Raw genomic sequence first — 72,089 nt, forward strand, 5'->3', positions numbered from 1 at the left:
CCTCCCACATGCATGATGTGTGTGGAAAAGTCTCCCATGTGAGCTAGGTGGTTACGCACTCTCAATTGTGTGCGACAACCCTTTGCCTCATTTTTCCACATAAATCAAGCCCCATATCTCAAGTCTATGATACTCCCTTGGTCTCTTCCCAATTTTATAATATGTTCAAACCTCTAGGAGGACAAGTGGAGGGTTGGCACAAGGAATCTTGCCATCTCATCCTATTTTCCTCATTATTTAACTTGCATCCTTGGACTATCTATACCCACCCCACATGGGCCTCCCCTACATGGAGGGAATAATCCAATATAATATCTATCTCCACCTATTTTATATTACTTCTCTCATGGACTTTAGGCCATATCTCACTAAATGCAGGCATGGGACCACGTAGGTGGAGGGGTGGCACATGGAGGAACCATGTCACCTTACATTTTATAATATTACTACCATGGATTATGTACATCACACCTTATGGGTCCTCTTATGTGGAAGGGTGGCATATGGTCATGCCCTCCCACCTCAACCCTGGGCCCTATGCACACCATATTTTATTATACTATTGCCACACATACAAACACACACACATATTTATGCCTTTTTCCTTAGACAAATTTATCCATAACAGTCCCCACCCCCAGGCAGGGAATGCATAGCATTTCCATGCCTGCGTCCATCATGCACAAAGAAGGGCTTGAGGTTACGCTTGTTGATCACCTTCTTGCCATATGGCTCATGCAGCTCCCGAACTTGTACAGACCCATTGCTACGTTCCTTGATGACTTTATATGGACCGGTCCACAATGGAAGGAACTTCTTATCCATTTGGTGGTCCAATCTGTTATCAAAGCATAGCACAACATCCCCCTTAGCAAAGTGTCTTTCCCATCCCTTGCAAATCTTAGCATCCAAGTGGGCCTTTTGTCGATTCTTTTGAATCTTTGTTTGATGTAGGGCAAGGCGTCGAGTTTCATCTAGCTTCTCAAGTTGCACCAATCGGGCCTCTACATGTTTATCTTCTGTCATCCTCTGTTCTTGTGCCAATCTCAAAGCCGGAATCTCTATCTCTAGTGGTAAAATGGCCTCAGTACTGTACACCAACTCAAAAGGAGTGTGACTTGTAGATGTTTTATGAGTGATGTTGTAAGCCCATACGGCTTCTGTGACCTTTTGATCCCACTGGCTCCTATTCCCTATAGCATTTTTTCCATGGTTTTACAAAGGAGGCCATTGGTCTGCTCCATTTGACCCATGGATGCTAGATAATAGATACTAGAAGTGTGATGATCAATACCCATGCAATCCATGAGTAACTCCACTGCTTCATTTAAGAATGGACTCCCATTGTCAAATACTATTTCCATGGGTGTCCCAAACCTTGTGCAGATACGTTCAAATATGAAATTTGAAATTGCCTTACCATTTGCTGTGGGGAGGTCGATAGCTTCAGCCCACTTAGTGACATATTGAGTGGCTACCAAAAGATACTTCTTTTTACGAGCAGTCATGGGCAGGGGCCTGACAAAATCTATTCCCCACTTCTGAAACGGATGGATGGACATCACTGGGTGATATTGCCCAGGACACAAATCGTTCCTACCAAAGAATTGGCATAGTTCACAAGTTTTGCAATGCATAGTGACATCCTTGAAGAAGGTCGGCCAATAGTACCCAACATGTAAAATCTTCTTAGCTGTATAGTCACTGGCATAGTGGCCTCCATAAAATTCATCATGATAATGCTTCAATACCTTAGGTACTTCATCTGCATCAATGGCCCATCTTAGTACCCCATCCATGCCCTGACCGTACAACACCCCATCAAAAAGGGTGTAGCGCCTGCTATCTCTGCCGATCTTTTTTCTCTCATAGCTAGTACTTTCTGGAGGAAAGGAGAAAGCAGTCAGAAACCTGTAGATACCGCTATACCATGGATCCCCAACTTCTATGGCTGCTACAAGGGTTATATCAAGGCACTCCTCTCTATCAACCAAAGCATTCTTCAAGTTGGAACAACCCCCTTTTACAATTTTGAAAGAAAAATCATATTCTTGTAAAACTGCCAACCATTTGGCCAACCTGCCCATGGGATTTGGTGATTGAAGAATTTGCTTTGCAAGACCAGTGCTAGTGAGTATAATGAAGGACTTTCCAGCCACATAATGCTTAAATTTCTCAATGTAGAACACCAAAGACAAGGCATGCTTGTCAGCCTCTGAGTAGCATCGTTCGGTGTCGAGCAATTGTCAAGAAGCAAATCGAATGGGATACATGAACCGATCCTCCCTTGCTAGGGAAGAATACCTGCCAAAGTGTGCTCACCAAACCCAAGATTGATATAGAAAGTCTTTAACCAATCTGGATTGCATAGAATGGGTTCTAAAGCCAAAGCATTCTTGATTTCTGCAAACCCATGATCACAATCCTCATTCCAAGAGAAATCAACCCCATTTTTCAATAGCGTAGTCATGGGTCATGTCAAAGCAGCATATTGATTAATGAAGCGGCAATAGTATCCTACTAGATTGACAAATGAGCATATCTGATGTGTGGTTGTTGGCGGGGAGAGCTTGAGGATAGCTTCTACCTTCTTTGGGTCAGGCTTGACACCCTCGGATGAGACAATATGTCCCAGTAACCTCCCTTGAGTGGCTCCAATGGTGCATTTCTCAGGGTCGAGACTGCCATTCACATCATTGACCCTTTGGAAGGCCAACCTAACCTTCATGATGTGCTCCTTATGTGATAAGAATATACAGAAATCATCTAAAAACACCTCCAAGAAATCCCACAAATAAGGAGCAAACACCATCTGCATAAATCTTTGAAAGGTAGCAGGAGCATTGGTGAGTCCAAATGGCATTACTTTGAATGCAAATGTCCCCCAAGGTGTGGCAAATGTAGTTTTAAGCACATCCTCCTTAGCAATTCTGATTTAATACAACCCAGAGTAACCATCACAGAAAGTATACATCTCATGACCACTTACCTTCTCAAGAATAAGATCTTGAAAGGGAAGAGGATGATGGTCCTTCTTGGTGGCTGCATTGAGTTTCTTATAGTCAATGCAGACCCGCCACTTGTTGTTTTTCTTTAGGGTGACTACCACTGGTGAAACCCATTCAGTATTGTGAACCAAGATAATAAACCCAGCTTCTACAAGTTTCTGCAACTCTGAGCGCAAAGCATCGGTCTGTAGGGGCCCTAATCTTTGATACTTCTGAGCCATAGGCTTTGCATCAGGCTTCTCTATCTTATGCTCTATGGCAGTCACATGGTGAAGGTGGCAGTAGCTAGTTGCGAAGAGGTCAGGGAAATATTTGAACATTTCTAGGAACTCGTCTTTCTCACTTGGAGTGAGGTCTGGGGAAAGCATAGATTCAAGCTGTTAAGGACTAGCTATTACCTTTTCTGCAGGTGGCAGGGTTGGAGACACCCCCATCATGTAAACTTCCTCCTCTGAGGACTCCTCCCCCCCGTCTAATTCTTCCATTGATTTAGACACCAAGGATGAGAGAGTATCACTGTCTTCTTCTGGTTTTGTGGCACCTAGTTGCACCAGGATCTTCTCCTTAGAAGCACCAAAAGACATGTGTCATGTCTTCCAATAGCTGACTACATCACTCTTTCTCAACCATGGTCTCCCGAGTATGGCTGGGGGTAACTCCTGCCTGTATCTTCGATGTCCACTACATAGAAATTGATGGTGGTGGTCAACCTATTAACAGTGATGGGCAAAGCCTCAATGACTCCCAAGGTGGCAAGTCATTGACCATCTGCTAACCTTGTATCAAATATGCCCAACACTTAGTTTCATGATGACCATAACCTTTGCATTCCTTACAAATGATCACCCTCCTTCATGGCTTGCGGCTTTGTTGGGGTGGTGCTTCCACTCCCGTCATGCATGATTTAAGTACAGGCTTCACATGCCAAGAAATTAGCAACTATATTTTGAGCTCAAGGGATATGCTGAATTTTTGTCTCTTCAAATTGTTGGCACAGTTCCAATGCTTGTTGATGTCGCAGAACCAAGCCTTCACTCCACACCTTCCACCTTCCGCTAACTTGTTCACACATGAGTTGAGAATCTCCTTGCACCTCAAGTTGCTTGATGCGATGCTCTTGTGCCTTTTGTAGCCCAAAAATGAGTGCTGAGTACTCAACTTGGTTGCAAGTACTCGTAGGTGCAAACTTGCTATAACAATACACCTCACCCCCCAGTGAAGTGAGCTTCACACCCACACCAGCAGCGTTGGTCAAAGGTTTGTATGCTTCGTCAAATTGAAATAGCCAAGATGTTATCGCACCAAGACTAAAATCTGAACATCCCAAGTTTCTTGGTAATCCAAGATAGGTAGAAGGAGAGGGTGGGGAGAATTCAACACTTGAGCAAGATGTTCAGCACCAAATAATCTTGCAATACTTTGTTGATAGTTTATCTTTAGACCAAAAAGAATTACAACTTGAAGCTCAAAATGAGGCACAAAGGGTTGATTAGGTACAAAGGGATTCCTTGGTCGAAACATTACCAACCATAGCCAAGCCCTAGAAACCTTGGTAGCGAGATCGAGAAGAAATTATTCAAGATGAGCTTATCCACTGGACTTAATAAGCAGATGCGCCAAGTCTCCCCTCAAGCTTTGGTAACATCCCACCCTTTGAAGAATGTCACCCTTTTAATGACCTCCGATGCAACAAGTAGCTCTATCACCACACAATGAGTAGAAGTGAAATCAAAGTCTCCCCAGTATATCACTAGTTCTTCACCTTGAATCATCACCTTGAATCAACCACGGTGTATCATTCCACCCATCGTCTCCTTGAACAATGCACTGGACAATCAGCCGTTGAAGGTCGACATGAAGATCAAGAAAGAGATCTTGCCAATTGGTAGCCGTAATGAGTGGAGGACCAAGCACCAAGAAGTGACATAAATATCCACCCTCCTCGTGTGGCGTGCGTCCAAGGAGTGAACTTGAAAAAGTTTCGAATCTACGATCTAGTAGGAGATGCGAATAGAGCACATGAAATGAAATACTTTTACTTTTTACAGCAAGAGGAAACTCCCCATGGTTGAGGGTGGGACCGGTACAACTAGAAGATTTAACAACCAAAAGATGCGACCGGAACTGCAGGTAGACTAGAGATGCAAAAGCAGGGATGCGCAGATGTGCAAAAACTATGACCAAAAGCAAATTATAGGCACAAAAGCTGAGAACCACATATGGAAGTTGTTGCACAATCACACCCAGTCATAGAGGAAAGGAACAAAATGTTATCATGGGTGGGGAAAAGGGATTAGAAGGGGAGGGAGTGAAGAGGGAGACTATGGCACAAGGGGAAAGGGAGAGGGGAAGGAGAAGCATGTACATGATGGGAGGAGGAATGTAAAGATGGAGACATCAAGGGAAGAGGGCCATGCTTTATTTGAAAGGAAGGGAAGGGGGAAATCAAAGTACTAGCTAGGTGGCTTTACAAGAATGAGCATGTCCCACCAAGGAATAGCCCCCTCCTTTTATAGCCAAGAGAGGTTGTCTCTCCCAATAAATGCATCCTCCCACATGCATGGTGTGTGTGGAAAAGTCTCCCATGTGGGCTAGGCGGTTACGCACTCTCAATTGTGTGCGACAACCTTTTGCCTCATTTTTCCACATAAATCAAGCCCCATATCTCAAGTCTATGATTCTCCCTTGGTCTCTTCCCAATTTTATAATACATTCAAACCTCTAGGAGGATAAGTGGAGGGTTGGCACAAGGAATCTTGCCACCTCATCCTACCTTCCCTATTATTTATCTTACATCCTTGGACTATCTACACCCCCCCCCCAAATGGGCCTATCCTACATGAAGGCAATAATCCAATATAATATCCATCTCCACCTATTTTATATTACTTCTCTCATGGACTTTAGGCCATATCTCACTAAATGCAGGCATGGGACCGCGTAGGTGGAGGGGTGGCACATGGAGGAACCATGCCACCTTACATTTTATAATATTACTATCATGGATTATGTACATCACACCTTATGGGTCCTCTTATGTGGAAGGGTGGCATATGGTCATGCCCTGCCACCTCAACCTTAGGCCCTATGCACACCATATTTTATTATACTATTGCCACACATACAATCACACACACATATTTATGCCTTTTTCCTTAGACAAATTTATCCATAACACCACCTATGAACAAGCTGGCTACAAAGTAGGTACCTCCAAGCATACATGTTGTTGCCTAAATCTAATGTATGCTGATACACATTCCTTTCTATATCTGATCATGGTTAAATATGGTTTGGGGTTCCATGCTAGATTGGTGCATACTACCTTGCTACAAACTAGCTACTTGCAAACTAGCTAGCTTCAAACTAGCTACTTGCAAACTAGCTTCGAATTAGCTGCTTGCAAACTAGCTAGCTTCAAACAAGCCAGGTGGAAACTAGTGAATTGCATAGTGGTATGCTGCTTCACCTCATATAACTGATTAATTGGGCTCCATTTATGTCCATTGGGGATGAACCCTACAATGAAGGCTTTTCACAGCTCTCCCAATTGACTTTTTCTTCGAGGGTGAGAGCCCTATATCATTGGCCTACTTTGCCATCCAAATGCATTAGCCATTTCTAGATCTGCGAGATGTATGATCCCTGCGCAAAATACTAGGGTGGGTAGAGGTGGTGTGGCTCCCCTTCCTAGGGCATCCACCAAGGTGCGTATCACTTGATCTGATAGCACCATTTGGTTAGCTAGTGGAGGTGGTGCCATTGTGGGCCTAATGGGAAGGGGTGGCCTTAAGCTTGGCCTTGGTAGTGGAATCCATTGAGTTGATGTTACCGGCATTGGGGTGGACATGCCAAGGCCTACATTCATTAGAGCAACAGATGTGGGTGGAAACGGTCGGACTCTTGGAGGGGGTGGGTCATGGGGCATCGGCACCTCCTTGCATTGGGCGATAGGGTGGAACTTGTGGGGCCACATAGTTGGCGAAGGTTGGTGGCAGCGGGAAGGTTGGGAGTTCATAAGATGCCCCTCTCATATATCCATGGCTAGGGTCTTGTCCCCAGAAGCCCCTCATCCATGGGTCTTCTTCCTCCATGCATTCCCACTAATGGTGGCTTGCGAAGGAGGTGGGCCCTGGGTCCACAAAGTTGGTTTCAGTCCATGTCTATGTTTCAAGAAGAGCTGGTTGTTGTTGCTGACCTTCCCTTCCCATTGACATGCCAGCAAAGGGGTTCTTTATGCCTATTGAATCTGTTCAGCCTAAACATCCAAACGTGTTGGAGAATGTATCTCTTAACGTGAACACTATAGAAGGAGTAGGAGAGTTGGGAGATGCCACAGTAGTGAAGGGGGCTTTGGAAGCCCTTGGACCAGTGGGGTCTTGCATCTCCTCGTCCAAGCTCTCTGTCTCATCAGAGCTAGATGGATCCTCTTGTCGGGGTCTTATTACAAAGTGGGAGCTAGGAATTGAGCTTCTGGTTTGGACCGATCCCCAGCTAGGGCAAAAGGTGGGGTGAGTGTAGCTCGAAGCACTCTCTTCAGGCATGGGCTCCTTGGACATAATTCTTCCAGTTGCGAATGCATGTATAAAACCTCTAACAGGGCACTCTTAGGCTAAAACTTGAATTTTGTATTTTTTTTTCTGGACTACACTATAGGTATCTCGATGGGCATAGGGATAAGGCTATGGCAACGATCATAGGGATAGCTTGGCGCATCTGGTCTCGCCAGGATATCACTATGGCGATGGGTGATGGGATACTTCTTAAGGTGTCGGTCGGTGGGATACAAGTATGGCAACAGGCGAGAAGATAGTTCTTAAGGTACCGATCGATAGGATGGGTAGTGCCACATGTTAGTGGGATGGGATGTAGGTGGTATCCCCACAGTCATAGGGATGAGCTAAGACTACAGGTGGAAGGATAATGAGTACGGTGGGATAATATGGCCATAGGCATGGGGGTAGCAAAATGGCAACAATCGTGGGAATGAGCTTAACACACCAGTCCGCGGGGTATCTTGATCGATGAGATACAAATATGGCAATGGGAATGGGGATAACTAAAGCGATCGATGGGATACTATTATAGCAACGGTCGTGGGGCAAGTGCTAAGGCCATGAGTCAACGATTGTCAAACTAGTGGGATAGGTAGACACACATTAATTAGGGTGGCGGGTTAGACCACAGTCAAAAGTTAGGTCATGGGGATAGGCGCTATGGCCACAGGTCAATAGAGTTTGACCGTCGAGATAGGGCTATAGCGACAGTAACAGTAGGATAGTGCTAAGCTATCAACCCATGGGGATAGGAATGCGCTATATTGCCGATTGGTTTTTGATTATTTTTAACAGATTTGGAGTTTCTTTTCAGGTTTTTGTGTGCCAGGGGGATGCTATACTACCTAGTCTACCTACTCAATGAAAAAATAGTGAAAGAAAAACAACATTTGAGTGCAAAAATGAGAGATTTATTGAGGGGTGACTGTTAACATACAAAACAACTTTGAATTTCAGCTTGATTCTTCATTCTTGGTTGTTTTTTGTGAGATTTGACAACATACACATCTTAGAAATCTAAAAAACTACCTTCCTATCATTATAAAACTCTAACAAACCTCAAAAACAAGTTTCCTACACTCAAAAATGCTCTTCAACATAAAATGATAATTTTTCGTCTCTTTTCCATCCAACTCATACTTCTTCCTCATACCTCTTCTAAAACTCCAATAACAAAGCTCCAAGTTAAGCTTGAAGCCTTATGCAATGGGTGGATTACAAAAGAAAGCAAGTGCAAATGCAACAGCATACTTTGAACCCCCGACAATGGTGCCAAAAATGTGTAGTCTCGACAATGACTCACGTGTCGTGGGGATCTTGAAGGAATGTCATTGGAGCCTCCACTCCAAGCTACTTCCTTGTGAGAGAGTGAAGGGGGAGCAGGGAAAAGAGAGGGGAGAAAGGAGCAATAAGGACAAGGGAAGGAGAGAGTGAAGGGGGATGGAGTGACAAACACAAAGTCACTACAAAGAAAACAAGAGAACTTCCAAAGACACTCTTGGAGGAGAAGGGGGAGCTTGTATTTCAAACTTGTGCATACAATAATGAAGACCAAAGTCAACCATTTGGTCTTTTATACATGTCACCTTTTGAAAGGAGGGCCAACCCTTTTCCTTTCAGCACTTACCCTGCATTCTGTGACTATACTCTATGGATGTTAACAAACCCTACTATTTAGATTTTTTAACATATTTACTTGGCACAACTATCACGAGTGGTACTACACGAATTTCTACCAATCCTTGTCAGAGGACATTCTCTGGTATAAGACCTTTCTTTTTACTAGAAACCCCTTTTAGAGCTACTCTTACCACCTCGAATTTTGGGCTCCAAGTTTCTATTGTTTTTCCTAGGCACTTTTGGCAGTTATTCACCTTGGAAGGTTGACTTAGTCAACATATTGTTTGACTTGGTATCTTTACTCTTGATTGCATCTAGACTCAGACTTAAGTCAATTCTTGGGTGTATGCAAGGTTCTGAGATCAAAATTGAGGAGAGTCTTATTTGATGTATTGAAAGTCTTAATTATGTTAGGAAAATGACTTCCTCATGTGAGTCCTCCAACAACCAATATATTAGGGTTGAAAAGGTCATCAAGAAGAAGGCAAGCTTTGATAATAGGAAATTAATCAACCTCCAAGCCAAACCCCGAGTTCCCTTCTACTATCAGTGTGCAAAGAACCTTTGTTTTTTAGATTTTGTTACTTGCAATATGCATTTGTATGGTGATGGTTCTTTCTAAGAATTGTAAAGGGATTATATACTACCATTATTGGTAAGACCTTCCATATAGCTACCAAAACAAAGATAGACAATTTTGAGGGTGAGGGATTTCATACATGGTAGACCAAACTCATGAAAAAGGGGATTTGGAATATTGCTAATGGGAAAGAGAAGAAACCCACTACTAGGGAAGGATAAGCATTATGGTTACCTAGGGATGAAAAGGCATTGGCTATAATTGTACTAGGGTTGGTTGATTCCTTTATTGATCACATTGATGGTTGTGAAACTACACATGGTGCATGGAGGCACCTTAAGACTATCTTTGGAGCACATGGGAAATGATCCAAGTATAGTCTACTCATTAATTTCTCTGATCTAAAGCCAAACAAGGGAGAATCAATATCCTCACAACAAAACTCCATGAAAGCATATTGACTCAACTAGCTACCATCAAATTTGATCTTGATGATGACGTTGTGATTGCTATATTTCTTAAGAGTCGACCTGATGAGTATGGTACCATTGTGACTACTCTCATTAATCTACCAGTCTCCATTTTAGTAGATATAGAGGCATCCCTCTTGGAAGAAGAAAGAAAGATCAAACAAAGGAATGGCTTCACCTATAAAGAAAGTGAGTCATATCTAGTCAAAATCAACTTCAAAGGATCTACAAGCAAGAGCACGATGTATAGTAGCCCATGATTGTACAGAGTACAATAGATCAAATCACAAAAGGTATTAAGTTTAAAGCTTGCCAAAAAGCTTCAAACTCATGTCAAGGAAGAACCGTTGTAAAAAGATTTGCCAAGTTGTCTTTAGTGGGAACATAAGACAACTGAATATCACATGTTGATAAACTCTCTTTGACATAGTGATAGTGATGCTTTGTGTGAGCATGGAAAACCAAAATATGTGCAATAGCCAAAGCACCCTGACTATTCATGAAGATGATGATGGGAGCAACTTGACATGCACAAAGATTTGCAAGTAGCTTCTACAGCCAAACACACTCCACTGTAGCTACAAATGCTAGTATGTACTCAGCCACATAGCTAGAAGTAACAATGGTAGTCTACTTCTTGCTAAACCAACATGCATGAAGTACCAAGCATGAAATAGTTGCCACTATGTGACACACGGGTGTCTGAAGATCTACCTCAATCACGATCAATGAATCCATGCATAACAAGTGAAGAATCAATCTCATAAAAAAGTACCAAATGCTAAGTGCTTTTAAGGCACCTAAGACCCGCTTCATAGCCTACCAATGGTGTGTAGAGGGGTTGTGCATATATTTGCTCAACTGTGAGACAACATACCGAAGATCATGTCTAGTATGGCATAAATAAATCAAACAACTAACTACCTACTAATAGAGAATTACATGACATGCATCGCTACCATGCTTAGAAGAGAAGTGAAACCCAGGCTCTAATGGTGTGGATACTAGCTTGAAATCCTCAAACTGAAAGCATTGCAAAAGTTGTCCAATATTCTTGCATTGTGACATCAAAATGCCCCCCTCACTGCTAGCAAATTGAATGCCTAGATAGTAATGCAAGAGACCAAGATCAAACATAGTAACAAATATCTTCTGCATGTCAAGGTTAAAAGCTGCAATTAGCTCATCATGTGTCCCACTCACAAGCATGTCATCCACATAGAGGACTAAAATGAACAAATCCATCCCTCTTGCGGATGTAAAGAGTAGCCTCAGTAGGGCTGTTTTGAAAGCCAAGTGTAAGAAAATGAGTAAGTATCATCATGATCATTTGATAGAAACAAGGGTGTCAAGCTATTAAAGAGATTTGTGGCATCAATAGTGGGATACTTTTTACAATCCAACAAAGGCATAGAGGAGGATTCATCAAAAACATCTCTACTAACAAAACATTTGCCCATGTGGGGCTAATAGAGCTTATACCCCTTGCTCTCTAAGCTATACCCAATAAAAATGCATTTGATAGCTTTATCATCCAACTTTGTGCATGTTTGAGAAGGCACATGTGCATATGCCAAGCATCCAAAAGTCCTCATGAGAGAAATCTTGGGCTTATGACCTATCCAAGCATCATAAGGTGTGATGGTCTTCAATGCCTTTGTGGGAAATCTGTTCAAAATGTAATTTGCAACATAACGACATACAACCAGAACTTGTTGGGAAAGTGCTTGCTTTGCATCATACACCTGGCCATCTCCATGACTGATCTATTCTTTCTCTCAACCACAGGATTTTGCTGAGGAATGTAAGGCATAGTGCATTGATGATGTATGCCACATGAGGCCAAAAAATTAGCAAATTCCTTTGACATATATTCACCCCACCTGTCTAAATTAATGTAGGAAATTTTCATCCCACTTTCATTCTCAACCAAGGCAATAAAATGCATGAAGCATGCAAAAACTTCAAATTTGGATTTCAAAGCAAGAACTTCATATTTGGATTGTAGAGCAAAAATCCAAGTATACCTAGTGGTCATCAATGAATGTGACAAAATAATAGAATTCCCCAAGAGTTGCAACTCGCATGGGTCCACAAACATCACTATAAACCAAATACAAGTTGTGTGAGGCACCAACTCTCCCATGTTACTATTTTCCTTGCCTTGTTCCTGGCCTGTGCAGGACATATGCCTGCCCACACTCCCTACCACCACAAATGCACCTTTTCCCTTGGACAATCCTGCCTTTGTTTGCCTTTGTTTGTTGTGAGGTGTTGCCCATGTGGTAGTCCCTATTGAGATATCGAGCTCCACTCGTGATATGCCAGGGTGACCATCGTGCATTTATGTCACCGACTTGTTAGATGCAGATGCGGTTGGTACACTGTCCATGAATAATAGCTAGATGATAGCTATCTTTATGTACTCTAGTTCGTGGCTCAGTTAGTATGTCGCCTTAGTTAGCTGAGTTTGGTTTGAGACCCACATATAGGGTTCACCTATTCTTTTGTACCTAGGGTTCTTTTAGCTTTCACAACTAAGAAGAGGAAAACTATTTTCAACCCCCACCTTAGTGCATATTCCCCCATTGTGTATGTGAGAAAGCTGCAAGTGAGACTCCTTCCTTCTCTCCCACTCTCTTCACATGGTATCAGAGCTCGGTTCATGGTAAGGATCTCAAGAAAGCAAACGAAGTTCACGGTGTCCTAGTGGGAGGATCAATGTTGCTTTCCTTTTTTTTTTCGAGATTGGGAGCAAATCTTTGCAGGTAACATAGCCGGAAAGTGCAAGAATGCACTATCTCAGATTTTGATTCGAGACCAGTTCAGGGCCCGTTTTGGTGGTGGAATTTTTCCAAAGGCACTCAGAAAAGTGCCCTATTTTTGCTGTGCGACCACTGTTCTACAGGTCGGTGTGAACAGTTATCGCAAAAATTACATTGTATGCTTGTGCGCAGAGATATTGGGAGTAACAGAAACATTCTTATTGCCTATTGACACATAATCGTCACTAGGAAGTGACTGTGTGGTCAAATACCACTCTCATCAATTTTGCAAATTTGCCCTTATGAGGGAGAAGTTGTGTTTCTTTGCAGTGATAGAATATTTTGCAATGTTCTGTAATGGCATCTGATGCTCTTTCACAGATTGTCACAGAAAAGCTTGACAAGAACAACTTCCAAGCATGGAAGTTTAGAATGACAAATTTCCTTAAGGGAAAAGGCTATTGGGAGTTCATTACTAGAGCTGAACAAGAACTAGTTATTCCTAATGTTCCCAATCAATAGGAGTTGCAGGCATTTAAAGGCTGGCATGAGAGAGCCAAAAAAGTTATGTACTGGCTGTCTATCAGTATTTCAGATTCTATGATTGTGCATATTCAAGATGCAAGCACACCGAAGGAGGTGTGGGATACTTTGATAAAAATGTATAGCACAAATACACACAAGCCAAGAAAATGCAGCTCAAGCAGGAGTTGCATAATGTGCAGAGAGAAAATATGAGCATCAATGACTACCACATGAAGGTGAAGAAGATTGCAGATGCACTTGCTTCTATTGGGTCGCCAGTGGAAGATGATGATTTAGTTTCTGTGACCTTGAATGGTCTAGGAAAGGATTATGCACAAATCCATACATCCATTGCCGTCCGTGATAATTTTCTTGATTTTGAGGAGTTGATTGCTCTTCTAATTTTTGAAGAGCAGAGAAATGGTGGTGCATCTTCTTCAGGAGGAACTTCAAAAGAAGCTGTCTTCTACTGAAATGCTAGAACATGTAGAGGCAGAGGTAGAGCTGGCCGATTTGGAGGCCATGGTAGAAATCAAAATATGCAGCAGATTCAAGAAAACCAATCCTATGGAGGAGGATGTGGTAACTTTAGAGACAGGGGGAGCCAAAGAGGTCGTGGTGAATGGTAGAGAGACCAAAATGCAAACAACAATGTTGAATGCTACTACTGTGGTAAAATGGGTCATATGGTTAAAGACTGCTATAGAAAGTAGAATGACATCATGACTAGAAAATTGCAGCAAGGCAATTATACATCCTCTAGTAGACAGGGTGATGAGAGAAAGGAGCATATGGTTATGGTGCGTTACTATAATATGACATCAATTACATACTAGAAAGCAAACCATATATCATGGAGGCACATACCAATGGCCTGTGTAGTCCTTTAATGCCTCCTTCTGAATTATAGCATCCGTCTAAACTTGAAACCCTAGGGAACTCCATGAAATCCACCCTTATATTAGTATCAACATCCAAGCACCTTGAAGAGTCCAAGCGCTTGCTATCCTTCACAAAGATCTCTACCTCTCCGTCTACCCACATCTCAATATCAAGCATCTGCACTATGACTTCTAGGTCTACATATCTGACCTTACTAACACATGGATCTATCACCAAGAATAGGATGATCACACCATCTAAATATGAGTCGGACTCCTCCTTGTTCTTTTGATCCGCCGTCTTCTTTTTGCAACCTTTGCAAAATGACCCAGCATCCACCCCCATGGGCTCTCTATTCTAGGCATCTTTGGGCCCTTTAGCCAACTTGCCTGCCGACTTGTGCTCTACCTCCCCACCCACTGTGGGGCTCTATAAAGGTGGGCCTTTGGCCCTTCATTCCATGCAAGGACCCAACCCCTTGGTTTTCTCTCCGGGCCCAGTTGGTTGGCTCCAACCTGCGCAACAATCCCTACTTCTAGCCGACCTTGTTGCTGTTCTTCTCGACATGACCCTCAAAAGAGACACAACACACCCATAAACAAGGCCAAAATCACATGCATGCATTGAAAGTATGACATCCCGAAGCATGAGGAAGATAATATAACACATGTAGGATAATACCACTAACCATGTCCATCTACACCTTGTGTGCCATTTGGGAGTGTTGGACTTGAAGTTCTAAAGTTATCATCTAAAGATAGGAGTGTCTTTGTAAGTCTTGGCTTGGAAGTTCTAAAGTGATCGTCTGAAGGTAGGAATGTCCTTTTAAGTCTTGGCTTGCAAGTATCTTTGACGTCATTATTGCCAATGAGGTATTTTTTGGATGCATCTTGGTGTTTGCCCATGTCCTAGAAATTTCCTAGGCAGTGATTTGGGTTCTTTAGAAACAGGCTAGTTTTCGACAGCCAATTGTTTTATCTCTTTTTCCCATGATCAACGCCTTTCGGATTGCTCATTTGTATGATGTTTTTTCTCAAGCATTCGGAGTTGTTCTTTAAAACCACTAGACATAATAGACTCAGCACACAAAAAGGTAGAAAAGTGCACATGGATAAGCAATGCACTACTTAATACAAACAAGACACATGCAGCACAAGCCCATCCACATCACTCACATGCAACACCAAAGAAACCATTGCAAAGATCACAAAACACAATGTAGAGCAAGCCAACAAAACTTGTCCAAACTCAACAAGAAACATAAGAACAAACATAAGCAAGGGTCAAATAATGACATGTAACTTACAAATCTACCATTGATCAAATAATGAAAAGACGAATTCAAGAATCATAAATAATGGGGACACCCATTCAAGAATCATACACACCAGGAACACCCATAGCAAAGAAACTTGCTTGTCAATTCAACATTTGAGTAGGCAAATTACCAAGGCTAGATAAATAGGAATTTAGTGAGCAAGTTTGAGGAAAGAAACAAAGAAAAGAAAGCTTATTAAAGTCTTCGAAGGACTAAATACAATGAGGTGAAGGGGTGGGACGAACCTCTATGTAGGCATCAACACCCATGACGGCCATCTCCTAGCTATCACCTTGCAACAAGCAAGTGCCACAGTCACTCCCGCCAGCCATGACCTTGCTTCGGTAAGCATGGAGGAAGGTCCCCTAGCTTGACCTATGCCTCAGCCCGCTAGTGAGTCTGCCATGTCTCTTGCTCTGGTCCTCAGACTTGTCATCTCTCTAGGCATGGTTGGTCAGTGTTGTATGGCTAGAAGAACTTAGTGATCATGCTTTAAGTGGAGCCTGACTATACGCCCTAAGCTCGCCTATGTGTCGTAAGGAAATGCTCCTTGTGTCAGACGTCCTCATGGATGAAGGTCGCCAAGCAAGAAACTAGGACAAGAAACTAGCTAGGTCCAAAACACTCCCTAAAGAGACAGTGGTACCGACCTCTTTTATCATAGTATACAACGCATGTGAAAGTAAAATGCTCCTTTGACTCAATCCCTTGATGGTCACATAAAGTGCAAATGTGACCCTCTCTATGTACACCCTCTGATGGATCTTGGTGGGCCAATAAAGCCCTCTACTAAGGTCTGCAAACAATGGTCTCTATAAAATCCGAGGTTCACAAGAAGCTCGAGGGGTGCCTACCAGGTCATGAATGTGTGTAGCTATAATCTCTAATGACTTGGTTCACTTTGTGTAACCACTTGCATGTGCATGCATACTAACATCTCTCGTCACCCTCAGGTGCCAAAGCCATGGATGAGGATAGGTTCAATTGTGGTAGCCTACGCTGCCTCGTAGTGCAAGATTCATACTCCATGATACAGTAGAGATACGTGATATCTAGAACGCTGCCTCGTAGTGCAAGATTCATACTCCATGATACAGTAGAGATACGTGATATCTAGAATGCTGCATCAAGCTAAATTTAGGATGCTTCGAACTTAGCTAGGACTATCTAATGCAGGACTAAAGGCTTATCATCCCTGAAAGCGTGAGAACTTGAAGCCTCTCAATTCTATATCTAATAGGTTAGTCCCTAAACAAGGGATCTATACATACCCATTAGGCAACCCATAGAGTCAAATCAAAGAGCCTTAGTCATTTAAGGATCCAAGAAATGAGAGTGAAAGCATTGATGCTCAAGTCTAGCAACTCGGGCATATCCCCTGCTCAGTCTAGCTTGCAATGTTGGTCGCATCATGAAAATCGGGCTAAAAAAAAGAGACTATAGAAAGAAACCACCTCCACCAGTAACCCATCGAGTGTGAAGTGCTCTTTGTGCATGGGTGCCCGAGATATATTGAAGATCATCAAATTTCTTTTACCAAGGTTGACCTTCAAATCGTGTATCTCATAGAAACTTTGGAGTGCATCCAAGTATTAGTTGAGCTTCTCTGCTAAGGAGGAGAGTATGACCATCTATGTATAGGAGAATTTGGAGCAAGGATCAGGCTGGCCAGTCCTCCCTAGGGGTCTAATGAAAGTCTCAAGCGTGTCTGTATAGAGGCTAAACAAGGTTGGTGATACTGAATAACCTTGTTTGACCCTAATAGAACTCATAATCTCCACTGTCAAACCTGACCAGAGACTCTCTCATAGAGTGTCATGATTGGTCGAAGTGATGTTCTGATTGCTATAGCCATGCGACGAGTTGAGCCCTTAGCACTATGTCAAAAGCTTTGCAAAATTCACAACAAACAATAAACCATCTATCTATGTTCCTTGGCCTCCTCAATGCCAGCTCTATGTGTGAGAATGTGCTCCATGGTCCCCTAATCTCTCTAGAAGCCCACATGAGTCCGACAGCTTTGAGTCCCTGAAGCTCTGTGAAGTGGCTAACCTCAATGTTGCATAGATCTTGGACATGACATTTCCAATCATAATGGTTGAGTAGTTTTTTGGGCTCATGGAATCTCCTACCTTGTTAATGGGAGTGACGGTGTTAAGGGTCCACATGTGAGGGAAACCAAGTTAAACTACTTTGTTGAAGGGCTTTGCTAAGATTACAGCCAAAGTATTTATTCCATATGAAATGGCCTTAGTACGTATGCCCTCGGGATCTTTTGCTCGACCGTCGTGAAGCTTCAGGGCTGTATGTTTGACACCAATGGCTATGAAAAGTCTACATGATGTGGGTGTGGTGCATGTGAGAGTTTGGGTGCTGGATGGTAAGGAGCATCGTATAGCATGTATGCATAGAAGTTCCAAAGTTTGATGTCCACGAGAGGGGATGGGGATCACGCTCAAGTAACTTCATCTAGAAGTCCTTAGAGTTATTACTAAACAAAAAATTTATTAACTTATCAATTTTGACAAACAAAGGCGTGCTTCTTTCGATAGGTGAAGGTACTCATGTACTACCTTTGCCTTGCTCTGAAGATGATGCATAGCCTTGAAATTGCATTGTCAGCATAAATTTTTACACTCATCATCATACCAGCTATTATAGGTATTGAGTCAAGAGGTGATGAGCACATAGGAGTGGTGTTCGGAAAAATGTGTGAGACAACCTCATGGAGAGAGCATGTGATCAAAATGGCTCGATCCTCTAAGAGCAGTATGTGGTCAATGTATGTGAGTAGAGAGGAGAGACGTTTTAGGTTGTGATCAAACAGTATGTCATGATATGATAAGTAGTTTGCTTTGATGGTGTCTTAGTGTGCATCATAAAGCCTTCGGGTAGATATACTAAAAAGCATATATACGTGATCCACTCCTGGAGGCGGTGGTGAGATGGAGGCAAGAGATCCCATGAGATACTCAACTATGTTGGAGCCCACCTCCCCGCCCCCCATGTGGGAAATAAGTGAAACCACCTAAGGAGGGCTAGCATTCTAGGCCATTATCGATGATAAGGTCATCATGTATCCTACCCATGTCGAATAGTGCACACCTTTAAGTTGTGATTGGGACGCTTGTGAGATTTGAGACATAGCCTTGTCTAGATCAACATCTTGTAAAAGGATAGAATCATCACAAAAATCCAAAAGTGATGTGGTGTGTACCTTACCTCGCGGTGACAGCCAATGTCAAACTAGGTAGTGTTGTAATAGATCTCTGTATGTTGACTGGGGGAGTAGTCCAACGAGCGCCATAGTAACCCCTATCGATAGCACTCTAGGTTTGAAGATAGATGAAATGTCATCTAGTGTAATCTGTGCGTCCGTCCTTTGTCGAGTGTGCCACGTCTCGGTCTCGAGGTCTCTTTCTCTCCTACTATTTGTGATCGGGGGGACAGCATGCTCTGGCAAAATCAGGTCCATAATTCTTTCAATCACACCTACTAGAACCTTCTACCACCTAACCTGGTCACACCATGTGATCACACAAGCACACACTGACCTTTGACCCCTTGGTATCATCCCATTACATCAATTTATCCCAACAATTCCCCCCCATAAATTGATGACCTCACCCCAACAGTAGTACATAAGAGGCTTCATGGCTTGTTCACATCTAGTAACAACACTCATGACCCCAACCTACGACTCACTCTAGTTATGGCTCTTGGCAGACAACTGGGAGAATGTACAATGACTATGCATGGGGAGTTTCCATTGGTCTGACAAGGTAAAACTCACATACGACTAACAATCAATTAGGGGAGACATCCTAAGGCAGAGAACCCTTACTGACCATACATAAAACAACTTAAAAGATAAATAAGTCATCACCCTTATCAAGATTGATTTGGGTGGTGAAAGTAGTGAGAGCAATTGTCTCCTCAAGTTCTTTTCCTAATTCTTACACAAGATTTGCTAAGAGTCTCTTCTTTGCAAAATGACCAAACTTTCCACAGAAATTGCACTTTCGTGTCCATTTGACAAATATTTTGATGTTCCTATACCTCTTCTGAGCATTGTCTACTTGTTATTCTACACATCAATGTTAAGCACATTAAGAAAGTTTGTGATTCCACCTACATCACACCCTATGTGAGCCCCTGGGCTGTCCGCTATGCATACCCTCTATTGGTTGATTTCAAACACTTCGCACACTACTTGTATCAGTTAAATGGTCTTGGGATGTCCCCTTCAAGTTTTAATTACAAAATTTTGAAGTGCAAAAAGTTTTCTGAGCAGAGTCTGGCAAGACCTCCATTGATAAGAGCATCAAAGTAATGGCCAGTTTGGCAATTAGATGAGACAGGAATCGTAGGAAATGGTGGGATTGTGTAGTTTTGTTGTATATGGACTGGGAGGAAATTATGAAGAGGAAGAAGGGTTTAAATAGTGGGAATAGGAATTATTGGACGGGCTAGTTTGCTTAGTCTGACTGCCCCTTTCACTTTTTTCCTTCCAATAGCAAAAAATAGAATCAATTGATAGTCGCAGGCCCATAGTTTCAAATCATTTTTGGAACACGAGTAGGAAATTTAGTTTCAAAGAGTTCTCTAATTAGTAAGCAAACAGTAACTATCAGCCAAATGCCCTTAATAGTATAGAGTTAGAAAAATCCATGAGGCCTAATGGGTTGACTGGATTTTTATTCAGGTTTTTGGCGAAGTTATTAACAAGAATCAATGATCATGCTAGCTTAAGTTGAAGCTTAGAAGCAAGCACTCGGGAATGGTCTCGCGGTTGCTGCTGTAAAAGGTCTGTCCAGGCTGTGCATCTAAAAGGATGTAGATGCTCAAATCAAAGGAAACTTAGTAGTGAGATGAAGGATGTTCTAATGGATTATGTTACACCTGTAGAGAGCTATTGCATTTGTACTAAGAGCACCAATAGTGCAAATGATCATTAACAAGAATCAATGATCATTTGGCGAAGTTATTAACAAGAATCAATGATCATGCTAGCTTAAGTTGAAGCTTAGAAGCGAGCACTCGGGAATGGTCTCGCGGTTGCTGCTGTAGAAGGTCTGTCCAGGCTGTGCATCTAAAAGGATGTAGATGCTTAAATCAAAGGAAACTTAGTAGTGAGATGAAGGATGTTCTAATGGATTATGTTACACCTGTAGAGAGCTATCGCATTTGAACTATTGGTCTTGCACACTGTGCTCCTTTCTATTTCTAATCAGATTTTTGTAATGCTGGCCCTTTATGGTAGGGCTGATCACCGTTCAATAAATTCATGCTCAGGGTAGTGTCCTTCATTTTTTTTGCTAAATAAGATTCACACATTTATGGTCAAGCATTGAGCCACATGTAGAAGAGATACATCTCCCAGAAGACATTGTGCAAGTCATAAATTAAGATTTTGTTTGCTTGATTTTTTTCAACCCACTATAATATGAACATCCACAAAATTTAGACTTCTGTGAACATGAGAAACATTGGAATTTCATATTCATGCGACTACAGAATGTCAAAAGCGTACCTTTCTACCTCAGAAGTCACAGCCATGAGGTCCAAAACCATAAATTCCACTAAATGATGGAAATAACATAAACCCAAACTCAATTCATCTTATAAGCTTCCAAGAGTGGGAAGAGGACGTCTCAAACTTGCCGGTAAGAACGTACTTCCATGCATGTTGCCAGCAGGAAAGGGGGTTGTAAAAACTGCTGTACACCTTATCTCAAATTAAACACCTTTGTCAGTATGCAAAAGCTTATTCCGTGCGCAGAACAACATTTCGAATTGTATCATCAGGGGCAATGAAATCTTCAGAATAAAATCATGCTCACTGAAACCTGGCATTCCGTAGAGGAAAATGGTGTTACAATTCAAATTTCCAAAAACAACAAGAGTAAGACCTCATGATGTCAGAAGGCCTTCTAAGTTGGATGGCTTCAACACATTGAAACCATCTCCTGCGGTTGAAACAACCAAACCTGGAATTTGAGCATGCCAGTGCAACTCTTTCAAATCCTTTTGACCCTGCAAGGAAAGAAGCCGGCTTTATTATGAACCATACCCACTGATATTCACTGACACATTTAGGACTGACAAGACAAGAACTGCTCTTAAGATTTGCAAGAACGCTAATGCCAGAGATCATGCACTCTAGAAGTCTCAAAACTGAGTATCAGAGCAGGGGAAGTACCTGGTGTACGAATAAAAGCTGGGGTGGAAGATCCTCTGGTGGGAGCACCTTTTGCTTGACTTGAGCTTGAAACTCCGCCTCCTCTTCTACATCCCGCTCGAGAGATAAATCCCAGACTCTGAAAATGCAAGATGTCTGGTTTCAGATCATGGCATTCCAGATGCCACTAAAATAGTGACATTCCACAAGACAAGAACCCGTAGCAGTGGTTCTGATGCGCATAGATGGGATCTGTGCTGTGGGCAGGCCAGTAATGGCAGGAAAATGAGGAGGTTTTCTTTGTCTTGGTAGCGTGCAAGGTTTGCCTTCACCTTTTCTCCACACCCTTTCGTCATTTTCCTGCCACCTATGCCTTCCCCTTGCCCTTCTTAGAAGGCAAGCCATTATCTTCTGTTCCCATTATTATCCAAATTTGAGCTGTCCTATGTTTTCAAAAGAGACATTTCTCACCAACAAAGAGCATAAGCTCACTTCTGCCCTTGAAAATCTCAGAATCTATAATTCTCAAGGGTGAATGACCTTTAAGAAGGCAAATTATGCAAGCATGAAAGATAAGATTCTCATAATAACGACCATAAATACAAAAACTGCTCCAGGAGAGGGATTGAAGAGAGCCCAATAATGCATGATCCATAAGCAGAAACACCAATTCTACCTTTCCTTTTATCAACCACAACATGACTACATTTAAGTTGCCAAAAAGTTCAGGCTTGCACAAGATGGACATATTGTAACTCTTTGTTTGTTGAGGTGGATCAGTGACGTGACTTTATAAATGAAAAGTTATGCTTCTATTCTACCTCAGAGACTAAATGTAGACCGACGCATACAACAAGTCCCACAGTGCACTCATGACCTGTACAGAAAAGGATTGTGGAGAGAGATATTTTAGGGAGTGCATCATACGTCAGTTGATTGTCGGCAGAAGCAACCCCAATGGTGGAAGCTTCATGAGGACTCCACTCGATTGAAGTAATGGGGGACTTGTGATACTTGAAATGTGCCATAAAGGAATCATCCTGCTACCAAAATCAGTTACAAGGAGTTAGAATCTCCATTTACATCAACATTAGTTTCTTGTTAGAATGAACAGAGAAAGAACTGCATAAGCAGAGTTGAGAAGAGCACATAAGTTCCCATAACTTGTCAGTAACAAGACCAAAATGCATGGTGACACAGCACACACAAGTCCCTACAAAATATAGGCTGGAAGCTTCCCACCCTAATGCAAATTCTTAGGGTGGGTATTGGATGACATTCTATTTCTGTCTCCATTAATTCCCATATACAATTCGCTGTCAGCAGCAGCTAGCTCAGCATATGACCAAAATAAATGCATCCAGACCATGCAGCGTGGCCCTTGAGAACCACTTCTGCCACCTAATAAATTGCAAAAGCGACTTTTCTTTGGAAGCATCAATTTAATCACAGAGCAATATTGCCCTAAAAGCAAAAAACATGTTTTACAAAGATTTGTCATAAGATGGTCATGATTGTGGGCAATCAAGCCAGTGAAACCAAAAAGACCACAGCTAGTGGACATAAGCATGGAAGTACCTTAAAAGCACGAAGGTATACGAAAGGTGCCATCATCACTTCCTGATGCTATCATGCAGCTTGCCAACCTAATTCCACCACAAGTTCAGGCTTCATATTCAAGTATAACAGGCAGTATACTGCAATGTAGTCGTCAGCATTGATTCAAATGTAGGAAGCTCACTCTCTTCAATATTGAGTGTGTAAATAAACACAGGGTACCTATTCCATGAAATAACATTGACATCCGAATCATGCGCCTTGATTGAGATCACTGCCTGATCCCGTCGGCGTGCATCCCAGACACCTATGGTCTTGTCCACGGAACATGAAGCAAAAACATCCACTTCGGTTGGACTCCACTGATTTGTCAATCCACCACCAAAATCAAATCTTGTCAAGACATGTCAATAAAAGGGTCAGGCTTATTCCTAAATTAGAAGCTTTAATGCTAACAACATGTAAGCAACCTTTTCTTCACCAAAATTGAAATGTAACACTTATAAATATAGGTGCAGGTCATAAGCAAAAAAGATCGCTACACTTCAAATAACATGCAGCATACTTTTATCACCTCTCCACAGATAGAAGGCATTAAAGAGGCCTTATGATTGGCGGTGTGAGCCTGTTATTGGCATCTGCAGCCCATCGCATGGCTGCGTACATGGCAACCCTGCAGCCTGCAGCCCACAACTGCACATATGGCAGGTCAGCAAGCAGTACGAAGCAGGTATTGGCTATATGGTGGCTTATGTCAGAAAATGCAGGCAGCAGAAGAGCAGAACAGGTCAGCAGATGTCGTTACAGGTTGGCAAAAGCAGGCAGCAGCCCATCAAAGGCTGCCACATGGCTGTATGCCAGGCAGGACGGCAACAGAGGGCAGCAGCAGTACTTGACCGCCACATGGCAGGTCAAGGCAGTCCGGAACAAGGTCGGCCAGTCTCTAGCAGGGCAAGTCAACTGACATCAACACAGACCTATAAAAGTGGAACACTTTCCCTCAGATCCAGCAGCTGCAACTAGCAGTGGTCAGGATACAGAAGCTCCAGCAGTCCCAGCAGTAGCCTCAGCAGTTCCAGTAGCAGCAGGACGAGACCTTGCAGCAACCAGGGAGCCAGTCCCCTCAGTCACAGTCTCCACAGCAGCATCAGTGCCAGACAATTGCAGATCAGTCAGCAGTAATTCTACAGCAGCCATAGCCCCTATCGTATGATGAGATCAGTTCTCTCCTAGCCTCAGCCATGCCCCTCAGAGGTACTCAGATGCATGCCCTTTCAATGAGAGGACAAATAGTTGTACAGCGGGGTATTTCCCAACATAAAAATGAAGTTGGTATGTGATGCCTTCCAAGCATACTCTCTCTCTCTCTCTCTCTCTCTCTCTCGGAGAGTTCGTGCCCCAAGAGGCCTATCAGATTGGGTTGACTAGGAGGCAAGGGATTGCTTCTGGCTGATTTGATGATACAGATATTGCTATATGCGGGTAACATAGTCCTTATATCATATTCAGCAGAGGAATTGCAGAGGCATCTGAAGGCCTTAGGACATTCATTATGAGAATCGATTGCAGTGTTATTCCAAGGAGGCACATATCATCGATTTAAAGTTCATTGTGCATTTATTTATTACTTATCAAAATCCCCATTTGGAAACCTTCTTCTATTTTCTTCTCAGCATTTTCTTCTCCATAACTCGCAGATGGTGATGGGCTGTTTTTGTGCGGCCAATGTCTTTTGTAAAGGATGAAACTTGTCCATTCAACATAAGGTACAAGGTTCCATTCGAAGTTCCTCTGGCATCCAATCAGATCATTCGGCAGCAAGTTCTCTTCTGATCCTACAGGGAGTTCTCATACGAGTCCGTAATTGTCATATTTTTCAGTGATTATTGTTTTCCTTGGTGGTTGTATAGTTCTTGGTTCATGGTGTTCACGGTTGTGGTTGTTCAAATTGTTGTCGGGCTGTTGTTCGTTTTTTTCCTGAGCTTGTATGAACGTGACATGAACCAGTGGCTATAAAAGGCATTTGTGTGTGTTTGCTCTACGAACTCATCAACGTCGCAAATTTACAGTACTTTTTTGCAGTTCTCACCATCCTCTACCTATGTAAAGAAGATTCTGCTGCTCCACTCACCCTCACCATCACCCACTGAGCTCCTTCTTCCTGGACTCCCCTCCCACTTGTTGTTGCTTGGCTTGCAGCCTCCCTCCTGTTCCTCCCCGCTCTTTAGCAACCCATCTCTTTCCGGTTGCTGTCTCTTACACATGCTCTGCACACTACTCACCTACTGCTGTGAGTTCATTATAGATACTACAAGCACAACTTATAGCTCTTTGAAGTCAGCTACTACTCCGTGTATGCCCACTCCCCCCCGCCCTCTTTGCTCCGCACGTAACTATGTGCAAAACTGATCTGCCTTGCTGGTGACAAGACACTCGTAGCCTATGAACTGAACATCACTCATAAACCCCCTCTGTCCACATGTCTGCAGTCATCTTGGGCTGCTAGCTCCCTGTCTAGAAATCGTGAATTGTACTGCACCTATGAGAAAACAATCATCAAAATCCTCTCTAAAAGATGTCTCTGTATTTGAGTTACCTATAGAAGCTTGTGGCTAGCCACAACTGAAAGTTGGCATTCATTAGCTCTAGCAAAAGCCTCCGGGACACACATTCGATTGGAAAGGTTTGCGACAGTTGGAAGCTCTTCAGATGGCCTAACAAACAAAGCTTTGAGATACTTCAGATGAAAAGAGCCTTGATACAGGAGGAGGGGACAGGCAAGGCGAAGTGGGGGGTGATGTTGGCCCTCAATGTTTTAGCCAAGTGTCCAGTTTAATGTAAAATGTACTTTCAACCACACTTCATTCCTTTTTGAATGCTTTCTGAATTTTAAGCTTTACACAAGCTTCCAGGAAGACACTAATGGGTGCACATATACAGGTAGGTTCCCTTGATCTTAGCTCCCTCCCTCTCCTAGCGCAAACTCCCCCCCCTCCCATTACTGCTCACGCCCTCCCGTTGCTCTCGATCTCGTCATCTCATCCTGCTCACCTTTTGCATCTTTTTTCTGCAGCTCTCCTCCTTGTGATGACACTTATCTGCTTCCTCGCCTTCTCAATACCCCTCAGGCTGCCTCCCCACCCTACCGCAGGCTGCCCCTCCCCGGTCTACCTCCACCAACCTTGGGATGCACTTCGCCCCTAACTCCCCTGCCTCTCTTTTGCCTAGCGTTGATAGATTCTGCCCTCTCCTTGACGCTCATTTCTGCCCTGCCCTTTCTCAGGCTTCTCTTGCCTCCCTTTGAGCTGTGCTCTCCATCCCCACCCTATCTCTCCACAAAACACCTTGCTGCTATTTCTTGCTTCTCCCCTCCCTTTGTCTCTCCAGGCTACCAGCATCCCCTTTCACAAGCTTTCTTCCTTTGCTCCTCAGCCCTTTCTCTCTTCCCATGGTCCTCCCACTGCCATTTCTATGCCCACTCCCCTCATGTCGCCCTTCCATCCCTTCCGTTTCTCTTGCTATGCCCCAACCAAGAGGTTTAGACTTATAGAAAGTGCTTCCTCGCTAAGACTGTAGATGGATTGTGAAATTCATGCATTATCCAATGTCCTTCTAAAAGCTTAAGCAATAGACTAGTGTGAGAAAAGACCTAGATGCAGAATTGGCACTGCACTTGCAAAGTTGCAGCTGTGCAATGGATGAATCATGGTACTTACAGTCAAGGTCATAGTGGGGAGATACATCGGAAAGGACTTTTGCAAAGTCGTAGGGAGTGTACATGAAAAGAGTGGCTAGAGCATGCTTTTTTTTTTCCCAAGAAATAGACTTTTATTAAGTAGAGAAACTAGAGTGCTTGGCCAGCTGGGTTCTTGATGAATACTTCTCTCTTTTGCTATCTAGTTGAGGTTCACATGAGTCACGTTGTCGGAAATGATGCAGAAGATTGATGTTCAATTGCATGCAACCTTTTCTAGAGATTTCGTTATCATCCAGTCCTGCTTGCACTTGATGTTGTTCATGTCGACAGTAAAACGTAGTTTTTCTTTTTGTATTGTCATTCCACTTCGAGCGAACGACGGGGAGATGTATTTCAGAAATGTATAAATAATAAATGAAAACCAAATTGAGCTAGAAGCATGCAACTGTGATAGGAAAAATCCAAACCGAAAGCTGCATTGCATGTACGACAAAAGTTCCAGCACCATTTGCAACTTCATTGGATCCCTTTTTTCGAAGGCACAAATGTTTATTTTTTGGGTCGATAGTACTGCTCTAAAGTTCGTGCTTTGTCTACAGTGTCTGTTGTTTCCAAAACTTTGATTTCGAAATTTTCTTTAAAGGGCTTGTAACGTTGCAAGTCCTGTTTCATTTTCGTCGGTGGTTTTTTATTGTGCTGTTTGATCCTCTGCGGCAGGTCCGTTGTGCTCCCTATGTATTTTTTGTTGTTGGGCTTGCACGTGATGCAGTAGACGACGAGGCTCGCGCGATTCCCTTGCGCGGGCGCTTCAGTGGAGGCTCCTCCTTCATCTCGAGGCTCACGTCTTTCAATGTCGTACCTGCGTAAACATTGACAATTACGTTAGTCATCAAGGTTTTCGGTCTTTTTTTTTCCGTTTGAGGTCCATAATAGAATGCATTTATTTACTTGCCCTGGTTTTTCTCTGTTGGCGTGAAAGGATCGTTTCCAGTACCGAAGCGCTCCTCGTATAAGTCCCTGTCGAAAATATACGTAAGCTTCTCCATTGTCGTCACCGGGTGCGTCGCGTCGTGCGTCCCTCCAAATTGTTCCATGAATTGTTCGAGTATAGCCGTTCCTTGATCGCGCGTCGTGTCCCTCAGCAACTCCAAGGATACGTTGTACATGTAATGCAGCAGCTCGCACGCATACGCTGTGATCCCTTTCGTCTTCGTGTCTAGTAGCTTCTGCCCCTCCAAACTTTCCATCATCCTATCGGTCTCATCGAACTCAATGTCAAGCTCGACAAGGATCTCTTTGAGGAGTCCTGCAGGAGAAGTGCAATCCATGATGAGTTTGTTGTTCTTGCAACTCGTTAATTCTTTTTCTCAATTGTTGCGATTTTTTTTAATTTTCGGAAGCATTACGCACCATTTGCGAATCTCAAGCCTCCCGGCTCTCTTTTAGCTGGCAAACGCCTATTGCAGTTGTCAATGAAGTCGCGTAGTTCCGCATACGTGTTGAAGCCGTTGATGTAAGCTCCCGGACGTTCTCCTGCATTGTTTGCTAGCCGGAATTGCTTTGTGGTTAGGAAGAACCTCCTCTTTGCTGGTGGAGGTTTTGTTGCCTTCGCGTTGCTTTTGTATAGCTCAAATAGCTGCTTGCAGGCACAACTTATTACACCGTCTTTTCAAATGAGCCGTCTTTTTAAATCTTCAAGAAGAAAAGATTCTTTCATGCTGGTGGAATTTACCTTGTTTGCATCCATGTCTTATGCTGCAATGTCCCGAGCTTTCTGATTCTCAGCACCTGTTCTCGACAACAGACAAGATATTAAAACCATTTTCCTTGCACGCATGTTTGACGTAACATATTCATGACTTGTCTCTGCCTTGTTCAATCTCTGGTAGTGAATACCTTTATGCGCGTGGTTGTGTTGTCGGCTGTGAGAACTCTCGTGGAATTGGTCTGAATATGTCTGGATGTGGGCAATGTAGTATGTGCAGCCTCGTTCTCTCGGTCACTCTGGACAACATCACGTATGCTAGGCCAGGGGCAAACACTCCTCGGAATATGAGCAGCGCTTTGTTGGATATGGTTGCGCCTTGGGATTTGTGTCCCGTGATAGCGTATGCTAGGGTTAGTGGAAATGTGGACTTGTGGAACCATTTTCCATTTATTGCGTTTCGCTGATGCTTCGAGCGTCGTAATGTGAGCACGACCGCCGTTGTGTCCACGACGACAGTGATACCGTTGATTTCTCCCCTGCTAGTTGCATTGATGCTCTTGATTTTGCACATTGCTCCATTTGCGGCATTTATTGCGAGGTCGATGTTTTCCGTTATCATTGCCTTCGCCCCCACACAAATTTTTCCTATCTCGTTGAAGCTTTTGTCCTCCAACCATTCTTTGAGAGCTGGTTCGCTCGCGGCGTTACTGTGTATTTGAACATGCACAATCATCTCGGGAGTGTTGAATTTCTCCACAAGCTCATCGTTGAAGGTAGCGACATCGACTCTGTGCGTGCAAATGATGGTTGTTTCGGCATCGATGAAGTGGCATGCACCTTCCTTGTCGACAATGCACTGCCCCAAACAGTCGGAAATCTCGTCAGTTGTGGGCGTCCTGAGTCTTATGGTATGCAAGAATGCCAGGAACGGCATGTCTCGTGCATGTCGCACCGAGAATTGCATGTGGTACATTTTCGCTTGAGCCCAGTGCGCGGAGGACGTGATGTGGCACGGCTCGCAGAGATCCTCGCGGTGTTTGCAGACTGGCGGTAATTGCGCCAGGTCACCAAAAATTATGAGCATTTTGTGTCTGAATGGCTCATGCAATGTGCCATTAGTCACATTGACGATTTGTCTTACCACGAGATCGAAAGTCATCCTTGTTAGCATGGACATCTCGTCAATGATGATCGCGTTGGCTTCCTTGATTGCGAGGTGTCGCTCATTTGTCTCATGGATGTTCAGTGGGTACTGACTGCTGCGCACAGGGATCTTGAATTGGTAGTGTACAGTGGTTGCAATCCCGCTCAGCCGCGTCGCAGCCGCCCCTGTTGATGCACAGAGTATTGCCGTTTTGTTTTGCGCTACCAGATGCGAAACATAGTACCGTATCAAGAAGCTTTTGCCGCTACCTGGTGTTCCACAGACAACGTGCAGCCCCGAGCTTGTTGAAGCTAGGCTTTCGAAGACTCTTTGTTGTTCTACTGTCAATGCGGCATTGGCGACGGTGCGAAACTCGGCCATTTTTTCCAAGATCCTCGCACGTGTTGGCCCTTCGACGGTTTGCTGGTCGATGTTAGGCGCTTCCATCGGGCAGTCTCGGATGATCGCAACCTTTTGCAATATCATATTGATCAACTGGTCCGTGTGGTCAGTATCATGTTTCCGAGTGCGGCGCTGTGGCTCGAGATGCCTATGCCTTGTGAAGAAACGATCCTTTGGTTTGCAGACAGTAGCGTGGTTATGCCACAGACACCGCAGATTTGAATGCTAGAGAAAATAGCCGCGCAATTACTAACCCATTGCTTGTATCTATCTGCGATGGTCAACCACGATGACGTAGCTGGCCTCAAGGACATCTTTCTTGATGTTATATCAAGTTGAATAGCTTGACCTCTGGCTGCTCTGAGCGTTGACGAATGGTCATGTTCGAAGGAGTTTCCGGTGGTCATTTCTACATCGTGACATGAATCGATGTCTTATGTTCGGGTTTAAACACCTACAGGGATTAATAATAAAAACCATCCGAAACTTTGCTACAATTTCACTCACGTGGTTTTGTCTAAACGCAACAGGAAAAACAAAATGGACTGAACCTCTATCTTTAGAAGGTGAAAGAATTGATAAAATAACTTGAATCAAGCAAATACATTTTGTTGTGCGTACCTTTAGGAGAAGACACTCGTTTGGAGGCTGCAAACATCTCGAAAACAGAAGTGTTGCAGACATGATTAGTATGTTGGTCGAACCAAGCAAATGTAATGTTCCCTTGCGGAAACAGAATGTGCGAAGAAGTGTGCGTGCTCAAGATGAGGTGTTAAAAAAAAAAAACCATACGTAATGTATGGTGGAGAGCCGGCACATGTCTCTCCAAAAATTATATATCATAGGGGAACGTGCCATCCCCCCGTTTCGAATAGTCACCTCCAGTGTTGGAGGTGTGGCGCATTAATGCGGACTAGAGCAACAGACGGTGCAGAAACATTTCAGAATTGAAATGACCGTACATTCTACTTACGTGGAGTATCCTTTGTGACATCCACAGCTCAACGAGAAGTCGCCTATTTCTTTGCTGGAATGTTGGAATCTGAAAAACAATCATGATTAGTCAATATGCATTCCTCATGTTCTGCATGTTTGGATATGTTGGTTAGCATATGTGCAATTTCCTAAAGATGATAAATTCAAGCACAAAAGCTATACACAATCCAACGATCAAAGATGTAGACTATGGTCGTGTATGATGGTGCCGACTATGTAGACACAGTACCTATGCATAGTAGAGAATGCATGCACAACTCGAATTAAGGAATGAAAGCACTGCAATTCACTGCACTTCATCATCAGCTAGACGGGGTGCTATTAGCCAGAAAGGTTTTCGAGACTAGAAGCTAGAGGCTACGTATGGCGACGCTCAAAGGCCATAGAGAAAAGGAGATCAAGAGGGCGAAGGGATGTCATAGGAGAGAGAAAGGAATTAGAAGGGGAGGGAAGGAAAAGGGAGACTATGACACAAGGGGAAAGGGAGAGGGGGAAGAGAAGCATGTACATGATAGGAGGAGGAATGTTGAGATGTAGACATCAAGGGAAGAGAGCCATACTTTATTGGAAAGAAGGGAAGAGAGGGAAATATCAAAATGCTAGCTAGGTGGCTTTACAAGAATGAGCGTGTCCCATCAAGGAATTGCCCCTTCCTTTTATAGCCAAAAGAGGGGGTCTCTCCACATTAATGTATCCTCCCACATGCATGGTGTGTGTGGAAAAGTCTCCCATGTGGGCTAGGTGGGTACGCACTCTCAATTGTGTGCGACAACCCTTTGCCTCAATTTTCCACATAAATCAAGCCCCATATCTTAAGTCTATGATACTCCCTTGGTCTCCTTCCAATTTTATAATATGTTCAAACCTCTAGGAGGACAAGTGGAGGGTTGGCACAAGGAATCTTGCCACCTCATCCTACTTTCCCCATTATTTAACTAGCTCTCTTTGTCCTTCTATACCTCCCCCACATGGGCCTATCTCATATGGAGGGTATAACTCAATATAATATCCATCTCCACCTATTTTATATTGCTTCTCCCATGGACTTTGAGCCATAACTCAAATAATGCAGCCTAGGTGGAGGGTGGCACATGGTGGAGCCATGCCACCTTGCATTTTATAATATTACTATTATGGATTATGTACAACACACCTTATGGGTCCTCTTACATGGAAGGGTGGCACATGGTCATGCCTTGCCACCTCAACCTTGGGCCCTATGCACACCATAGTTTATTATACTATTGCCACATATTCAAACACACATACATATTAATGTCTTTTTCCTTAGACAATTTTATCCATAACAGTTCCCCCCCCCAGGCAGGGAATGCACAGCATTTCCATGCCTGGGACCATCACGCACAAAGAAAGGCTTGAGGTAACGCTTGTTGATCACCTTCTTGCCATATGGTTCATGCAGCTCCTGAACTTGTACAGACCCATTGCTACGTTCTTTGATGACTTTGTATGGACCAGCCCACAGTGGCAGAAACTTCTTATCCATTTGGTGGTCCAATCTATTATCAAAGCATAGCACAACATCCCCCTCAGCAAAGTGTCTTTCCCATCCCTTGCGAATCCTAGCATCCAATCGGGCCTTTTGTCGATTCTTTTGGATCTCTGTTTGGTGTAGTGCAAATCGTCGGGTCTCATCTAACTTCTCAAGTTGTATCAATCTGGCCTCAACATGTTCATCTTCTGTAATCCTCTGTTCCTGTGCCAATCTCAAGGCCGGAATCTCTATCTCTAGTGGTAAAACTGCCTCAGTACCATACACCAACTCAAAAGGAGTGTGACCTGTGGATGTTTTATGAGTGATATTGTAAGCCCACACTGCTTCAGTGACTTTCTGATCCCATTGGCTCCTGTTCCCTGCGGCCATTTTTCCCATGGTTTTACATAGGAGGCCATTGGTCCGCTCTGTTTGACCCATGGAGGCTGGATAATAGATGCTAGAAGTGTGATGATCAATGCCCATGCGATCCATGAGTAACTCCACTGCTTCATTTAAGAATGGGCTCCCATGGTCAGAGACTATCTCCATGGGTGTCCCAAATCTTGTGCAGATACGTTCAAATATGAAATTTGAAACCGCCTTGCCATTTGCAGCAGAGAGGGCGACAGCTTCAGCCCACTTAGTGACATATTGAGTGGCTACCAAAAGATACTTCTTTTTGCGGGCAGTCATGGGCAAGGGCCCGACAAAATCTATTCCCCACTTCTGAAACGGATGGATGGACATCACTGGGTGATGTTGCCCGGGACGCAAATCCTTCCTACCAAAGAATTGACATGGTTCACAAGTTTTGCAATACAAAGTGACATCCTTGAACAAGGTCGGCCAATAGTATCCAGCATGTAAAATCTTCTTGGCTGTATAGTCACTGGCATAGTGGCCTCCACAAAATCCATCATGATAATGCTTCAATACCTTAGGCACTTCATCTGCATCAATGGCTCGTCTAAGTACCCCATCCATGCCTTGACGGTACAACACCCCATCAAGGAGGGTGTAACGCCTACTATCTCTGCGAATCTTCTTTCTCTCATAGCTAGTACTTTCTGAAGGAAAGGAGAAAGCAGTCAAAAACTTGTAGATACCACCATACCAAGGATCCCCAACTTCTATGGCTGCTACAAGGGTTACATCAAGGCACTCCTCTAAATCAATCAAAGCATTCTTCAAGTTGGAACAACCCCCTTTTACAATTTTGAAAGAAAAATCATATTCTTGTAGAACTGCCAACCATTTGGCCAACCGGCCCATGGGATTTGGTGATTGAAGAACCTGCTTTGCAAGACCAGTGCCAGTGAGTATAAAGAAGGACTTTCCAGCCACATAATGCTTAAATTTCTCAATGCAAAACACCAAAGACAATGCATGCTTGTCAGCCTCTGAATAGCATCGCTCAGTGTCGAGCAATTGTCGAGAAGCAAATCGAACGGGGTACATGAACCGATCCTCCCCTTGCTGGAGAAGAATACCTGCCAGAGTGTGCTCACCAAACCCAGGATTGATATAGAAGGTCTTCGACCAGTCTGGATTGCGTAGAATGGGTTCTGAAGCCAGAGCATTCTTGATTTGTGCAAAACCATGATCACAATCCTCATCCCAGGAAAAATCAACCCCATCTTTTAATAGCATAGTCATGGGCCGTGTCAAAGCAGCATACTGATCAATGAAGCGGCGATAGTATCCTGCTAGATTGACAAATGAGCGTACCTGACGTTTGGTTGTAGGTGGGGAGAGTTTGAGGATGGCTTCTACCTTCTCGGGGTCAGGCTTGATGCCTGCGGATGAGACAACATGTCCCAATAGCCTCCCTTGAGTGGCTCCAATGGTGCATTTCGCCGGGTTGAGACTGCCATTTGCATCATTGACCCTTTGGAAGGCCAATCTAACCTTCATGATGTGCTCCTTACGTGATGAGAATATACAGAAATCATCTAAAAACACCTCCAAGAAATCCCCCAAATAAGGAGCAAACACCATTTGCATAAATCTTTGAAAGGTAGCAGGAGCATTGGTGAGGCCAAATGGCATTACCTTGAATGCAAATGTCCCCCAGGGCGTGGCAAATGTGGTTTTAAGCACATCTTCCTCGGCAATTCTGATTTGATAAAACCCAGAGTAACCATCACAGAAAGTATACATCTCATGACCACTTACCTTCTCAAGAATGAGGTCTTGAAAGGGTAGAGGATGATGATCCCTCTTGGTGGCAGCATTGAGCTTCTTATAGTCGATGCAGACCCGCCACTTGTTGTTTTTCTTTGGGATCACTACCACTGGTGAAACCCATTCAGTATTGTGAACTGGAACAATAAACTCAGCCTCTACAAGCTTCTGCAACTCTGAGCGCAAAGCGTCGGTCTGTAGGGGCCCTAATCTCTGATACTTCTGAGCCACAGGCTTTGCATCAGGCTTCAGCTCTATCTTGTGCTCTATGGCAGTCACATGGCGAAGGTGGTGGTAGCTAGTTGCAAAGAGGTCAGGGAAATCTTTGAACATGTCAAGAAACTCATCTTTCTCACCTGGAGTGAGGTCTGGAGAAAGCATTGATTCGAGCTGTTGAGGACTAGCTGTTATCTTTTCTGCAAGTGGTAGGGTCGGAGACACCCCCATCATGTAAACTTCCTCCTCTGAGAATTCCTCCCCCCCGTCTGATTCTTCCATTGACTCAGACACACTGAAGATGAGATAGTATCACTGTCATGCTCCTCTTCTTCTTCCGGTTCCATGGCACCAGGTTGCACTGGGATCTTTTCCTTCGAAGCACCAAAAGACATGTGTCCTGTCTTCCAATAGCTGACTGCATCACTCTTTCTCAACCATGGTCTCCCGAGTATGGCTGGGTAACTTCTGCCTGTATCTTCAATGTCCACTACATAGAAATTGACAGTGGTGGTCAACCCATTGACAGTGATGGGCAAGTCCTCAATGACTCCCATGGTGGAGAGTCGTCGACCATCTGCTACCTTGATTCGAGTGGAGGAACGCCTTGTACATTTCAAATTCAATTTCTTCATGATGCGGGGCACCATGATATTACATGCAGCTCCCCCATCAACACACACATTTTTGACACGGCAATTATCTATGATGACATCTACTGTGTGTGGGTGCCGATCAATTTCTTCAGAGATAGAAGATACCTCTCGTACCTTTCCCTTTTTCTTGCTCTTCCTTGTTGAGAGACCTTGCTGCAGCTCACGTCTCACCTTAGGACTTAATGCTATTAGTTGAGGGAGTGTGATGCTCAAAGACCGATGAGCAAGGTCCTGAACGACCGAATAGTCCTCTTGCCCTGAGCCGATGGGAAAATCCGAGGGTGACCACTTACTCCTGCGAGATCTTTTAGTCTTCTCGGTTGGTGGGTCTGCCATCTCAGCATCTGAGGGCTCTGAGAAGGATACCTTCTTCCTGGGGCGGCCCGGTCCACGGTTTGGAGAGGGGTCCGAGGTAGCTCGAGTTCTTTTCCCGAGATCAAGGATCTCCACATCAGAATCCTCCGTGCCCGACTCACTTAGAAGATTCACCCTTGGAATATTGGGGCATTCTGTGCGATAATGACCCTTCTGGTGGCACTCGTAGCATACAACATTAGCACGATCTCTTGGAGGGCGGTTGGCTTGATTTCTGATGCCCACCATCTCAAGCCGAAGATCATTCAGGGCCTTGGCTAGGTCATTGACTCCAGGTTCTGTTGCAGGGGAGGCCTCTTTAGTTGGAGGGGCCACGGGAGTAGAGAGGAGGGGAGCTCGTGGGCGAGGCTGGGGAAATCTTCGAGGCGGAGGATGAGGATATCCACCTTGTTGAGGGTAAGCATCTAAGGGAGGACCATACATTTGAGGTGGAGGCGGTGGATACATCACTGATGAGGGGTGGGGGTATGCCCCTGAGTTAGACCCCCCAGGTTGTTGTTGCAGGAATTGAGGGGGTTGCGGAGGGACAATCATCTTCTTTGAAGCGGGATCAGACTGAACTTTATCAAACTTTTGAGCAATCTCATGTGCTAGGACCATAGATTCTGGATTCTCCCATTTAAGCTTGAGGCGGAATTCATCACTCGCCCCTGCTACAAGGTAGCCCAGCACATGCTGAGTCATTCCAGCTCGAAACCCGGCATTGTCCTCCTGTGTGGCAATCAAACGGTCCAGGAGCACGGCCGCTCGATCCACATATCGACGCGCCGTCTCACCTTCTGACTGCTTCAAATTTGCCACCTGCAAGTACACATTCTCCGGCTCTTCTTCTTTGTCGAAATACTCAATCATTGCTGCTGTCAACCTTGGCCAGCTTTGGCGAACATCTTCGGCTTGCTTCTCATACCACACTTGAGCCAAACCTTCCAGAAATGTGGGAAGAACCAATAGCCATCTGTCTTCAGTAAGAAAGTTGAGAGAAACACAACGGCGCTTGAAAGCCACAAGATACTCATTTGGATTTTCTTCTACCCGTCCACAAAACACGGGAATGTCAGCCATGCTTGGAAGATGGAAAAGAGGGGCTTATCTAAAGAACAATAGTAAGAGGAAGCTTGAACTGAAAATCGGGTGAAGATACATCCAAAAAGCACACATAGGCAGGGTAGGGTGTGACTGGTGTAGTGTGAAATATTACACGAGAAGAATCTTCAGCATAGAATAGCTCATAGACAATCTTAAAAGAACCAATCCTCATGATATCACATTGATCATTACACGCGAGGATTAGAGGTGCGGCGTTGCATGAGGTTGTTCATCAAGGCAAACAAGAATGCCATGACAAAGGTCAGCAATTGGAGAGCTTGCACATCACCTTCAGCTTCTTCCAGTTCTTGTAGTCGCCATTCTATTTCTTCAAGGGGTGTGCGGTCTGGCATCCTTCTTTTGAGCAATGTCCTTGAGAACCCTCCTGATGATCTTCCGAAGTCGGTGAACTCGTATCAAGTATGCCCAACACTTAGTTTCATGATGACCACAACCTTTGCATTCCTTACAAACAATCACCCTCCTTCGTGGCTTGCGGCTTTGTTGGGGTGGCGCTTCCACTCGCGTCATGCGTGATTGAAATACAAGCTTCACGTGCCAAGAAATCAGCAACAAGATTTCGAGCTCGAGGGATATGCTGAATTTTTACCTCTTCAAATTGATTGCAAAGTTCCAAGGCTTGTTGATGTCGTGGAACTAAGCCTTTGCTCCGCACCTTCCACCTTCCACTAACTTGTTCACACACTAGTTGAGAATCTCCTTGCACCTCCAATTGCTTGGCATGATGTTCTTGTGCCTTTTGTAGCCCAAAAATGAGCGCCGAGTACTCAGCTTGATTGCAAGTACTTGCGGGCGAAGACTTGCTGTAACAAAACTCCTCACCACCCGGCGAAGTGAGCTTCACACCCACACCTGCCGCCTTGGTCGAAGGTTTGTAAGCTCCATCAAATTGAAGAATCCAAGATGTCATCACACCAAGACGAGAATTCGGACATCCCAAGTTTCTCGGTAGTCCAAGATAGGTAGGAGGAGAGGGTGGGGAGAATTCAACACTTGAGCCAAACGTTCAGCACCAAACAAACTTGCAATTCTTTGTTGATAGTTTATCTTAAGCCCAAAAAGAATTACAATTTGAAGCTCGAAATGAGGCACAAAAGGCTGATTAGGTACAAATGGATTCCTTGGCCGAAACATTACCAACCATAGCCGAGGCCTAGAAACCTTTGTAATGAGATTGTAAATAAACCATTTAGGACGAGCTTTTCCACAGGAATCAACAGGCAGATGCGCCAAATCTCTCCCCAAGCTTGGGGAGCATCCCACCCTTCGAAGAAGGAGACCGTTTTGATTACCTCTGAAGCAGCAAGTAGTTCGATCACCGCACAATGAGTAGAAGTAAAGTCAAAATCCTCCCAACGTATCAGTAGTTCGTCACCATGAATCATCCACGGTGTGTCATTCCACCCGTCATCTCCATCAATGATGCACTGGACAATCAGCCGTTGAAGGTCGACATGAAGATCAAGGAAGACATCTCGTGCATTGGTAGCCGTAAGGTGCGGAGGAACAGGCACCAGTTCCTTAAACGCGTCGAAAAGTGACATAAATGTCCACTCTTCTCGTGAGGCGTGCGTCCGTGAAGGGAGCTTGGAGAAGTTCTGAATTGCCGATCTAGCAAGAGAAGTGGATAGAGCACATAAAATGAAATATTTTTGCTTTTTACAGCAAGAGCAAACTCCTTGCGGTTAGAGAGTTACAGCTCCCGCAATTTCAATATATGAACAAAAATCATTACATTTTTACCACTTCCAACTTGTTGGCCCAATGATAAGACTTTCTTTTGTGAAGGGGGAGGTCTTGGGTTCCAATCCTACTCTTTAATAAAAAGAGAGGAGAGGAGAGGAGAAGGAGAAGAGAAAGAGAAAGAGAAGAGATAGGGGGGGCGCGGGGTCTGCTGTTACTCTTTTGCAGGGGCTCAGAAAACAGACCGCGACCAGAGCAGCAGTTCAGAGAACTGTCGCGCAGAAAACAGTCCGCAATCAGAAGTCGCAGCAGTCCAGAGAACTGTCACACAGGTGAGCGCAGAAAACTGTCCGCAACCAGAAATCGCAGCAGTCTAGAGAACTGTCGCGCAGGAGACACACGAATCGGATGCATGCGCAGTAGCTTAGGAAGAGCACAGATGGTATAGTTTTGTTGATGTAACTCGTACGAAAAGAAGAAGATTCGCCACCAGCCGTGGAGATTTGTATCCCAGCAGCCACACCAAAACTATTAGCCAGAAAGGTTTTCGAGACTAGAAGCTAGAGGCTACGTATGGCGACGCTCAAAGGCCATAGAGAAAAGGAGATCAAGAGGGCGAAGGGATGTCATAGGAGAGAGAAAGGGATTAGAAGGGGAGGGAAGGAAAAGGGAGACTATGACACAAGGGGAAAGGGAGAGGGGGAAGAGAAGCATGTACATGATAGGAGGAGGAATGTTGAGATGTAGACATCAAGGGAAGAGAGCCATACTTTATTGGAAAGAAGGGAAGAGAGGGAAATATCAAAATGCTAGCTAGGTGGCTTTACAAGAACCCCTTCCTTTTATAGCCAAAAGAGGGTGTCTCTCCACATTAATGTATCCTCCCACATGCATGGTGTGTGTGGAAAAGTCTCCCATGTGGGCTAGGTGGGTACGCACTCTCAATTGTGTGCGACAACCCTTTGCCTCAATTTTCCACATAAATCAAGCCCCATATCTTAAGTCTATGATACTCCCTTGGTCTCCTTCCAATTTTATAATATGTTCAAACCTCTAGGAGGACAAGTGGAGGGTTGGCACAAGGAATCTTGCCACCTCATCCTACTTTCCCCATTATTTAACTAGCTCTCTTTGTCCTTCTATACCTCCCCCACATGGGCCTATCTCATATGGAGGGTATAACTCAATATAATATCCATCTCCACCTATTTTATATTGCTTCTCCCATAACACTATATTGGAGAATTTGGGAATCTCCCAAGTCCCACCTTCAAGTAAAGGATTAAGATTTAACCATGTGGCCAAAACTTGAACCCTTATTTGAAAGGAGGACATGGGAGGATTCCCTAATATGGTGTTTAGGATGGATTCAACTTTCAAGTAATGGGTTCAGATTTGACCATGTGGTCAATCCTAAACCATATTGGGTAGTCCCAAACTATTTGAAAACTCCCAAATTCTCCAATATAGTGTTCCATGGACTTTGAGCCATAACTCAAATAATGCAGCCTAGGTGGAGGGTGGCACATGGTGGAGCCATGCCACCTTGCATTTTATAATATTACTATTATGGATTATGTACAACACACCTTATGGGTCCTCTTACATGGAAGGGTGGCACATGGTCATGCCTTGCCACCTCAACCTTGGGCCCTATGCACACCATAGTTTATTATACTATTGCCACATATTCAAACACACATACATATTAATGTCTTTTTCCTTAGACAATTTTATCCATAACAGTGCCTATGCACAAAATAGACTAATGCCTAAATCCTCGCGGTCGACTACGATTTAGTGTAGAGCACCAGAAACGACGTCACAAATTAAACACATGGAGTCCTCAGGTCTCCATGAAGTACTTCCACAACTACTGACACACTCTTCTAGAGTTACATGATTTACATGCTCTCTTCTAGAGTAGGAAAGAGAAAGCATGTAACCCAGGTAAGAAAGCCATAATACTAGCCATGAGTTCCCAAATTTTTGAAAATGTACTTTTCACAAGTGGGCATAAATAGCCATGAGCTCCCAAATTTGAAAATGTACTTTTCACAAGTGGATATATCAAACTATTTACATGTTGCTATAAGATTGTGGCTAGGGGTAAAAGAGTGGTGACCAAAGGTGGTTTTGCTCTTGTCCTATGTGGAGGAGAAGTATTTGCACGATTGTCTCGTTCGAGTAGTGCTTTTTATCATCTCTAGTAAGGGATGCTCAATGGTGAGGTATATATATAATAACACAAAAGAGATAAGGAAGAGCGAGCAACACTAAGGTTGAGGAGCTAACTTTTGTGAAAAGAAAGCAAAGAGAGAGAGAGAGAGAAAAGTATGGGGAGGGATCCCTTCTTCTTCTTCTTCTTCTTCTTCTTTTGTTTCTCCTTGTTCTTGAATGACATTGTAGAAGTGAGTGTGGCTATGGCGAGGGAGCTCGAGGCGACACCTTCATGCTCGTCCCCTGGCCTTCCTTCTCCCGCTCCCGCTTCCTCGCTCATCTCCTTGCTTCAACAAATCCAATCCTCTGCCCTCTCCCTCAACTCCTCCTTGGATCCCAAGACTTACGTCGACCTCCTCCTCCGTTTCTCCCTCCCTCACACCTCCGCTGCTTTCCACCTCCTCCCTCGCACCCCCAACGGCTCCTTCTCTCCAGGTCTCCTCTCTCTCTCTCTGTTCGAGCTCATGATCAGCATCTTTGGAGCTTCTTGCCATTGGATCAATCTTAATCATCTTGTCTCTCTCGCGCGAGCAGCTGGGAAGACAAGAATAACTTGGAAGATTTGTGCTGTGCATTGCTTGCGTCGTCGTTGTTTACTCACAGTTTTTGTCTAATACTAGTACTTTCAACCCCTTTCGTGCATTCTCGTTTCGATTGTGTCGCAGCCGCCCGATGGTTTTCGACCCATATATTGATGTTTTCTGGTGGCTGCGTTCTCATGCAGAGAAATCTACGCAACTCCACGTGCAAATGCATTGTTTGCACTTCTTCCGCTGCTAATGTTCTAATGCCTCCTACGTGATCGATGTCTGATGCAGAAACATTTCAAAAATTCATTAACGATTACTTCTACGAAGCGAAATAAGGTATCTTGGAGGACGAACTGGGTTCCCCGTCCGTGGCAAGAGAATGTCTGTTTCCATAAATCCCTTGTTTATTCTCAGTCATCGGCACATAAAGCCCGAGAAGCATGTCCTGGAGAACTTTCCTTACGTAACTTCCTGGAGAACTTTCCGTATAATTGATTCTTTCTTCCGAATCATATTCTTAGCAGCTCGCAGGTTACGAGCGATGCGTCGTCCAATTGAATTACGAATTACGAAGGCTTGGGAAGGCTCTATCGACGGTTCTCGGGGTGATCCACATTGATGTAATGAGGGAGACGGACCTACCACGGTAACGAAACGACCCAGATAATCAACCCGCTTTCCAAGCGAATTTTCGCGGAGTCGTTGAAATTGTCATCCTCTTGTTGATGGGTCCCAGAAAAACCTTGAACTACACGACCTCGTTTGGATGAGGAAGAGAAACGGGATTTAGAGCATGCAGGGAGGAGGGAGGCGAGTGAATGAAAGATTCCTAAGAGAAGGGAGGCGACCAAGGTAGCAATAAGAGGGATGATCTGAGTGGACAGTTTCACCTATATTTATAGGTTTTGCCTTGGCTTTTTACGCAGCTTTTCAAAAGCTTTCAAAGCTTTTGGGCTTTCAGAATTTAAAAAATCTAAGGGTGTATATTGTGCCATGTGGAAGCACAGGATTTCAGAATTTGAAAAAACGTCCTAGTGCTGGCCAAGTAAAAACCTGCGAGAGCAAGCTCAAAGCAGAATACACCAGAAATCATGAGGATAAATAAAACCCCCTCAAAGTGAGGTGGAAAACAACCAAGGCTGAGGCTGAAAGTGCCACTTCAACCCTGTAGGAGTCTCAGAGAAGAAAGGAGAATCCTTTCATTCCCTGAAGAAAGAAGCCCTCCTAGCTGAGGCTTCACGGGAGTCTCCCTGCATACTCATCCATACGGCCATCAAAGTATGTACGGTGTCTGTTCAGATACTGTTCAGATACTAGCCAAAGTGTGCGAGGGATGAACTTAAGTACCCTCCATAGCCTCTGTGCATCTGGCTCTCCAGATATACCAAGATGCTATGCTCGCTAAAATCTCCCAAGAAGTATCCATAGAGGCATGTACATATGTAAAAGGAAGGTGTGGTACCACATCCAACGAACAGGACTCAATCTAATGACGTCGAACCAAAATGGCCCGAGAGGAGTCAAGTCTCTCATAGAATACCTAAGGCTCTGTAAGAGAAAGCCAAGCCACTGAACCCCATGTCATAAAGAATGGGGAGTGGGCAAAGTGACTGAAAATCCTTGCTACCCCCAATCCAAATCATCCTCGCCTATCTGCAATCCCATAAACAATGCTGAATAGTCTCCGAAGCAGAGAGGCAACGAGGGCAAGTAGGGTCGGCTCCGAACCTAGATCTCCAAAGGTTCACTGCAATCCCACCATGGATAGAGAGCCAAAAGAAGAGAGTGATCTTTCTATTCCTGTGGGATTTCCAGAGTCTCCTCCAGAAGCACCTCTGCAGATCCGCAGTGATATCAAAAGTCTCCCAATGAGGAACTCTGGAAGGTCTCCAACCTCTACTACTGAGCTGAAATATCTTGGCATTACTGACCGTGTAACAAAAGAAGGGGATGCTCTTCTCTCGATGCCTTGCGTCAATCTACTTCCACTCTCCAGGGTCCCACTGCAAATACCTAATGGGAACTCCCCCGTAGAGCCGGTGGAGAGTAGCCGGGGGTTTGGGTCGAGGAACCACTCTAAATCTAATCCTTGCACCAAAAGACCTACAACCCTGATAGGCTGAAAAGCAGACTCAAGCAAGATGTCCTCTGTGGATCTGAGCAATCTGCCACCATCCTGCACACTAAAAACTAAAGCATCCTCATGTGCATCTCGAAAGGCCAAAACCTGAAGTAGAACACCGCCTCTCATAAAAGTACCTGCCTAAGTGGAGCAAGTGAGTGGCAAATCATCTGTGTCTACCCAATCTTCTGGAAGGGCTGCTTGAATCTGCAAGATCCTTTCTGCACTCCCTCTGAGATGTCTTGTCAACTGAGATTTGGTCTCCTCTGGAAGCCTGCGGAAAGCTTTCCAAGACCCCAAAGATGATGCAGGTCCCCTCTCCCACTTGGACCACTGCATGTAGAGTGAGGTACCAAGTGATCTGCCATGATCATCTAAAATACTGTCATTCCACATGATGGGTTGCCTATCAATCTCTTCACGAGAGGAAGGAGGAATCCTCCGAAGAGTGCTCCTGAAATTGGCCCATGCTTTCAGAATGGCAACCATGAGAGGGGACGAAGTTGATTTGAGGTGTACTGTGGTGAAGATCCACCTAATATTGCTCATCCAGTCTCCTCTTGAAGAAGGTGTGCACCTCTGTATGTTGCTAATAAAAAAGGCCTTCCACGGTTCTTGCCTTGGCATAAGTCCTCGCACCACCATCTTCAATAGTAAAGCTCTGCACTGTAAATCTGGATCAATAATATTGAGACCCCCTTCCTGTGTAGGGAGGACGAGGGTCTCCTAAGCCACCGTGGCTAAGGTATCTGCTGTGCCATCAAGCCTACTCCTCGAGGTGGCCAAAGGAGCCGCCTCGTGGACTCTGAATGGCAATTCTAGATGATCGGGGAGATGAATCCTTTGCAGAGGACTTAAATATGTGGCCAGGTATTGTAAGTGGCAGAGTAGCCTTGCTCCTACGATCCACTGAGATTCAGCCTGCCGCCACACCGATTTGTCCCCTTCTCTCCATGGCCCCCCGTGGCCCGTCTCCTCGTGTCTTGTAGTACAAATGGGTGGACGAGGGAATCCAAAATGGCATTTTTTGCCCCTTTGTTTGCAAGTTTTTCTATGCTTATGGGATTGGATGTTTGGGTTAGGAAGTTCAAGCTTTGACATGTCACAGCAAATGTATTTATCCACAAATTCTTCTAATTCTGTAATTGTTTACGTACCATAAGTAGGCGACCCTCCGATCCAAATTAACCCATGGTCATGTTGACTACCACAATTTTGAAACATAGTGAGACAGAAAAAGTCCATCACTTTTCTTATGATAAGATGAATCTTACCACGCTCTTAGAAAAGCCATCAACACTTGAACTAACATTTAATGAGTACCCCGTTGGAACTTAAACTCAGTGAAGAACAATATACTTTCGCATTACACTCAAGTATTAGCCAACCTACAATGTCCCTAAAACATGAACCAAAAAACAACTTCAACCCAACAATATTGAAGTTATGGGAGGCTAATACTGACCTTCAATTCATTTTGAATCCACATGGGCCGGCACCATATTGCATATCGTACATGACTAAGATGGACAAAAACACTATTGAAGCAATTCAAAAGAATTCACTGAGTGCATGCAAACAAATAGACCTACAAATGAATGAATACATAAAGTTGGCAATGCAATACTCAACACACAACATATAAGTGATCAACAAGATGTATACTTATGCTTATCCTTGTTGCTAACCTCTAGTACTAGCAAATTCTCCTACATTAACACCAGCCTTGCTGATGAGAGGACCTTGCTCCTTAAATGAAGAGAAGAGTTGCAAAGGTTAGACCATGAGAGTAATGGCATCTTCTTTTTAGATGTAATCACAAAGTACTCACAATGAAATGCAAGCATGCAAAATGTCTGATTAGCGTCATTTGTTAGTAACTACGGCAGCAACAAAGGGCCCAGGGTTGAGGTGGCAGGGCATGACCATGTGCCACCCTTCCACGTAAGAGGACCCATAAGGTGTGTTGTACATAATCCATGGTAGTAATATTATAAAATGTAAGGTGGCATGGTTCCTCCATGTGCCACCCCTCCACCTAGGATGCATTTAGTGAGATATGGCTCAAAGTCCATGGGAGAAGTAATATAAAATAGGTGGAGATGGATATTATATTGGGTTATTCCCTCCATATAGGATAGGCCCATATGGGGGAGGTATAGAAGGTCCAAGAGTGCAAGTCCCCTCTCCCTTTCCCCTTGTGTCATAGTCTCCCTCTTCATTCCCTCCCCTTCTAATCCCATTTCCCCTCCCATGATAATATTTCGCCCTCACGTTCTCCTTTCCTCTATGGCCCTTGAGCGTCACCATGCTTAGTGTCTAGCCACTTGCCTAGATTTCTTTTCCGGCTAACAGAAATTGGTGGAACTGTTATGGATAAATTTGTCTAAGGAAAAAGGCATTAATATGTGTGTGTGTGTTTGTATGTGTGGCAATACTATAATAAAATATGGAGTGCATAGGGCCCAGGGTTGAGGTGGCAAGGCATGACCATGTGCCACCCTTCCACGTAAGAGGACCCATAAGGTGTGTTGTACATAATCCATGGTAGTAATATTATAAAATGTAAGGTGGCATGGTTCCTCCATGTGCCACCCCTCCACCTAGGATGCATTTAGTGAGATATGGCTCAAAGTCCATGGGAGAAGTAATATAAAATAGGTGGAGATGGATATTATATTGGGTTATTCCCTCCATATAGGATAGGCCCATATGGGGGAGGTATAGAAGGTCCAAGAGTGCAAGTTAAATAATGGGGAAAGTAGGATGAGGTGGCAAGATTGATTGGACACGCTCATTCTTGTAAAGCCACCTAGCTAGTACTTTGATATTTCCCTCTCATCCTTTCTTTCAAATAAAGCATGGTCCTCTTCATTTGATGTCTTCATCTCAACATTCCTCCTCCATCCATGGACATACGCCTCTTTCCCCTCTCCCTTTCCCCTTGTGTCATAGTCTCCCTCTTCATTCCCTCCCCTTCTAATCCCATTTCCCCTCCCATGATAATATTTCGACCTCACGTTCTCCTTTCCTCTATGGCCCTTGAGCGTCGCCATGCTTAGTGTCTAGCCACTTGCCTAGATTTCTTTTCCGGCTAACAATATCCAGCTATGGGGAAAACCTTTTGTTGAGCTTTTTCTAAAGGCTCCAAATTTGTGTGAGTTTTTCCAAGCAAACACTATAATGCCAAAAAATTACTTGAGTACTTTTAGGATTTTCTTATTCATCTAGGTTTTGCTTGAGAAAATTTGGTTGGAGTTGTGGATTATAGACTAACAAAATACCAATCAACAACTTTTAAACCCAAACATATAAATCCAACAAATTTTTGTGAGCTTTTTCAACCATAAGTTAACAACAAACATACCATACTAAGAAAATTTTGATGCCAAGAACTCTCTCAAGTACCTTCACATTTTTCTAATTTGACTTCCAAGTTTCTCTAAGAAAATGTGATACGACTTGATTAAGTATAACAAAATATCAACTAGTCTATTTGGGTGAGCTTTTTCAACCAAAATATATAAAGTTTTACAACTTGTCTTTGATACCCCCATTCTACCACACCGTAAGTTTATTCATAATATATTATACAACTGTGATGCCAAGAATTTGGTACTTCCATAGAGCAACTTGTGCACCCAAAAGTGTTGGTTGGTCTAAGCATGTCTTTGAGTCTTATGCAACCCAAGAACATGTAGGAACACATCATACAAATGCTTGCATGCTCTGTATGGTTTTTTTGTGAGCTATGTATGCATTTTAGGGTAGCTACACATTGGCTCCATTCTAGCGTGCACATCATAGCTACCTCGATACTCATAATTTGAAACACACAATGTTTGTTGCGTTGAGTATGGGGGTCCAACTCTCGCACCTCCTAGCTACGCAACCTCTACATCCTAGCAAAAGATGCCAGGAGCGTCTTCACAAGTCTTAATATCCAAGGGCCTTTCAATTACATATTTGTATATGGGACTAACCTTCCATATTTGTATATAGGAGTAAGCCCCCCATAATCCACGTGTCGCAAGCGCACAAGACGTATTACCCCCCTCCCCCTCCAAATTTGATTGTCTCACGAAGGTGTTTAGCACATAATCGAACACCCCCCCAATGGGCCAAGCACCAAGTTCATGGTTTGACCACCCACATACCTGTCACCTACATAGGGCAAAAATTTGACCACCCACATAGGGCTAGATCAGTAAATCAATGGGACCACCCACATAAGGCAGGGTTGCCAAAAAGTAAATGAGACCAGCCACATAGGACAGGGTCGCCCAAAAACCAATTCCATCTTTTTTTTGCAACACCTACTCTAAATAGCCACCGTGAATTAAAGCAGATGTGGGTCGAGGGTAGGACGCCACATCTTGCATATGCACACAGTCACTTTTTGTCCACAACAATCATCGCCAATCCACAAAAATCCAGTCCGTAGGTTGCCAATCTGCTCACCTAGAAAGCACCGAGTACGAGGTGTCCCACCTCCTAGCAACGCAGCCTCCAGAGCCTTCCAAAAGATACTCTGGAGGGTCTTCGCAAATATTAAGTGCCCTTGACTAGTCTAACATAGTTTTCAAATGATCCTTCGTGGGTTTCTTGCCATTAGTTTTCAAATGATCCTTCGAGGATTTCTTGCCATTAGTAGAATGTTGTCACTTTATTCTGATTGTGTCTTTCCTTTTTGTTAACATTGATATCTTCTCTTAATTGTATCCTCCTGTTAAAGTAGCTATCTTGAAACATATACTTCCTTATAGGTGTCACTGGCTTTTGATGCATGTGTGTTGACATGTCTTCTTTAGTCGTACTCTATTGCACACCTTCGATTGGTACTGGTGGATGTTTTTTATTATTCCTTGTTCTTTTCTTCCTGAAATTCTCCTTTGGCTCTGCGTAGTCTTTGATCTATGCTCTTCTTGTTCATGTTTGATCGTGGTTTTGTATTTGGTCAATGCATAGCTTTGCAATTTTAATGTTTGATGTCTTTCTTATTTTTGGATTCTTGCAAGTTGTTGTTGACATTTTTAATGCTTTGTTTGGCACTCACGTTATCTGAATTAATGATCTTTGTGCTAACATGTTGATTGTACCAATTATTTATGTCACTTTGCCTTTTTTAATTTATTTGCTTCTGCTTTCACCATTTTGGTTGCTTACATTTGTTTATGTCACTTCGCCATTTAAATTGTTTTGCTTTTGCTTTTACCATTTTGCTTGCTTTAATTTATTGATGGCGTAATCATCTGATGCTTACAAGTTGTTGGTTTGATTATTTGAATTTCTTGCTAACATGGTGGATGTCCTTGTGACAATATGCTTCTCAAACTTCGTTTTATTGCTTGTTGGAATATGCTTTTGCATTTTTCATTGCATGCTATTGAAGCCAAATTTGTGTTTTGATGATTAGTTGATGGTGTGCCAATTGGGTGGAGGTGTATAAGTAGCTAGTCTTCAACTTACTCGTCGAGTCCTAAGTTTGACGGTGCAAGGAACATCCTCGAGAGGCAATTCTAGTTTTAAAAAACATGGGCATTGGGGCGGTGAAGAAAGCGCTTCTGCGATCGTAGCCCGATCGCAGTATCCGATCTGCAAATGATTGTAGCGAGCAATTGCCTGAGTACTCTATATATGCAATTTTAAAGATGGCGATTGCAAGATGTTGACCAGTGGATCGTCAAGGACAGATTAGAGTGTGGTGATTGGCTATGTGTTACATGGCACAACCGCAATGATGAACTTGATACAGGCTATGGCATGGATGTCATGGCGCGACAATTTGGATGTGTGGCATGCACAAATGCAAGTGCACACAATCTGTGAAGTGTCAATGCATGTTTTCCCAATTCATTCGAGCAAGGCAGTGACGTGGAGTACTCTGATTCCCATTACCATTGAAAGTTGAGGGCCGGTGCCCACCAAAGCCATAAAGTTCCCAGAAAAAATACCAAAACAAGTACTTTCCTTTTTTCGAGTTCACAATTACTCTTGGTGAGGAGCCTTATTGGTTACGGGAGTGACTCTTGTTGTTGGTGTCTTGAGTTCAATCCCTAGGATCGACGTATGATAACCCCTTAAGGTCCCTGCCTTGTGGCCTCGCATTAAAAGAATTCTTCTTTTTCTTCTTCTTCTTAGGCGCCTTTCATACCCGTCCGGACGAATGTGTCCAACTGGACGCAAAAAATCCGTGTCTATAGATCCGGACGATGAATTCTCGTCTGGTGGTGATAGCTTGTCCATAGTGCAGTCACAAAGAGAATGTTAGCCACTTACCTTGTGTAAAAATGAAAATCAAATCCCCATTGGGACTTGTGTGTAAACTCTCCCAATCTCCCGTTCGAACGAGTATGAAACTGGCCTCATACTAGTAATTTCCACGCCCACCAAGCCTCTTCTACAGGGCGAGCTGCCACCTGGACAAATGTGGACTAGCAAGACCCCCTACCCAAGCATATGGGCAGGCACTTTCTTAACGAATGAAAATTTATCGTTAGTGCGGCTGGTGGGGCTTGAACTTGACACTTCGTGTGGCAGAAGCCTTATTGTTGGGTGCATTTGGCATGTATTGACCCAAAGGCCTATCCAGATGGCATAGGGGATGTTTAAGGGGAAATCATTAGATTGGTGGAGGGAGTTGAAAGATAAGCCTGTGAGTTGTGCTGATTTCAAAAAAATGTTTAGAGAAGAGTTCCTCGAACTCGAGCATCAGTTTGATCTCCTTGCGAAGTTCATACACATGAATATAGGTATAAGGCCATTCAAACACTATTTGCAGTGGTGGGCGGGGATCATTACACATTGCAGTGGTGGGCAGCATGAATCCGATCGAATGGAAAAGTGGAAAGTACTTGTTTTGGTTGATTGTGTCCTGTTGAACTTGCTAATCGAATGGCATTTCATTCAATCAACTTGTTGCCTTGAATCCAATCGAATGGCATTTCATTCATACAACCAGAAATTTCATCACGAAGTCGTATTCGCACCCCAAAAGATTTGGATTGTGACTTGTTCATCTGCTGCTAGCAATCCTACTAAGATAGTCCATGACAGGGAAAAGATCATGCGCCCTTGCTGGGCACATATTCTAAGTATTCACATGAACCTTCCGCATTGTGGACAGTCGATTTGAGGTGGATGTCATTGTAGGAACTGCTCTTGTCCACATGTATGGTAAGTGTGGCAGCCTGATAGACGCAGAGAGGGTGTTCTACAAACTGCCGGAGCGAAACGTGGTTTCGTGGACTGCTATGATTGGTTTGTATGCTGAGGATGGTTTGGGCAAGGAAGCTCTACGACTTTTTTATGAAATGCAGCAGGATGGAATAATTCCAGATAAGATAACTTTTGTAAGCACTCTTTCTGCGTTTGCCAGCCGGTCAGCCCTAACTGAAGGCAAGCTTTTGCATAGCAATGTCTGTGACAATGGATTTGTGTGGGACGTTTTTGTGGGCACTGCCCTTGTCAACATGTATGGCAAGTGTGGCAGTGTGGAGGATGCATGGACGATTTTTGACAAAATGCCTGAACGGAATCTTGTCTCATGGAATGCCATGATGGCAGTTTACAGCCAACATGGGTGCAGCAAGCAGGCGTTGGACCTCTTTCAGCGAATGCAGAAGGAAGGAATTGTGCCAGACAAAGTCACCTTTGTCAGCATTCTGGATGCATGTGGCACTTGGTTGATACGCCCATTGGCAAGAATGTGGTTGGCACCAAATGGATCTACAAAATAAAGTATCATGCAGATGGTACAACTGAGAAGTATAAAGCCCATTTAGTTGCCAAGGGATATGCACAAGAAAAGGAGATAGATTATGAGGAGACTTTTGCTCCGGTGGCCAAGATGACTACCATTCGCTCTGTCATCGCTCTTGCTGAGTTTTATGGTTGGTCTGTGTACCAGATGGGATGTCAAGACCACCTTCCTCAATGGGGATCTCATGGAGGAGGTCTATACGCATCAGCCCCAGGGTTTTGTCATTCAGGGACAAGAGCACAAGGTATGCAAGCTTAGGAAATCCTTGTATGGGCTGAAGCAAGCGCCTTGTGCATGGTATCATAAGATGCATCAGCTCTTTCTGTCCCAAGGCTTTGTCAACACTCGTACAGAGCCAACTTTATATGTTCTACAACAAAAATCAGATTTGGTCATACTTGTGCTTTATATGGATGACATCATACTCACTGGCAGTAATTTGCAGCAAATTGCAGCATGCAGTCCGTCTTGTGTCAGACCTTTGACATGATAGATTTGGGCCTCTTACACTATTGACTTGGCATTGAATTTTGACAAACCCAAGGGGGATTTCTCTGTCACAGACAAAATATTCGAAAGGGTTGTTGCAAAGATTTAAGATGGAGAGCTGTAAGCTTGTGGCCACTCCATTGGAAAAGGAAATCAAGCTGAGTAAGCACGATACAGCTGAAAAGTTTGATGGCACATTGTACAGGCAGTTGGTGGGCAGTTCAATCTACTTATGCTCCACAAGGCCAAACATTGCCTATGCCACATGGCTTCTTAGCTAGTTCATGCATTGTCCCATAGTCATGCATTGGAATGCAGCGAAGAGGGTTCTCAAATATGTACAAGGTACACTTTCCTATGGGCTGCATTATGCTCCAGATGGTGACATTTTTCTGAGTGGCTTTACAGATTCAGATTGGTGAGGGGACATAGATGATCACAGGTCCATTTCCGGCTATTGCTTCTCATTGGGCTCAGCATGTATCTCATGGCTCAATAAGAAGCAAGACCGAGTGTCTCTCTCTAGCAGTGAAGGAGAGTACAAAGCTGTGAATTCAGCCACTATGGAATGTATGCGGTTGAGGAAGCTTCTGCATGACTTGCATCATGCTCAAGATGGTGACACAACTCAAATCTTATGTGACAGCTAGAGTTGCATTGCTATTGGAAACAATCGTGTATTTCATGCTCACATGAAACACATTGAGAATCACTATCATTATATGCGGGATTGTATTACAGATGGCTTCATCGACCTCACATATTGTTGCACTGAGGACAACGTGGCCGATATCTTCACTAAAAGCCTGTCAACATCTCTTTTCACACGACATCGACATCGCTTGGCGATACGAGACATACAAACAATGTCAAGGGGGGTTGTAAAATGACATTGTTTTCTTTTGTACTCCCATAGATCGCTATATCCACATGTGGATGAATTTGTGCAACCATGGTACCACTATCACTAGACTCTAGACTACTTTAGCCATATCATTGAGGGGGGATTTGTAGAGATATCTACAATGATATGGTGTTGTAGGCCATAAGTCTACTATATGGTTGACCAGTACTTAGGTACTATCTATACCAAGTACTTATATTGTTTGTTTTTGAACATTTCACTTGTGTTCACTTCTTGTTCTCTTGTGTTCATAACTATTCTCCATTCTTGTTCCTACAACGGGTTCATCCCAGCCTAGTCTGAATCGACTTATAGCTAAAACCTAGACCTGGATCTTGCAGATTCAGGCAACCCTTCCAGTGTATTGGGTAGACACAGATAATATGCCTCACTTGCTCCACTTGGGCAGGTGCTTTTACGAGAGGGGGTATTCCTCTTCAGGTTTTGGCCTTTCGAGATGCACATGGAGATGCCTTAGTTTTTTATGTGCATGATGGTGGCAGATTGTTCAGGTCCATAGAGGACATCTTGCTTGAGTCTGTCTTTCAGCCTATCAGGGTTGTAGGTCTTTTGGAGAAGGGATCAGATTTAGAGTGGTTCCTTGACCCAGACCCTCGGCTTCTCTCCACTGGATCTTGGAGGCTTTGGCTCTACGGGGGAGTTCCCATTAGGTATTTGGAATGGACCCTGGAGAGTGGGAGTGGATTGTGTTAGATATCAATGCTCCACTCTCATGTAACTACGCGGGAACCAGCTAACTCTACTTGTAAGCCCCCCATATGAGGAGAAGGCATTTGAGTAGCTCGGTTATCCGGTAGGTCCTGGTTTGACACCAGATGGGGGCCATGTGTGGCCTGATGGCAGGACGGAGTTGGCACACTGCCAACGAGGCTACATGCAAGTGCGGGAAGGCATCCCATGATTGACCGCACTGAGGGTAGACGGAGCTTTTCTCGGGGCAGCCCACTCTCGGGTTGCGGGGGCCGTTTGGAGGCCCAGATGATCCCGGATGGCTGTGGGCCAAACGGAGCTCATAGGTTAGTTGCTCTATTTTATGCCACGGTTCTATCGTGTGGTCGGTGGCCTACCCCCAGTCGGCCGGTTTGGGCGGACTGGGTCGGTCACCAAATTGGGTCTAACCGACTACGACTTGTGGCTATATAAGAGCAAGCCCGTGAAGCCCATTTGATCATCACTAGCTACAGCAACCCTGATTCTTTAGCATCCAGCCTCCGTCCTCTATTGTTTCTGGCACGCCATCAAAGCTTCTTTCACAGGAGCACACGGCTGGGAGGCAGCGCCATCTATTGTATCAGTTCTACAGTAATCAAAATTTTGATTCTCCATACCATCTGGTTTTCTCTATTGTGTATGAGATCCTGTTATCTGTTGAACACAGACGTTGTATTTTTTGCTTACATAGTATCAGAGCCTGGACTCTAGCAAGAAGATTTGGTAGTGTGTTTCTATTTGCGAGCAGATTGTGAGAGATGGCACAGCCCGCAAGACTGCGAATCCCACCATTCGGCGAAAGCGGAAAGTTGGACGGCTCTAACTATCCTCTCTAGAAGTTCAAGATGAAGACCATCCTAAGCGCATATGAGCTTTGGGGCACTGCTACTGGGGTGGACGTGAGGCCGGTTGTGAGACCGGATCCAGCCAATGCAGGACAACAGATAGTACCAACTGCAGATGAGATTCTCGCGTGGACAAGAAGAAATGCAGATGCGCTGTGTTCTATTGTCTGCAGTGTAAGTGATTCCGTCATGGCGTTAATTCAACATGTCACCACAGCGGAGGAGGCATGGACGGTCTTGAAAAATCAGTACGAGACCACGAATCAGACGCGGATTCAGAATCTGGAGACTCAACTCGCGAACGAGAAGTTGTCTGAGTCTGAAGCGGCAGAGAAGTTCATCACCAGGGTGAAGAATCTCCGCAATCAGATGACTGCGATTGGCATCACCATCACCAGCGAGAATCTAGCACGGAGGTGCATACGGATTCTCCCACCAAAGTACGATGGTCTTGTTACGGCGCTGAATACGCAGAACAAAAATCTGCCCCTCAACTTTGAGGATTTCAGCGCGATGCTTCTGGAGGAGGAGATGCGTCAAAAGACGAGGACTGGAGAAGATTCGGCTTTCTGGACCAGATCAAAGAAAGGTAAGGGTAAGGACTCTGGTAACCCATCTTCTTCTGATGATAAAAAGAGAAAGAAGAAGATCAAGTGCTTCTATTGCAACAAGGCAGGGCACAAGCAGAATGAGTGCCGCAAGAAGATTGCAGATGAGAAGAACGGAGTGAAGAAAGAGTCCAGCAACAGCGCGCAGGCAGTACCAGTAGAACTGTTCGTCGCAATTGGGTATTTGCACGGAGGCAGTTCATGTACCTGCGGATGAACCTTGGATCATTGACAGTGGTGCATCGCGCCACATGACGAGTCGGAAGGATTGGTATACCTCTCTACCTACAGCCGGTAGGAAATGGCATCATGGTAGCAGTCGGCAATGATGCAAAATGTCCAGCAAAAGGAAAAGGTACGATTGCTCTCAAGTCAGATGGAGTTGTAAAGCAGTTGTCCGATGTTCTTTATGTACCAAATATCAAGAGGAACTTGTTGTCCGTTTCTGCAATCACGGATCGGGACCTCAAAGTTCAATTCGATAAGAATGGTGCACAGATCTTGGATCTTCAAGGGAAGGTCGTTGGTAAAGGTACACGGCGCAACAACATTTACGAACTCTCAGCTTTTAGTGCTCGAGCGGATGTGAAGAACACTAAGCTATGGCATGAGAGGTTTGGTCATCTAAACCTTAGTTCTTTGAAGGAAATGCATAAAACTGGAATGATTGCAGACCTACCAGAAATTTCAGATCTGCCCGATGTATGTGAAGCTTGCATGATGGGCAAGCAGCATCGGCATCCCTTTCCTAAAGAGGCCAGCAGGGCAAAGGCTCCTCTAGAGCTCGTTCACACGGACCTCTGCGGAAAGATGGAGACAGAAGCTTTGGGTGGTTCCTACTACTTTATGACGCTGATCGACGACTACAGTAGAAGGATATGGAAATACTTCTTGAAGACGAAAGACGAGGCTTTTAGTAGGTTCAAGGAATGGCATGTAATGGTCGAGAAAGAAACGGGGAAGAAGGTGAAGAAATTGAGATCAGACAGAGGTGGAGAGTTCACATCGATTGAATTCGAAAGTTACTGCAAAAGTCACGGGATCAAGAGGCAGAAACCCCCGCCACATACATCACAGCAAAATGGAGTAGCAGAACGCAAGATGCGCATCATCTGCAAAATGGGCCGGAGTATGATGAAAGGAAAAGATTTGCCAAAGACTTTCTGGGCTGAAGCATGTAATACTGCAGTTTACATTCTCAATCATAGCTACACGAAGGCTGTGAACGGGATGACTCCACTGCAGGCCTTTTCTGGTAAGAAACCTTCAGCTGCACATTTCAGAGTTTTTGGATGTGACTATTTTGTGCATGTTCCTGATGCTACCAGGACCAAATGGGAACCGAAGAGCCGGAAGTGTATTTTCTTGGGCTACAGTGAAGAGGCGAAGGGTTACCGTCTCTATAACCCTATTACCAAGAAGGTAATTGTAAGTCGCGATGTGGTCTTCTCAGAACAGCCGCATCAATTGGAGGAGGATGCTTCCTTCCCAGACAACCAGGACCAGGATATCCATCCAGTATCACCACCAACAGCAGACCGAACTCCCCCAACGGTGCTTGGGAGGATTCAAGATAAAGAAGATGAAGAAGAGCCTGCAGAACCACAACGGCAACGGCCATTCTCGAAGTGGGTAAAGCAGCTTTTGGACGGCAGAGAACCTCCAGCCATTGAGGAGGAACCATCCAAACACCGCCGGTCCAAGAGAATAGAGGAGCAAAGAAGGGCACAGGAACACTTGGTCAACTACGCTTTGATGACTGAGGTGATCCGTGCTGATGAACCAAAGTGTCTTGAAGAGGCACAAGGTGATGAGAGGTGGATGGAGGCTATGCAGTCGAAGTATGGCTCCATACTGAAGAACAACACTTGGGACCTTGTGGATCGACCACCAAAACACAAGGTAATCGGAACCAAGTGGGTGTACAAGACCAAGTACAAGTCCGACGGCACATTGAATAAGTACAAGGCTTGGCTTGTGGCAAAAGGATTCGCACAGGTACATGGTTTTAATTATCAAGATACTTTTTCTCCCACAGCTCGGCTAACCACAATTCGCAGTGTTTTGGCTTTACTTGCCCAGGGAAGTTGGCCCGTGTTTCAGATGGATGTAAAATCCGCCTTTTTGAATGGAGATCTCAAGGAGGTATACGTGGAACAACCACCAGGTTTTGAGCTCCTCGGTTCAGAAGGTAAAGTCTGCAAACTGAAGAAGGCACTTTACGGGCTGAAACAGGCCCCACGAGCGTGGTACCAGCGAATTGATGCCTACTTTCTGCAAAACGGGTTCAGGAGGAGCCCATCTGATGCAAACTTGTATATCTTCAGAGAAGGAGGCAGATGTATGATCGTGGTCCTTTATGTGGACGACCTTGTCATAACGGGGAACCATGAAGAGAAGATCTCGCAGACGAAGCATTTGCTAGGAAGAGAGTTTGAAATGACAGACCTCGGACTGATGCATTTCTGTTTGGGGATTGAAGTTTGGCAGGAGCCAGAACAGATCTTCATTTCACAGCTGAAGTATGCTGCTGGAGAGATACTGAAGGCATTTGGCATGGCTGAGTGCAAGACAGTTGGTACCCCTATGGAGGTTGACGCGAAGCTCTCAAACGAGGATTCATCACCACTGGTGGACGAAGCGAAGTACAGAAGACTTGTGGGCAACTTGATTTACTTGTGCAACACACGGCCGGACATCAGCTTTGCGACTGGTTTACTAAGCAGGTTTTCCAATAAGCCCCGGGAGAACCATTGGAGGGCAGGGATGCGGGTGCTAAAATACATCAAAGGCACACTTGACTATGGCATCACCTATACCAAGGGCAACATCTTGACCGGATTCTGTGACTTGGATTGGGCAGGAGAGGTGGACAGCAGGAGATCAGTGACAGGATATTGTTTCTCACTTGGATCTGGAGCTGTGTCATGGGTCAGCAAGAAGCAACCTACAGTTGCTCTTTCTTCTACCGAGGCTGAGTACAAATCTGCATGCTTTGCTTCTTGCGAAGCAGTGTGGTTGAGGAGGATTTTGGGGGACATGGGTGCAGTGCAGAACAAGCCAACACAGTTATCATGTGACAATCAGAGTTGCATGGCGATTGCAAAGAACCCAGTGTTCCACGCTTGCACAAAACACATCGAGATTCAGTATCACTTTGTACGCAAGCTCATCATGGATGGAGAGGTCGACTTGGTGTACTGTCCGACTACAGAGAATGCTGCGGACATCTTCACGAAGGCTCTTGGAAGAGACTTGCTGGAGAGACATCTTCATCGACTCGGCATTGGTCCGAAAAAGTAAGTTCACTTGCAGGTGGACATTGAGGGGGGGTGTTAGATATCAATGCTCCACTCTCATGTAACTACGCGGGAACCAGCTAACTCTACTTGTAAGCCCCCCATATGAGGAGAAGGCATTTGAGTAGCTCGGTTATCTGGTAGGTCCTGGTTTGACACTAGATGGGAGCCATGTGTGGCCTGATGGCAGGACGGAGTTGGCACACTACCAACGAGGCTACATGCAAGTGCGGGAAGGCATCCCATGACTGACCGCACTGAGGGTAGACGGAGCTTTTCCCGGGGTAGCCCACTCTCGGGTTGCGGAGCCCGTTTGGAGGCCCAGATGATCCCGGATGGCTGTGGGCCGAACGGAGACCATAGGTTAGTTACTCTATTTTACGACACGGTTCTATCGTGTGGTCGGTGGCCTATTTCGAGACCGACCCCCAGTCGGCCGGTTTGGGCGGACTGGGTTGGTCACCAAATTGGGTCTAACCGACTACGACTTGTGGCTATATAAGAGCAAGCCCGTGAAGCCCATTTGATCATCACTGGCTATAGCAACCCTGATTCCTTAGCATCCAGCCTCCGTCCTCTACTATTTCTGGCACGCCATCGAAGCTTCTTTCACAGGAGCGCATGGTTGGGAGGCAGCGCCATCTATTGTATCAGTTCTACAGTAATCAAATTTTTGATTCTCCATACTATCTAGTTTTCTCTCTTGTGTATGAGATCCTGTTATCTGTTGAGCACAGACGTTGTATTATTTTCTTACAAATTGACGCAGGGCATCGAGAGAAAAGCATCCCCTTCTTTCGCTACACGGTCAGTAATGCTAGGAGATTCCAACTCAGTAGTAGAGGTTGGAGAACTTCCAGAGTTCCTCACTGGGAGGCATTTGATATCACTGCGGATTTGCAAAGGTGCTTCTGAAGGAGACTCTGGAAATCCCACAGGAATATAAAGATCACTCTTTTCTTTTGGCTTTCTATCCATGGTGGGATTGCAGTGAACCTTTGGAGATCCAGACTCGGCGCCGCGACCCTACTTGCCCTCGTTGCCTCTCTGCTTTGGAGATGATTCAGCATTGCTTATGGGATTGCAGATAGGCGAGGATGATTTGGATGGGGGTAGCCAGGATTTTCAGTCACTTTGTGCACTCCCCATTCTTTATGACATGGGGCTTAGTGGCTTGGTTTCTCTTACTGGGCCTCAGGTCTTTTATGAGAGACATGACTCTTCTCGGGCCATTTCGATTTGACGTCATCAGGTTGAGTCATGTTCTTTGGATGTGGTACCACACCTTTCTTTTGCAGTGGTACATGCCTCTGTGGATACCTCTTGGGAGATACTGGTGAGCATAGCAGCCTAGCATATCTGGAGAGCCGGATGCACAGAGGCATTGGAGGGAACTCAGGTTCATCCCTCGCACACATTGGCTAGTATCTAGACAGACACCATACATACTTTGATGGCCATATGGACGAGCATGCAGGGAGACTCTCGTGCAGCCTCAGCTAGGAGGGCTTCTTTTTTCAGGGAATGGAAGGATTCTCCTTTCTTCTCTAAGACTCTTACACGGTTCAGGTAGCACTTTCAGCCTCAGCCTTGGTTGTTTTCCACCTCATTTTGAGGGGTTTATTTATCCTCATGGTTACATGATGTATTCTCATTTAAGCTTGCTCTCGTGGGTTTTTTCTCTTACTTAATAGAAGTCTCTTTCTTGAAAAAAAAAAAAAAAAAACCCCTAGACTTGACTGTACGGATGAAAGGCACTGATGAAGTATAGTGACTTGGTAGTATGGCCGAACGACGATTGCTTGTACGGCCTGGGTATATGGAGGTGCGGGCTATCTACGATGTTGTTGCTGTACGATGACCTAGTTGTACGGCTGTACGACGACTTGGTAGTGACCATACTCTCCACATCTGTAGCACATGATGGGTCTTCAAAGGTTTGTCCCTTTACATATCCCTCCCCGATCTCCTCGAAAACCACCCCATCGACCGCATTGGTAGTATGGTACATTTTCACCTCCTGGAGTAGGTGGTTTGGTAAGGTGCATAGTAGGGTTGGGGAAAACAATATGGTGTCCCAAGAGGAGTGGGTGTAGGAACTTGAAGTAAAGGAGGGTTAGGAAGTAACGGAGGTGGCATAGTCGAAGGAAGAAGTGGCTCAGATGCCTTCACAGAAGGAGGAGGTGGACTAGAAGTGGTTGATGCAGCTCTGTTGACTCCAACAACTAGAGATCCCCAGTAGAGCTTCCTTAACCCTTTCAGAAACCTGCATTCTGAAGCATCATGCCCATGAATTTCGTAAAATGTACAAAAGGAAGTGGAAGTCGGTACCTTACGCTTAGATGGGTATTCCCAGTGACCATGCCCAGCCCCTTTGCATTCAGTTCACCAGAGACTGCTTCTCATCTGGGTTTCAAAGGATGACGGTCCATCCACCCTTGTTCTATCTTTATGTCCCTCTTTGATTTTTTCCAATTCCTTCTTAAGATGAGCCCTCCTCTCTTGAGCGGTTGGTAGTTGAAAGTTGTGTTGGTGCAAAACTCAACTGGGACCGTTCCATCTTCACAGCCTTCCTCAGGAACATTTGCCAGGGAGGCATGTTGGTAAAGAGAGGGACGGAGTCGAAGCCATGTTTGATGGATAGGCAATAGGGAAGGAGAGAGATAGTGGAAAGACTGCATAGACGTAGATGAGAGAGGAGGTAGAACGTTCACAGAAGGTAAGGACATGACCGGGGCAAGATGAGTAACCACGGGTGGGATGATGTAGAAGCAAAACTTGATACTAACCCTGATTTATGTGAAGCAGATGAGATAGCAGCTTGACCAACTTGACCAACGGATGTCGAGTTCGATGCAGGAGGAGTCACCACATTTGCAGAAGTGGTTGTTGATGAAGACATCATTGCAAGACGAGAAGGGGGATGTCTTGATCTTGATGAGCTCCTGATGAGCTTTCATCCTTTGTACCTTCCTCTTCCACCCGCTCTCCACTTTGCAATTCTTCTTCTCTGGAGCGCCGATCTTACCACCAGGGATCCTACCTGTCCAAGTCAATGAGAGCTTCGATGAAGTTACTTGCTCTGGCTACTGCTCCAATGGGTTCAATCTGTGCTCACACTCTGAGGACTTCTGTTGCACGTAATGCTTCTTGTATCGAGTTTGATCAGCCGAAAGTCTTCTCTCCACTCTCCTTAAGTACCTCCTAGTTGTCTCACTAGCTCCTTCAAGGATATCAGAACTACTCGGCATAAGACCTCCCTCCTGTAGGACCCTAGAACACCACTTAACTCTTGCTACTCAACACTAGCAGTGTCCCACCATGATCGCCATAAATTGTCTAAGGGGGGATCTGAAAGATCATAGTGGTAAGGAGAGAAGCAAGCCAACACTAGGAATGGAAAGGAATGATAACAAGCATAATGGAAATGAAATGGAAAGAAAATGAAAGCAATAGACAAGTACTCACATGATACCAAAGAGCTTGATGTTGATTGATGTGATAGACAATAGACAAGTACAACACTATACACTAGACTCTAGAAAGCCATAGTGTATATGGGATAACTCCCAATATGACACGTGGCATGTCTAGGACTCACTAGACTATAGAACACACCTGGACCACCTAGAACACTCATTTTAGACTCACTTTGGCTTCATATTCCAACAGGATCCAAGAACAGAACATGACAATGACAGTCATCAAACTGTGCACCCTATGTAACTTAGAGGCTAAAGTCTGAGCGTGTTCAGAGGTTGATCTAAGCACTCTCGTGGTTTGAGACTCAACATGCTCAGAGGCTCACGTTATAGCATGGCTACATGACCAGCTCATAGGTCTAGGAATACACCAACATCCTCGAACTCAGCCAGGCCTGATAACGAGACCTATCAAAGCCAATACATATGGCTCCCACAGTACATCCCCCCTTGGCTTCATAACAGGACATGTTAGGAAGCCACACACGAAAATAGGAAAACCAATACATCTTTTTAGGAGGACTATCCAAGGCAGATGACCTTTAGACTGAATGAAAACCAAACACTCAATACATATCATTTTAGGCGGACTACCTAGGGCAGAGGACCCCAAAATACATCAAGCTATAGGAATAATAGATCAGAAACAAAAGTCTCGATCATCAGGTACATAGACCTCTGAATAGAGACAGAGATCTCTGATGTCGGCAGTAAGAGCATGAGTCGGTGTTGAAGCATCATCTTCTTCTTCGTCTTCACTTGTTGCAGCCCCAACCAAGGTGACATGATCCTTGTGGTGTTGCTTGGCAAGCTTCTGGAAGCAGCGATCCTCGGTGTGACCAAGCTTCCCACAGTGATTGCATTTGAAAGGCTTGAATTTGCCTTTGCCTTTGCCCTTGGAGTACTGTACAGTGGAGTCCGGAGTGTCTGCATACCATCTGTCATGATCAATAAACATAGCAACCATATCATGATAACCCATTTGTGTCACACGCAATGCTGGTATGATCTCCCGGTACTTAGAATTTTCCTCAATGCTCGAGAGGAGCACAGCAACTTGATCATCTTCCCCTATTCATTCTTCATTTGCAGCTTGAAGAATTCATGTGTGAGGAATACCTTTGAATTGATGATTTTGTTGCCGAACAATTCTTCAAACTTATCCCATAAGTTGTGAGCAGTGGAAGCAAAATCAAAATGATGAATAACGTCATCACCCAACCCCAAACCAATGAGAGAAAGAGCGTCATTCAGATTCTCCTAGTGTGCAATTTTCTTTTCATCTGATTGTGACTTTTTCTCCTTTGCAACGCACAATATTCCACACTCCATTTTTCATAAGTACAAGACGCATCTTTTTTTTTTTTCATGAAAAAGACTTCTATTAAGTAAGAACAAAAACCCGCGAGAGCAAGCTCAAAGCGGAATACATCATGAAATCATGAGGATAATAAAAAACCCCTCAGAGTGAGGTGGAAAGAAACCAAGGCTGAGGCTGAAAGACGCATCTTGGTTTGCCATGTAGGGAAATTCTTACCATTAAATTTCTCGAACGCAATGGTAGTTGATTTGGAAGACTCCATGGTTGCGGGCAGCAGCTCCGAGAGAATGTCGAGCAGAATGAGCAAATGTGGCGCTGCAAACGAGGTTGGAGCAGCTACTGTTGGTGACAGTTCCAAGGCAACATGGTGAGGGCAGAGACGATTGCTAGTGGCGCTTCAATCGAGGGCAGGAGCAGCTAGAGTCAGCACGCATTTCGAGGCTGTACAGGCAGGCTGGTACGTACGGCCTGTATGGCCTGCTTAAAGCGGGGCCTGTTTGCAGCGGGCTGTAGTAGCTGAAGAGGGGGTAGTTGATGGCGAGGAAAGAGCATGGTGAGGCTTGGGTAGAAGGAGTGCTCACAGAAGGAGAGGAGGGGGTAGTTGATGGCAAAGAAAGAACATGGTCAGGCTTGGGTAGAAGAGGGAGTGCTCAAGGAAGGAGAGGAGAGGGCAGCCTTCCAAGGAGAATGAGGTAGAGTAGCTTCATTGGCCTCCCTCACCTCAACCTCTTGGAAGGGAAAGGAAAAGAGAGAGCAAGGCTAGGAATATGGCTCTGATACCACATGAAAGATCATAGTGGTAGGGAGAGAAGCAAGCTAACACTAGGAATGGAAAGGAATGATAACAAGCATAATGGAAATGAAATGGAAAGAAAATGAAAGCAATACACAAGTACTCACATGATACCAAAGAGCTTGATGTTGACTGATGTGATAGACAATAGACAAGTACAACACTATACAACACTAGACTCTAGAAAGCCATAGTGTATATGGGATAACTCCTAATATGACACATGGCATGTCTAGGACTCACTAGACTATAAAACACACCTAGACCACCTAGAACACTCATTTTAGACTCACTTTGGCTTCATATTCCAACAGGATCCTACTACTTTCAGAAGTGTTATCGGAAGCTTAAGCCCACTGGTGCGAGTAGCAAGTAGGATGTGTCAATGAAAGCATGGAATGAGCAGGGTACGATGGTGTCATTGATGGTGAGAGTGTTGGACGATAATGTCAACAATGGAACGAGTACGGGATGATGGGACGAACGCGATACGAGGGCAAGAGTGATGTGAATGAGCAAGATGCTAAAGCGGAGCACAATCACAAGAGCCAACCCTCAGCATGAATGAGCAAGATGCTAAAGCGGAGCGCAATCACAAGAGCCAACCTGCAACATGAATGAAACAAAACTCAAGCCACATGACACAAGGTCCATTGTAGCAAGTGAAGGAGGATGAAGAGAGAGACATGAAATGAAGAGGACTTGCAATTGCAACCAGAGATGGAAGGAAGCATAGTGTATAAGAGCTGAACAAAGAAAAATACACCAACAGGGCACCACCATGATACACCATGCGAGCTCGTGACTCAAGCCTTCCTCCCACTCTCCCCTCCCCATCCAACAACCATCCCCCTTCTTCCCCTCCCCTTCATCCACTCTGCTTCCTCTAGAGGGTCCCTTATCCTTGCTGAGAATCTTTTTCCGTTCTCCCAATTGGTGGTGTCTCTGTCTCCTTGCTGAGAATCTTCTTCCATTCTCCCAATCGGTGGTGTCTCTGTCTCCCTTAGCTGTTCCAGTGCTCCGAATCTTGATGGCTCTAGCCACTTCTGACTCGCCATCCTCCTCCGAGTTGGTAACATAATTACCCTATATGCACCTCCCAGTTGGTCGGAATGAAAGAGGGGGATGGGACTAGCAGGGAGGAGATGGAGCAGGCAACAATGATGACACATTGAGGCTAGTCTAACTTTTAGAACGCATCCCCTCCAAGATCCACCTCAGCTAGATTGCCTCATTGTAAAGATTTGCTCTTTTAAACTTATACCAGTGTACATTTAGTCAATTGTCTATGCACTCCTAGCTATGCCCTCAATCCTGCAACCCTAATCTCTCTACTCCTCCCAAGTTTACAATTACTCACTTGTGTGTGTGCTCCTAGTTGTTCCCTTTCTCCACCTCTTCTCTTTCTCTCCTCTCCCCCCTCCTACTTTGTCATGATATCAAGCTTAGGTTGGCTTCCACTAAGGCTTCATCTTGTCTAGTGTTATAGTTCATCTCTCCATGTTGTAGAGCTTGTTGCCCCTTCATTCTGGTCAAAAAGCTCCTTGAAACAGAGCTATGGTAAGGGGAATTACTCTTTTGAATCTTAGCCTCCATCTATGAAGTTTATGCCTTTCTTTGAGAGAGAGATCCTATAATCACTTTCACTAAGTAAGCGAATGCCCGAGAGCTTTTGAGAGAGAGAAAAATAGGGTCATAAGTCATCCGTCATCTTTATGCCCTCCTTGTGCCCCATTGCAAGCTTTCAAAGCTCCGTTAATAGGTATTATACATTTCCTAGTGCTTGGGGAAGCGACTCAAATCCCGCTATGTGGTCCCCAAGCAAGTTCAGCTTTAAGAGACTTGGGAGGCTGCCCAAGAGGCCCCTCCGCAAAGCCCAATTCATCGCCAATGTGTCCGTGCCATGACCCTATAAACCTATCATGACAAGAGAAATTACTGTTTTGTAATTAAAAGACATTATAATATTATTACATTATGCACCGATTTGATGGTGTGACGTGTTGTGTATTTATGATGGACACCGATTGATATTATTATGGCATTGGATCATCTAAGTAGATAGGTCCCGTTGAGCTTGAGCCACTACTTCAGACGGCACCAAATTTGGACATGCGACACTTATTTTAATAATAAAGATGTGCACCCATGTGTCTAGGTCCTAGGGATAATAGGAAAGGGAAGGGTGCATTAGAGTGCACTAAATGGTAGGTTCATGGGTCATAGGCTAAGGGTAGGTCTAAATGGGAAGATCAACCTTTAGAGATCTCAAGGGACATTAATGAATGTTATATATGTTTGTGGAAGAGGCTATAAGTCTCTTCCTTAGATCTCAAGTGGACATCCTTGCCTTGAGACTCCCCTCAGGCTGGTTGAGGAGCTTCTAGATGATGAGCCTGTAGATGACACAACAGCTTACTTGGATGCCTCTTTTGTTTGCACATGTTTGTGCTGCTTTAGGGACAGCATTTCATAGATTAAGAGCCCTATCATGACTTTCTTTGTAAACTTGATGGGTCCTCGGATATAAGAGACGGAGTAGCTTGGGAAACCTTGATTCTTCTTACCTAAGAGGGAGGGATAAACATTTTTAATGCTATTTTCACAAGCTTGTGCTCAGGGGACTTATGGTGGGTCAGGTGCCTTGGAAAGATGCCTTTCTTCGATTCATTGGGTCTTGCACTCCCTCTTCAACAGTGATTGGATGGGCAGCATCAGAGGAGAGGCCCTTTCTAGTTTTTAAAAATTTCACAAAAGTAGAGCCCACAGATGCTCTTTAATTATGGTTTTCCAATTGTTTGTAGTGTTTTCATGTCTTGAATTTTAGGGTTTGGATCTAGTTTTTGTAACATAATAGCATAAAGGAACAAAAAGTGTCTTAAGCGATACAATGATTGAAGAAAGAAGTGGATGAGTATGAACAATGATAGGAACCGATAGACGTACAGCTCAAATCGGATGTTACATTAAAATTCAATTGTATAAAATAATATTTTGTAGAAATTGAGTTCCATGCATTAGAGTCTTGTGAAAGATAGGATTCATGTTCTTACATAGGATTTAGTGTTAGAGATGAATAAATTCATGACTTGATCATCGATAGATACATTGACTCGTGTTGATCTCACCACAAGGGAAACTGTGAAAGTTACTGCACAAGTACTGTCATCGCCATTGCAAACATTGCACTCATCCAAAACTCCAGTTTTGCAGCAAATTCCTTTCTCATCTCTTATACTTTCACAACATTCATTATGAGAATCGATTGCACTGTTATTCCAATTTGAAGAAAGAAAAGCTAGATAAGAAATTCTCAGTATCAATGAGTAAAGCAACTTTGGTAACAATTTAACCAATCTTTCACAAGAAGACTAGATTAACCTATGAAAAGGAGGCACATATCATCGATTTAAAGTTCATTGTGCATTTATTTATTACTTATCAAAATCCAAATATAAGTAAGCAGAATTTCAAAACACAAACATCCGGTCCTTTGCTTACTGATTCTCACTATGCATCATCCCATTTGGAAACCTTCTTCTATTTTCTTCTCAGCATTTTCTTCTCCATAACTCGCAGATGTTGATGGGCTGTTTATGTGCGGCCAATGTCTTTTTGTAAAGGACGAAACTTGTCCATTAAACACAAGGTCCAAGGTTCCATTCGAAGTTCCTCTGGCATCCAATCAGATCATTTGGCAGCAAGTTCTCTTCTGATCCTACAGGGAGTTCTCATATGAGTCCGTGATTGTCATATTTTTCAGTGATTATTGTTTTCCTCGGTGGTTGTATAGTTCTTGGTTCATGGTGTTCACGGTTGTGGTTGTTCAAATTGTTGTCGGGGTGTTGTTCGTTTTTTTCCTGAGCTTGTATGAACGTGACATGAACCAGTGGCTATAGAAGGCATTTGTGTGTTTGCTCTACGAACTCATCAACATCACAAATTTACAGTACTTTTTTGCAGTTCTCACCATCCTCTACCTATGTAAAGAAGATTCTGCTGCTCCACTCACCCTCACCATCACCCACTGAGCTCCTTCTTCCTGGACTCCCCTCCCACTTGTTGATGCTTGGCTTGCAGCCTCCCTCCTGTTCCTCCCCGCTCTTTAGCAACCCATCTCTTTCCGGTTAATGTCTCTTACATGTTGGATGGACAAAAGCAGTAGAGCCTAATTCGCCTTCACAGACACCCTCATCCACGTTTAAAACAACTGAACAACACCATCAGAAGGCAAAAGGCATTCATTGAAACTCCTTGTCTCTACACATTCAATTCATACACTGGCCACATTTCCTCCAGAAACCTAACAACCTCAGAAAGACCCAGTGGACTACACAGCCCAACACAAGCCCCTACTGACTGAGCTCAAGCTCACAAAGCATTCAGATTCATAAAGCATCCAATCCCACAACTCACCGGACAACCACCCACAAAGTGACCACGGTCAGAAATCTTATTATATCTTTCCCAAAGATCATCAACAAGCACTAAAATAATGCAGCCCATCTTTTTCACGTGATCATCCATAACTGCAGTTTCCCTTCCACTCACACACCATGCCTTAGTGTAGTAGAGGTGCCACCCCTACCATCTGTAGCTTATTTCCTGCTGCAGCATTTCCATCACCTGATATTAGTCTTCACGTCATGATCACAACCTCCTGCTCATGGAAATCACCACTAATCTATAGCCCAAGATAATCTTCAGCTCGTACAAGAAGCTCTCCTAGCCTCTCGCTATTAGGTCCTCTTCTCTGTCGCCCAAGCTTACATAGTCGGATTGCAGCCATGTAACTTCTCCTCTACAGCATAGATCTCTCGGTTCTGCTGCCCAAACTCCCATAGCATAAGTAATGCCCACCCTCTTCACGAAACTCGTTGCCTTTCTCTTTCATGGGATGATCACAAGTATTACCACTCTTCTCTTGCTCACAGGGCTCATGAAGCGCATGGTCTCTGTCGCCCAGCTCCTCCCAGCATGCAGTCGTGTACTCTGCTGAAATTTCCTCTCTCCAAAACTCCTCGGCCTCCGCTCCTTCTCCAGTCTCATGTCTCGGCCACTCTTGGCTGCTGTTCACTTGCTCACAAGCTCCTATCAATGAGCGGCTCCCCGTCCCCGAGCTCACGTATCCTCCGGGTTGCCATGAACTGCATAGTGTGCTTTTGCTCACGGAGCTCTGCTCTATGTACCCGAAGACCCCTTCATTCACAGCTTACGGACTCCAACCTCGGTCAGCCCAGAATTCCCATGCGTGCTCCTCACCAGCTCACGGCCCCTACTCTCCTCCCGTTCGGAGCTTTTCAGATCACCACACCTCCTTCCACACCCTCCTTTCGCTTCTACTGGTCCTTTTGCTTCCTCCAATATCCTCGTAGTCTATCCTTTACACACGGAGCAGCACCTCCGACCAGCAGCCTCCTTAACCAGGACTCTCCAACAGCTCCTCTTAAGCCCATAAAAACCCACATACTTGTCATAGGCACTCACCCAGGGCACATATACTTCACAAATGTAGACTCCACATTAACGGGAAGTTCCCTCAGTGACAGAAAAAACCTTCACTGAGGACCACAAAAGGACACATCTAAAGATAAAAATATCCCAAGCCCAAAACCATTTACACAGGGACTCTACATGCTCTAGGATGCCTGGTGCATCTACACTACTTTTCATCATCTCCCAGAAGTCCCTGTAGAAGTGTCTACTGTCTCAAGAAAATATATCATCAGTGAAAAGTCCTGTTGAGAGTGTCCATAGCTCATTTCCACCACTAACTAGCTATTTACCTACCCATTAGCATGCATCAAGTGAAAAACATTTTTACATTTTTATCCACACATCTCTAGCAACCCCACTCTTCTGCTGTGACATTCATGTCCAACGGCTAAAAGGAAAAGATCAGCAAACCGCTTGGATAGAAAACAAAGCAAGCTTGTACTCTATGCCTCTGCTTTCCTCCTCCCGGATCAAAAGGATAACTTTGAACCCTCCACTGCCAGATATGCATAATCCACCATCCCCCTGGATCAAAAGGAATCAACAACATACCAATTTGATGTAGCCACGAGCTCCTTCCATAAACCCACATCCTCACTAAGCCTCCAAGATCCCATAGCTTATCTTGCCAAGACATCGCACAACTCCACTGGCTATTAGCCATCACACTTGTATCATGAGTCTTGCTCAGCTTCACATGAGCCACATCTTTTGAGATCACTATATCACACATAGATCTCACGAGCACCACCAGCTCATAATCTATGATTAGGGACTTCTCAACATACCCTATTGCCTCAACCTTGTAAGTTGCAAAACTTAACCCATCACATGAATTATCAAGATCACCCAGGAGCAAACAAACATCCTTCCCACCTATAGAATGCTCAAACATATCAGCACACTCTTTGCTATGCATCAGGTCTTCACTGACAACTTCATTCTCTGAACAGTCATAAGAAGTACATATTTTCTTGTCATTACCAACCACACATGCAAAATCCACAAGGGTATCATCAAGTAAAGCATCTAGCTGATCATCAACCAGACTATCACTGCCATCCGCTCAACATGCATACTGGTGTTTACATTCTTTTTCGAAGAGATCAATGCTAACATATCATCCAGTGCATCATCAAGAATGCAATCCAGCTCATCATCTGAATCACCATCATCTTGTAAACACTGAATCTTAACCTCATCATACACATCACAGTCCACATGCACACAATCAACACTTGTTGGTCCCACCCAAACTAAGAGTTTTGACTGCAGGTCTTTTACTTTATCAATAATAGCCACATCAGCTTCATCACTGTCAGACATGATTGAGCTCTCATCTTCACTACTAGTTTCACCTCTTTCTTCCTCACTTGCTGAACCTAAAATCTCAGCCTCTTCGGTATGCACAATCACAGTGTCAAAAAGCCCCAAAATGTGAAGGCAAAGTGCCCAAATGCAAATAAAGCCCAAATCTGGCAAAAGCCCCAAATCTGAAAGGGCAAAATTGCCAAAACGAGGCAAATTTAGAAAAGCCCCAAAATAAGCTACAATATTGCAAATGTGTCCAAATCTGCTGCAATTTCTTGCCAATGTCACTGGAACACCTCCAATTACATATCAAAGCAGCCAAATGTCATTGCTTTTTGGGCAAATGCGAAACCTGCAAATGTGACAAAAGCCCCAAATTTTGACCCAAGCCTATTAGATGGATGTATGTATAGATGAGTTTGCAATTTGCACGGATTTTGCAGGTCAAGGGACTCTTGATGAACAAGTACGAGATAATTGATCTAATTCTCACAAGTGATCACAAAGGGAAGATTTTGCAGGTCAAGGGACTCTTGATGAACAAGTACGAGATGATTGATCTAGGACTTCTCCACTATATCCTTGGAATAGAATTCAGGCAAAGAAAGCACAACATCTTCATTTCCCAAGAGGAGTATTGCTGTGAAATTTTGGAGTGGTCCCAAAGTGGTTCTAGATGGAGGACTGCAAGAAGGCGGTGACATCAATGGAGGTCGAGCTGAAGCTAAGTAATGATGATACTTCTCAGCTTGTTGATACCAGCAGAAACGGACAGTTGGTGGGCATTTAGCTTTATCAAGCTAACACTCAACTGGATCTTTCTTTTGCATTCAGCCATCATAGTCACATCATCACATAACACTGGAGCATGATCATCATCTACACACACAAACTTATCCTTAGCTGCCTTTAATGGGCTCTCAACCTTTCTGCCATTTGTGGCAGCAACCCTTCACTCGAGCTCTCCTCTGCCACCTCACACAGATCTGGCTGAGCAACACCCTCCTCCATAGCAACCGACAAGCCTCCATTCATAATAAGTGTAAT

At 44.3% G+C, this 72,089-nt stretch overlaps 1 protein-coding gene and 1 pseudogene across 1 annotated transcript; one reads left to right on the forward strand and one right to left on the reverse strand.

Annotated features, from left to right (window-relative positions):
- Positions 1–21,271: 21,271 nt before the first annotated feature.
- Positions 21,272–27,222, reverse strand: LOC147894504 (protein HEAT STRESS TOLERANT DWD 1-like). The gene is made up of 7 exons (XM_087385325.1): positions 27,179–27,222; positions 23,685–23,824; positions 23,505–23,551; positions 23,272–23,369; positions 22,833–22,945; positions 21,927–22,044; positions 21,272–21,760 (listed from the first exon to the last, which is right to left on the reverse strand). Exons 1-7 carry the CDS (start codon positions 27,203–27,205, stop codon positions 21,638–21,640), a joined length of 666 nt encoding a protein of 221 aa, XP_087241451.1. The 5' UTR covers positions 27,206–27,222; the 3' UTR covers positions 21,272–21,637.
- Positions 27,223–51,169: 23,947 nt separating this feature from the next.
- LOC147894505 (pentatricopeptide repeat-containing protein At2g34400 pseudogene) lies at positions 51,170–51,739 on the forward strand (annotated as a pseudogene).
- Positions 51,740–72,089: the final 20,350 nt, after the last annotated feature.

This window comes from Dipteris shenzhenensis, chromosome 14 (assembly GCF_047967505.1).
Source record: "Dipteris shenzhenensis isolate YYH24624 ecotype China chromosome 14, Dip_SZ_1.0, whole genome shotgun sequence".
In the NCBI taxonomy this organism is placed as follows: Eukaryota; Viridiplantae; Streptophyta; class Polypodiopsida; order Gleicheniales; family Dipteridaceae; genus Dipteris; species Dipteris shenzhenensis.

What these genes read in the sequence shown, in the direction of transcription:
- LOC147894504 (XM_087385325.1), bottom strand. Translation starts at nt 27,205, where the DNA reads ATGTATCTCCCCACTATGACCTTGACT. An exon ending in AAGTGATGATGGCACCTTTC is followed by an intron (nt 23,370 to 23,504) that starts GTATACCTTCGT and finishes TTTTGCTTTTAG; the next exon opens with GGCAATATTGCTCTGTGATT. An exon ending in TCTGCCGACAATCAACTGAC is followed by an intron (nt 22,045 to 22,832) that starts GTATGATGCACT and finishes TTGCATTTTCAG; the next exon opens with AGTCTGGGATTTATCTCTCG.